The 72089-nt window shown below is 37.5% G+C and overlaps 1 long non-coding RNA gene across 1 annotated transcript; it reads right to left on the reverse strand.

The window, feature by feature from the left end:
• Nucleotides 1-15176: 15176 nt before the first annotated feature.
• Nucleotides 15177-37130, reverse strand: LOC118499044. The gene is made up of 2 exons (XR_004901541.1): nt 36788-37130; nt 15177-16109 (listed from the first exon to the last, which is right to left on the reverse strand). It is a non-coding gene; the product is annotated as an uncharacterized LOC118499044 (long non-coding RNA).
• Between the last annotated feature and the right edge of the window lie 34959 nt (nt 37131-72089).

Here is a 72089-nt window from a genome sequence, read left to right on the forward strand (position 1 = left end):
ACAGGAAAGCTGAACTCTCTTGATCTTAAATGTATATAATCAAATGCATAATATGCCTCCAAAAGTATGTCCTACCTGTTAAATTCACTAAACATGGAGGCCATTAGGCTGATGTGGCTTTAATGCCATGGTGGCCTACCTCAGCAAACCAAAATCCAAGCCTGTAAATGCCTCAATGTTGTGATATATCGAAATGCCAAGGACAGCCAATCACAAACAGCCAACTAAGCTCTGAGCTACAGCCAATCGAATAATTTCTTTACTCTGCTTCTGTATTTTCTCTATAAGACTTTACCCAAGCCTCTATCAGTGGATCACTCTTATCCACTTCTGCTTTGGAATGACCCAATCCAAATCGATTTTTGTTCAAATAAACTTAAAATTCCTAATATGCCTCATTTTATCCTCCCCATATCTCTCCAGCTGAATTTGCTCTCCACCCCTGTAACTATATAGTGACAATATCCACTAATAAATACTATTTGATGCACATATATTTTATCTCCAAATAATGAGAAACTGCCTGGTTATTCTGTAGAATAATTTAATCAGAAAAAAGCCTGAAAACCTTTTGTTCCATACTTAAGATAATTTAATCTCAAATTTCAATGATGAAAATTTCCTGTATTAATTTTTTTTCTCTTTGGTTGTTTCTTGACATTATTAACACTGGTAAAAGAGTAAGTTCATCTGAGAAAAATAAGAAGAGTTCATGTTTAATTTCTTGGGACCATCATAATTCTTACACAGATCTTAATTTAAACCTATGCAGTTCTGATCATTTTCACGAGCTCATGAATGTCAAGCTTCATTTATTTAAAGACTATTTAATCAGTTTTTAATAGAAACAAAGTAATAAAAATCTAAGGGGAACAAACTCAGCTTACCCTACACAATTGTTTCAAAGTAGGAGTTAATTGAAATTGGTGAAGTAATTATATTTAAATATGTACTGAAAATAAATATACCTCTAAGTATTCATTTATGATCAATTTTTCTAAATAATACTGATTTCTAGTATGTTGCTATTAATATATGTAAAGAATCTACAAGGACGTCTGAGTGGTGAAGAGTTTCTAAGTACGTGGATAGAGGCTTTCTACCTTAATAAACCTATGGTAATGGGCCAGTTGGAAATCCACCAGTTTAAACACATGGAAAATTTGAAGGCTTTTCTCAGGCAAATATTTTTTCTGATGGACAGATAAGTCAGATCACAAATATCCCCTCTGCCACCTTTGGAATACACAAGTCTTGCCAAATTAGGATCCATCTGAAGTGTAGGTAGGTTTCAGGAAACTGTAACACAATTTCTTGCAAACCCTTCATGGAATTTACTATTGTATCATTGATGCTTAGATTCTCAAACTGCAAAACAAGTTTCAAAATGCAGAAAAATACACGAACTTATTTCTAGATTTTCAAGTGCAAAATGATATGTAAGTACTTAATTAGTAAAGGGCACTTTAATATTACCTAATGATAAAAGTATTATTAAACCATGCTCTTGTTGATTGCATTCATGATTTGTAATGTTCTCCACCATAAGCTCACTTTGTATATAAGGCTGAGGAATTTGCTTCAGCCAGATTCCCAATGGAAAGAGAATTGAGGACATAAGTTACAAAGGCAATGTTAATAAGGGGCAGAAATTCAAGCTCTGATAGTACATTTTGCACCTGGATATAGGAAGGAACTTTCCAATTAGGGCCAACAAGTAGAAACTAACTCCAAGCTGAGATTTATAAGGAGAGGTCAGCAGCATGTAATGAGAATTTGGAGCACATACATCCAGCTGAACACCTTTAGTATAAGCATAGTTTTTAATGCCAAAAGCTAATGGCTCCAAGACAATAATAAATAATGGTGAGAGAATATCTAGCCTTGGGTTTCAGAAAAAGAACTCTGCTGGCCTTATAAAATTTTCATTAACAGTAGCTGAAAGAGTAGTTCTAAAGGGGTAGTTGCATGCCCCTAAGTGCCTCAGCTGCACTAGAATACGTAAAATCACAGTGGACAAGGGAAAATCTTTTAGTTGAAAGCCATCCTATTCTCCATGGAATTTACATCTAGGCATGTCCTTGTAGAAAAGAGAAAGAGAGAAATCAGTAACTGCCCACATTTCCATCACTCATTGTATATCATTCAATACAAATTTTAAAGTACATTATATTTAAAAGCATTGGAATTCACTTGGCACTTACAGTGTACCTACCAGAATAATCTCACTGCACTCATGTGTATGGGGCCTCCTGGAGTTGTGCCCTGCTCAATCAGCAAGGCCATTTCAACCAGCCCTGAAGTAATATTTAAGAACACAGACCCTGGAGTTGGCAGATCTGGAATCAAGTGACCCTAACCATGTGACTGTGAGCAAGTTAACGAACCTAAGCTTAGTTTCCACGTGCATAAAATGAAGATAATAGTATTAACCACCACCAAAGGTTACTGAGCAATAAATGGAAATAAAACACGTAAGACACCACATGTTAGTGAGCTATGAAACTAAACCATTTAGTTTGTTATTATTACTTCATACCAATCTTTGTAAAAAATGCAGCCAAAAAATGAGCAACATGCTGGCTGAGACATTGAATGTGAGACACCTGGAATTTTAGAGATTAAACTATTGCAAAACATTAAGAAGCCACATCACTCTTATTTACCTCTTACCATGAAAATGGACATCATACAACATGACAATGTAGCTTTGTGATCTCGTACTGACTGATGGGATCCACTGAGATCTGAGGTATCGGTACTCTCCTTGGCAGCCACACTGCACAAACTGCAGTTCCCAAAGTGCCACGCTTTCCCCAGAGCCCAAGGAAATAGAACAGAGTAGGGCAGGGGTAGAATTGATGACAGCAAATATAAACAGGATGATAAAATATTTACCAAGAAGACTGCCTAATTTTATAAAAGGAAAATGAAGTGAAAGGACATTGTAACTTTTTAGCATCTATACAAGAGCCAGGATAATGCATTTTGAAGTCATGTTATATCCACCCCAAGACTGGCAGCGCAATTATTATTCTCCCATGCAGCCACAGCCTAGAAGTCAGGTGTATCTTTAACAGCAGAAAGGATTCATCGCCTTTGGGGGACTTTTATATAAATCCTTGTCTCTTCCTAATGCCTATGAGCCAATTAATCACAACAGTTTCTTCCCACAGCTCTGTCTTCACACTCCCCAAGTGTGTCTCAACCACATGCACTGCCCAAAATATACCTGTATTTAGTTACCTCCTTGAGTAAAGTACAAAATAGATCCCAAAGTACACCTGTAGTTAGTTGCTACTTTGGGTACAAAAAAGGTTATACTGAAGGCTGCTCCTCCTGGCATTTTACAAATAAAAAAAAGAAATACACTGAGTTATTCTGGTTAGACTGCAGTGGTTCTCTTATAATGGCTTTGCAGAGGTTGTACCCCAGGGGATAGTTGGGATTGTCTGGAGATTTATTTGCCTCTCACATCTAGGAGGGTGTTACTAGCTTCAGGGGGATAAAGGCAACACCTGGACTATGCGGAAGCAGGGTAGGCACTTGAGGTTCTTAATTTAGGGCAACATTCACTCATCCTTGGGGTCATGCCAGTGCAAAATTAAAATTCACATGTTCCTGAGAATGAGTGCCCCTAAAACACTGTGCCCTAGCTGCCTCCCTGGCCTTACCCTAGTCCCAGGCCTGGATAGAGGCCAGGAATGCAGCTAAACATCCCCCACAAGAGGAGTTATCCAGTTCAAGATATCAGGAATGCTGACATTGAGAAACCCAGACTGGTTTAAAGAATCTTTAAAAAACAAACAAACAAATAAAAACCCTAGGTTAGAAATATTTCATTCCCTCCCTTTTTTACTTAAAGCGGCAAATTTAAAATCACACGTATGTTAAATGTGCCTCAAAGTGAAATTATACCAAATTCTAGCATTCAGGTTAAATCTACTCTATTCCTATTCACATAACCTACCATGACGTTAAATTAATCTAACCTTTACTTCCCAGCCTTTGTGCTCAGGCCCCAGTCTTCCCTCTGCTGCTGTGTCGTTCACTCATCCCATACACCTTTAAGGTCCAGGTGCAAAGGTACCTTTCAGTTAACATCTTCCTGTCAAAACATGACCTCTTCCTTCTCAGACTTCTTTCTTTCCCTTATGGTCCTTAGTACACAAGTCATTTACTTACTTATTTAACTCTTCCCATCCCTACTCCCTCCAACACAAGCATGCACACAACTACACACATACTAATTTAACTTCCTTATTGCCATGGAGCATATTTTCTTTATCTTTACTTTCACAGCCACCTCAGTGTGGAATAGTGACTTGAACACATACAGTACTCATATGTTTTAAATGGATCAATGAAGCAGGTATATATAATATTATGTAACAGACAGTGTGAGTCATAATATTTCCTGCTGGCTAACTGAATCTAACTTTCACACTGCATTATTAAGCCTTGTTAACCCAGTACCAATTTTCTTTTCTTGGTGGATATTTCCATCTATTTCAAGTTTGATATCCTAGAATTCCTTTTTCTAAAATTTATTGATTTTAAAGAAAGGAGGAATAGGGGGAGGAGAGAGAGAGAGAATTTGTTGTTCTACTTTTTCATGGATTCGTTGGCTGAGTCTTGCATGTACCCTGACCAGAGATCAAACCTGCAACCCTGCCATATCAGGACAATGCTCTAACCAACTGAGCTACCTGGCCGGGGCTCCCAAAATTCTCAAGGTTTATTTTCGTTAGGTAACTGACTTGACATTTTGCTACAAATAAAAGCACAAAATGGAATGTATTTTCTTCCCAATGGCCTGTTCTAACCACAGAAGAGCTCATGTCTTTGAGGCCAAATTCAAGAAGTTATGAGCCTAAAATCAAGAAGAAAATAAATCTAATTCCTAAGAACAGTTGAAGAAATAGCCTTATAATATGTCAAACTCTTCAGGAAGCTAAAGAAATGCATTTTGAAAGCACATTTCCATTAATCTCTACCTCACCCTTGACCTTAAAACTATTCTGAAACATTTCTAATTTTGAATTTTAACCAAGAATAAACTAAGATAGTCTAAGTCATTAGTATCTGGCTACAAACACCTCCTTTTAAAAAAGAATACAATACATAGGCAGTCAAATTTCCCAGCTAATTTTCCTTGAAATGAATGTATTATATTTTATGTTTCTAATATGTAACTTGAGGAAAGAAACTGAAGGCTTTCCCCCATGGATACCATGAAATTACTGATTTTAATCTTTTTACCTTATCAGAGAATCAGGTTAACCTGGGAAGATTAACCTTTACCTAGTACCTGGGAAGATAAAACTAATCTTTCAAGTTTATTATGAAACAGTTACTGTGAGAAAATAACTCTACTGAAAATTAAATGTATATACATGTATTACACACACACATATACACACACTATTAGGTTTTCTGAGGGTGTTGTTTGACTTTGTGATAAATATGAATCATTTTAATTGTTTGGTCCATAGCCATTAGTTGGGAGAAGGGAGCTGATTAATTTTGAGCATCCAGTTTGTGCCAAGTAATTTCCATCTTTCCTTCATCCCTGCTAAGAGAAGTTTCACCACCCACTTTTTGCAGATGAAGAAATGGCCTCAGGGTTTAGCAAGTTGTCAACATTCATACCACCGGTACACAGTGTTTCTTAAAATGTGATCATCCAACTATGTAAAACTACTACTCTCCACAAAACATTACAGATTACATTTAACCTATGAAAGGCAGCAAATATGCTCATATTTTCAGAGTGTTCCTCTAGTGGACTGATACGTACAACCTGACTTTAAGCTATGATAACGCTCCAGGTCAATCAAGGACAATGAGCTTCCCGAAGAAGAAACTCACCACATCGAGGAAACCACAAGAAGAAGTCCTCGAGGCTCTGGACTCTCAGCGGTGTACACAGAGAAGGAGGAGTCTGAGGTCTTGCCATTCAATCAGTGCTGACCCAGCTCTCACTCCTTCACCCCTTGTGCCAACAATTGACGATTTGGGCCTTCCATGTATGTGGCCTTTTAGTGACTATTATACAACATAAAAAGGTATAAATATGTTTTCCTTCAAAAAGTTTATATGTAATACATAAAATATTTAAAAAGCAAAATAATATATGAGTTCCAAAAGAATTATTCATTCAGTGAGTGCTATAAAAATTCAACAACAGCAACAGATTATTTTACCTAAGGTCATCAGGATTGGCATTATTAAAAAAGATGAAATTTGAGCTGCTTTTGAAGGACAGGCCATCTATCAATAGATACAGACTACAAAAATAAATATATTAAATCAAGAGATCAAAAGTTTGGATACAGAAAGGCATACGGCATTTTCAGGGGATGAAATAAATATGAAGCTTAAGAAACTCTATATAGGTACACATTCTTAAACAATTTGTAGCAGTAAGTTTTTATAGCAATAACATAAATATTATCAACCACTTCCACTTAAAATTTGCTGTTAAAAAAATTTATTTTCGGTCTGGTTGGTGTGGTTCTGTGGACTGAACACCAGCCTATGAATCAAAAGGTCACTGGTTTGATTCCCAACCAAGGCACATGCCTGGGTTGCAGGCCAGGTCCCCAGTGAGGGGCATGTGAGAGGCAACCACACATTGATGTTTCTCTCCCTCACTTCTCCCTCCTTTCCCCTCTCTCTAAAAAATAAATAAATAAAATCTTTTTTTATTTATTTTTTTTCATTGTATTACTTATGAGTTAATTATTTTTGTAATTTAATGTACAACATGCATACTGACCATAATATACTATTTTAAACAAATACAAGAAGAGCATATCATCTTAAGAGTTAGGTAAATAGCTTTTAGATACAAAATTTTGATTATTATTATTTGAGAAAACTTAGTTCTCCAAATACTAGTCTACCATTGTATATTGCAGAAAAGGAGACAAATAGATACAATTAGATAAAAAATGCTTTGGGCCCAATGTTTGCGTAGCCTCAAAATTCACATGAAGCCCTAATCCCCACTGTGATAATATTAGGAGGCTCGGTCTTTGGGAGGTAATTGGGTTTAAACGATGGCATTCTCATGATGGAATCGGTGCTCTTCTAAGAGACCAGAGAACTTTATCTCTTGCTCTGTGGTTCTCCCATGCCCACCCCCTCTCATCCTGTGAAGACACAGAAAGAAGGTAGCCATCTACAAGCAAGGAAGAGGGGCTCTCACCAAGAACCAAATTAGCCAGCACCTAGATCTTGAACTTCCCACTCTCCAAAATTGTGAGAAATAAATGTTTGTTGTTGGAGGCACACAGACCAAGAGTATGATGTGTTTTCTTCTCACTATATAGCACAGAAGATAGATGTCTAAGCATATAATTATGGTCAAATGTGCTAACAGCTACAATAGAGGTAGATTCAGTTCTGATGAAAGCCATAAATTCTTCCTATGGTATGCTGGCATCATTTCATAGAGAAAGTGACAGTGAACTGAGTTATGAAAGACAGGCAGTTAAGAGGAAAGGGTTTGATAGGTCATTTCAGATATAAAGACACAATTCTTGACGGAGCCTTAGCACACGATGACCGTAAGTCAGTGTAGGATCAGAAGGAGAAAAAAACAAGATTGGAAACGTATGATGATGCTTGACAGCAAAGGAAAGCTAAGGATTACAACAGTAAAGGGAGATCAATATAGGTTTTTAAGCACAGACAGGATACGACTGGATTTGTTTTTTAGTAAAAATGCTTTAAGGGCAACGCAGAGAATTACCAAAGTGAACAGAGAGAGGCCGAGGAACCATTTGGCTGTGAGACATGAAAGATCTCCACTAAACCATGGCAAGAGAAACAAACAAACAAACAAAATATAATGTTGGATTCCAGGATATATCTTGAGTCTTAGGTGAAAATGTGGATGTATTAAATAGTTGGTAAGAAATGTCAAAAATGACGCTGGTGTTTCCAGTGGGGAAGATGGGATGGATCTTCGTGGACCTGGACTACCAAAGGCAGTACACGGGCTGCTGTGACTGGTAGAATGTCACGTGGGCAATGGCCGTGCAGGACTGCGGCAAAAGAGACCAGTTAGGCCAAGAGCCGTACACAGTGTAACCATCAGCATGGAAGGGCTGAATCGAAACTCTGAAGACAGATGTGGCACTGGAAGAATGAGTCAGGAAGGAGAAAATGTAGGGTTTCAGAAATAGTAGGAGGTGAGAGAAAAAGAAGAGTCTCTGGAGCACACAAAAGCACAAAGATTGTCAGATGTATGAAGAAGAATGGGAACTGAGTAAAGGTGACAGATTTTCCACAGGAAGTCCTCATATTTAATCTTACTTCCCCTGAAACTTTATGAGCAAAATATATCATTTCTTAAAAGTAAAAAATCTGTCCTCAGGAGGCTGTTCCTCTCTAGCAAAATTAATGGTAAACATCATACACAGGATGATGAATAAAAACAAATCAAAAAATTGGTATAGACACATACATATATAATTGTATAACAGTTTAAGTAAGAAATGAATATGTACTTTACACAGCACAAGAAATCTTAAAATAGTGGTCTATCAAATTTTATATCTTTCTAAAAGAAATTTATTTAAATTTTTCTGATTAAATGCAAAAGCAATTAATGGACTTTTTCATCACTAAGGTTGTGACATAATGCCACAGGAAATTACTTATGGTTTAATTCACCGATTGTGCATAAACTCTCTTGGGTTCTGGGTCAAGGTATGAAGCAGAGCCTGGTGTGAGTGATAGGAGACCGATGGGGAACTGCAAGATTGGCTTCATTTCTAATGAGGGGAAGTGTTATTTACAAGACTACTCAGCTGTGAAACTGAAGTAATAATGTGAATTAATTTATACACTCTGCATTTAAAGGTTGAGTACTTTTAACAACTTCTCTCCATATTCCTGAGAGTAGGAAAAATGCTATATTAAATAATATTTATAAATGTTTTAAGAACAAGGTCTCTTAATGAATGGTACACTTGAACTCCTACATGATACACATTCAGATGGAAAGTTTAAATCGATTTTATTCAGTGGCAAAGAAACTAGAACTGTCCCAGTTACCTTTTTGTTTTCACCACACAAAACTTAATTTCCTTGTCACTCAGTTTGACCAAGACATCATGCCCTATAAGACTGGAAGTACAGAGGCAAAACAATCAAAGAAAAAATTAGTAGAAGCTTGTATTGTAGAATTCTTCTGTTCAAGAGTATACTCTAACACATTAATTAGTAGTAGTATATTCATTTCTATGACAGGATTGGTTGCTGGCAAGCAGTGAGGAGAACCTAGAACCTGAAGTCCCGGGTCCTTTGTTTGAGTCTGGCCCTGCTCTGTATTTATGTGACTGTGAGTGAGTCACTCAAAGTCCCTGAGCCTCATTAAGTACATCTGTAAAATGAGGAGGTTTATTGCATTGGTCCACGTTGCTGAATTGATGAGATGAATCAATAAAAGCACTGGGTTCATTGTAAAAGACTGGACAAATTTAAAGCTTTGTTACTTTTATTTACTCTTTTTTTTTAAGTTACAAAGGACTTGGAAATAACTGAGAGCGTGACTGGATGTACCACTTTGTGGGAGCTAGGCTAAGACCTGACTTTTACCTTTAAGTCACATGCTCTTCCCTTAGAAAACAAAACAAGAACCACGCCTCAATAAAAATAAAACCTTCAGGCACTTACCAGGAGTACAGAGAAAACTAGTGTTTGAAATGTTTAAAGTTTTTCTAGGATTGTTTAGGTGAAAAATTAGACTTTTCTGTAAAATGCCCATGATTCTACTTTCATAATCTATAATTGTTCCTACTAATATACTCTGCTTTTACCTCTTTAATGATCTGCCCACATAATACAAGGTTTCACACACAATAGACTGTCAATAAATGTAGGATAAATTGAAATAGGAAAATTTTTAGCTGTGAAATGTTACACATAATATAGCTCAATGTAATTTTTAAAAAAATCTCTTTAGGTAATACTTCTATTACTCAAGTATATTTTACATAAAAACATCATATTAAATGTCTCGGCAAATTAACAAGTTCTTTTGTTTCTATTTCACCACTTTACATTAGTCATATTTGCTATTGCCTTCCTTTCTTTCAGTTTGCATCACATTGGTAATGAAGAACATACCTAGGAAAATACGTTTGTACCACATCATCCTAACCCCTAGCCACAGCCAATTAGAGCAGGGGTTCCATCAATTAAGGGGAAAGAAATAACTAATATTTATTGACTAGTCACTATACCCAACGCATTACTCTTACTTTGTACTTTCCACATGTAATAACTTATTTATTGCTCATCACAACTATGATGTAGTACTATTGTTATCATCCCTATTTACAGATGAAGAAACTAAGTCACAGAATCCTAAAGAAATTTTCCAAGATCTATAATGTCAGCAAGATTTGGAGCTCAGATTCAAATCCAGACAATTCAGCAGAAAAACTTGGGCTCTGACCATGGCTGATGCTGTCCTAAATCTTTTGTGCCATGTTAATACCATTTTTAGTTGAGGCTAAAACAATTTTATTTTCTATCTCAAGAATTTGAAGTACACATAGACAGACTGCATCAGTTGGACTGTGTTGGACACTAAAAGTGAAAAGTCATTTAGCCCTGCAACAAAATGGAAAAGTGGTAGGCCCTGGGGAAAACCAGCCCTAGAATACTATTACAGCAAGAGCTGAGTATACTTCCTGAAATCACAGTCTGAGAAAAACCCCTGAATTTCCAATTACTGAATTTGTTACTTGAGTTAATTTGTGCAAGTCCTTGTCCTTGGCAGTATAAAAATCCCTCCACTGGGAGCAACTAAGAATTGTACATAAAATATAAAAAGGAGATAGAAAGGAATGTCCAGAGAGTAAAACCAACCGAAAGCAGAAGTCAGATGGTTAAGGGGACCACTTTATTCAGGTGTCCTCTCAGAACATTTGATGTACTTAGTGGACTTGAACTTGATGGTTCACACCCCAAAGGGTGCTTGCAGTAAATCACAAGGCCCAAGATCAGGTGGAAATGGAAAGTCTACAAGATTATATGCCCTCCTGTGACTCAATAAAACTTTATTGTCATCGTACCAGAAACATACACAGGCAACACACTACAGACTGCTGGTTGTTGCAAAGAAACTAGTCTGTACCTAACCTTGGCACTAGTGATGGAGAACAAAAAATATCGCTCAAGTACTTAAGACCAAGCGATCCCCCACTTGGTTTTACAGCCAAATTGTATACTATCAAGGTGGTTCAGACATTTGAAACCGTTTACAGTGTTGGTTACTGTCCCAAGCTTTGGCAGAAGGAAATGTAAATTCTCTCAACTAGTTAATCCAGCTTAGCCCAAGCTCCAAATAATTCCCATGTGATAAAGATCCAGATAATGCTCCTATGTAAGGCAAAACGAAGCAAGAACCAGGAGAAACTACAGAGAGTAGAGTCAGGTTGATAAAGACATTACATAGCATAAGTAGCCATCAGAAAATATAAATTGAATATGCTTTAAATAGAAATGAATTAAATGTAATTAAAAATAAGAGATCATGAGAATTACAAGAACTAAACATTAAAAAAAATTTGTCCATATAAAATTTATTGTTGAAACCAAACAATCCCCACCCTCAAAAAAGCAAATGAATAATAAATACAAAAATTTCTAAGTGATTAGCTGTGGGAAAGGAGTGTGGGAGACAAGGAGCTTATAAAGCTATGGTGACAGACAGTGAGAGGTACTAGTGACAGGACAGATTCATTCACTAAGGAACAGAAAAAAAAAAACAAGAAACACGCACACACACAGACACACACCATTTGTTTTTTATTTCATCATAATGATGATACTAGCAGTATCATCAGTAGGGAAAAGCTGTAGCTCTAGGGCCACTGGTCATCTGTACAGCTAAATATGACACCATGTAGAAAATTATTACCAAATGAATCACCAATCACGATAGAAGGAAGCCGTAGCTGAGCTCTCCAATCCAATAGTCAATAACTACATGAGACCATTTACATTTAAACTTAATTAAAATTGAGTTAAAAAATTTAGCTCCCCAGTCACACTCAAAATTTCAAGTGCTCAATAGCGACATCTGGCCAGTCGCTGTCATTGGACAGTGCCAGATAACAGTGTTTGCATCAGTGTAGAAAACTCAATTAGACAGTGCTGAGAGACATTTGGGATAGCAATTTTATGAGCTGGGAGTTGAGAAGGATGTATTAAGCAAGAAATAACAAGGTAAACAAACAAAGGAATAGAAATAACTGATAAGCTCAGTTATTAAAATTCAGAACCATTTATCAAAAGATACTATATAGAAAACAAACACAAAAGCCTTCATCTGAAGGATGGTACTTGCAATATGCATATACATAATATATGAGATATATCAATAATCTGTATAAGCAATAAAAAGATAATCATACAGAAAAATGGACTAAAGGCTAGGCATTTCATTCCATTTGATGACAGAAAAAGATAATTATAGTCTGACTTATTTTTATACCTATCCTTGTTCTATTTTAAGTCAGCAAGAATAAGAGAAGAACAACAACTTATTTTTCAGCCTGTAAGGAGGATTACACTGGTTTAGACAGCCACCCAGCAACATATAAGTAGGTTAATAACAATGTTTGAACGTGTAATTAAATAAATATTTCTAATGTTAGTTTATCCTTCATTAAAAGATAGTTTTCTGGTTCACCTAACAATTTATCTTTACCTCATTTCGAGCACACAATAAAGTACTTGGGAAAAACATAGTAGACTTGTGGACACTTTTCACTCTGAGTGTAGAACTGACTAAGATATTAATTTTGTATTTACTTCAGAAGGATCAGGAAACACAGAGGGGTGTGTGTGATTGGAGGGTGGGACAGGAAAAGCACATAAAGTAATAAATATATTAGGAAATACTGAAAATATAATTGAAATGCATAATTTCCTCAAAGTAAAGTAAAGTTGCATCCTTGAATTGGTGGGTGTTACTCTGTGCACCATCCTCTTCTTTTCTGGAACAAGCATGGGCAGGATAAAAAACAAACCACTTTCTTAGCTTCCACACAAAGATAAGTTTTCATATTTAAAAACAAACTTGTTTATGTACCTTAAAATCAGAAACAACACTACATTCATATCACATTAACAAATTACACGGTCTTAGTTTTAACCGGAAATGTAAAAGAGGCATTAAAGAGGTTTTGGTCTTTTATTTTACCATATTATAAAAAGTTAATGATATTAAACAACTTCAAAATAATTTAAACTATAAATTAATATCATAAAATACCAAAGATTAACGTGGTAGTTTGGGCAGTGTGAATACAGGCCAATGGTTCTAGAAGTAGACTCAGTTTGCCAGAAAAAAATACACAATGGGGAATATTCTGTGTGGATTCCAAGAGATTATGAGGTGATTTCACCTCTCAAGGTCCTCATAATCTGAGAATGAGATGGAAATAATTAATACCTTGGCAATTCTGGTACAAGGCAAATAGTGTTAGATAGCTGCACAAAGAGTAGGACGTTCAAGTCAGATTAAATGCTTTAGTATATATGACAATCACTAACTAGCAGTTAATAAAACGCTATACCACTAATCAGAATTCTAACCCAATCCACTCTAGGATAGCAGGACTTTAGCTTGTAGGCTGAGGTTCAAGGGTTCTTCTCCCCAGAAGAGATAGTAAAGAACATTGCAGTACCCCAGTCCTCAGGGGACTGGGGAGCCAGAGATTTCCACAACCAATAATCGGTGAAGCTCAGTTGGTTGAGCAAAGTCCTGTGGAGCATGAAAGGTCACCAGTTTGATTCCCAGTCAGGGCATATACATGGCTTGCACGCAGGTCCCCAGTTAGGAATGTGAGAGGGGCAATGAACTGATGTTTCTCTCACACACTGATATTTGTCTCCCTGTCATTCTCCTTCTTTTCACCTTTCTCTAAAAATAAAATAAATAAAATATTTAAAAAAAATAGTATGTGGGACCAAGCATAAGTTAGCCCTAATAACAGAAGAAAATGGGGCTGGGAAAGTTAAGCTCATGAATACAGGCATGTAACTCCTATTTCAAGAAAATAAGGGTTTTCTCTGCCTCGTGTGGCTCAGTGGATTGAGCGCTGGCCTGCAGACTGAAAGGTCACCAGTTCAATTCCCAGTCAGAGCACATGCCTGGGTTGTGGAACAGGTCCTCAGTTGGGGGTGTGCAAGAGGCAACCAATTGATCTTTCTCTCTCACATCATGTTTCTCTCCCTCTCTTTCTCCCTCCCTTTCCCTCTCTAAAAAATAAATATTTCTTAAAGAGATCTAGATTTGATAGAACAACAGTGGAGACCCATAGGTCAATCACAGTGCACCAAGTCTTGAGTCAGATTTGTTGTTGGGGAACACCGCAAAAAATTAATCCTTCTGATTGTCAGTATGGGGAACCCTGTTCCAGCTTAGCCTCACTACTTCCTAGACACTGCCTCTATTCAGATAGGCCTGCCAAACTACATTATATTTGGGCTAGTTTTATAAGTACAACTTTGCACAAGTAAATAAAGCAGACACAGATTCTGGTGTGAAAAGCAATTTCTTACAAAGTAAAACAAACAAGCAAGCAAAATATAACCAGAGACATTGAAATAAAGAAAAAATGGATAGTCACGAGAGTGGGGGGAGGAGGATAACATGGGAAACAGAGGAATGGGTCGTCAAGGAACATGTATAAAGGACCCATGGATAAAACCAAAGTGGGGAAGAACTGAGGGTGGGAGGTGGGGGTCAGGGTGGAGGGTAGTGGTGGCAGGAAAATGCAGACAACTGTACTTGAACAACAATTAAGAAAAGAAGAAACGCAGAAAAAAGTAACATTGTAAATAAGAAAAACTATAAATATCTCTCCCAGTTTGGAGGGGGTAAACTCTCCTGCCTAATTTTATGTTTTTGATTAATAATTCCATATGGTTTTCTTTGGAGGTATATCCTATTATGCATTTGATTTCTCTTCCTCACATTTGTGTGCCTCCTACTTCCTACAATTTCCTATTCCCTGTGCCTTCCAAAGAGGAAACACACATCCCTAATTCTCTCATGTGGTCACAGGGGTAAAAGTACAGATGTCGGGGTTTTTTGTTTGTTTGTTTTGTCTTTTTTTTGCAAAACCAAAAACAGAAAGTGATTAGAAGGGCCTTAGTCATTGAGTTTCCAGGCTAATAAAATGTCAAGAAAAATGTCATAATTTTGTGAGCATCACATGGCAAAAACTGTGTTCTACACACACAGGCAGAACCATTTGGCTGATGTGTGCCTCCTTAATATTATCTCATGCAGACCATGTTGTGCTGTCTTCATATACAGTAGTTCATAAACATAGCTCATTACAAATTCAAGATGAATTATTTGTACTTTTTCAGAGAAAAGGGTTTATATGTAGATATTTCCAAGTTGATCTGTTTTGCTTTGCACATGAAATCCCAACAATTAATCCATAACATGAGTAATGAAAACTTTTTCATAAGTAGAGGTCTATAGTTGGAAAAAATCAAAATCCACTCAACATAGCTTAAAGAAAGGGGGAGAAAAAAATCAGTATCAACGTATCAACATAGAACTTAACTGCAGAACTAAGGTGTTAGGCAGCTTCCCTGTCTCTGTAGGGTCCTGAATACTTCAGATGCTGAGTATTATTTAAGTGTTACAAGGTGGAATCTGGGTGTCTACTTTCAGGTATTATTATTTATTAACTTTGTGAACTTGGGTGAGTTACTTAATATCTCAGAGCCTTAGTTCTCATTTTTGTAAGCTAGAAATAATGGTACCTATCTTATGTATGTGGATTAAACAAGATAACACATGTATACATGTAAAGTGTTCAGAATACTGCCTGAGACAATGGGCACTCAATAAATGCAAATCATTGTAAAAACATCATAATAATTGCTGGTTTTGAGCATATGCTTCACTCTTCCCTTAGCCTGGCAGCTGCATCCATTTGCACATGTCTTTATAGCCACCAGCTCAGAGTTAACAATATCATACAACCTCAGTGCCCAGCACTTCTGATCTGCTCAGCCCATATCATGTGATGTATAGAAGGCTATCTTCACTAGAGCTGTGGATAAGAATAGAGGCCTCAGAATCTGTCCGCAGGAAGCCAAAGATGTGCTTTTCTGTTATGAATGTTGCCAATTCACAATTTAATAAAAATGTAAAGAACACAATTCACAGACACTTTCCCTCTCAGGCTAATACTAAAATACATTTACTAATAAATGAGGCTGGCTAAGAAAACTACAAGCTGCTTACAGATGGTAAGTTTACTGTATGCCTGCAAACCTTTTCACTGGAGCTGGACAATCACTTTTTCATGCATTCAGTAGGATTAACACTGAGTGAAATACTGGGCGAAACCACCTCTAAGTTCCTTCGAGTACATGATTACACTGATACAGACATATTGTGTAAAATCCATGATACTAAGTCTGCAAATCTAGAAATCAAATTTTCCTTTGTTTGAATCCTACAAATCTGAAAAAAAGAAGGGTATGCCTTGTAAATCAGATTTGGTAAAGGTTAAATGTCTATTTCAACAGGAAGTATTTGATAAAATCTTCACGTTAAATTGAGAAGTCACTCAAAGAAGTTTCAGTGCTTAATTTAGGATAGGGAAAAAATGAAATGGATCCACTGAATAGTTCTTTATAATCAGGTGTTATAAATAGGAAAATATAAGGAAAGAAAAATTTATCAGCGTAAAACCCTACATAGACAGCGCAGCCAACTTCCCAGTGAAACACCATTTCTACTACTGACGTATCGTTTATACACTAAAATTTCACTGTAGATAGGTATTTCCCACAAAAAAAGAGAAAAAAGTGAGTTGTGAGCAAGGAGACGGGGATGACAGTGTTATCAATTAAAAGTCACAAGCATTTCTCTTAGGCAGTGCTTGACCTTAATATCTGTGTGTATGTCATTATCAAAACCACTATTAGGAAGGGAAGATCACACACAGTAAGAGTGTGTACTGAACAATTAAGACTGCTAACAGCAATGCATTTTGGAATTAGAAGAGAGCATTCTACTTGAAGAAAATTAGCTTTGCATAATCTTTATGTTCATTTCCTTGAAATGTGTAGGAAGTGTAAAAGGAAAAGTCCACTGTGCTGTTTGAGAAGACTTGTAAACATTAGTCAAAACTCAGGACACTTGTGTTCTTGTGTTTCTTGAATGCAGGTGACTTTCAATCACTTTTAGCCCCATTATTGAGTTGAGTACAACAATATTTTTAATTTCATTGGTCTCAGTCATGATAGAAAAAATGAAATGAGATTATGTGGAAACACAATTAGCAAAAAAAAAACAAACAAAAACTAAGCATCTATATTTTAGATGCCAAATTTAGATCGGTTAGCCAGGTAGTTTAGTAAGTGTTTGAGCATGAGGTATATAAAATAAAGCTTTTGAATATGGTGAGAAAAAGTGACTTAGAGATACTGAGTTGTGTGTTTAAGAAAATCTTTGAAGTCTGATTATCAGAGAAGCATATAAATAATACCAATAATTAACAAAATAATCATAGTGATTTCACAAGGGAAGTGTTCATGTAGTCCCTAGTAATGAAGTTAGATTTAAACAGTTTTGAGTCTTTCAGGCCAGATCTCAGGTCTCAACAATTACTTCCTCACTTTAATAATTCCATTTATCATTTTCCTTTCTATTACTGTTAGATCAATATTAAGATGTTATTGCCCCACATGATCTCAATGTTGTCATTTTACTATGAAAATGGAATCAGTGGCTACCTACTTTGAATACTTGAGAATGTCATATATTTACAACTCTGAAAACGTAACTTAAAGTTAGTTACTCTCCAGGCACATTCAAAGTTTTATAAGTAATACTTTCAAAACTCTATTTTGTCTTAAACACAAAGGTCTTTCCTCAAGGCCATATTTCCTAAATGGTGTTTCATAAAATTCCCATGCTTTAAAATTATTTTCAAAAATGGCATCTGTAATTAAATAAGTTTGAAAAATTTTGAACTTAAGCATCACTTGAATATAGATTAGAGGCTAGTGACTGTCCAAAGACAAGTAGTATTTTACAAGCATATTAATAATGATGGATGAGAAGTATACATATATTTAATAAGAAACCACTTGCCTTTATAAGTCTAATGACTGTGCACCAATTTAAATAATATATTCACATGACTAAAGACTTAAAAGATAGAGAAATTATATATGCAGATTAATTTTTTGATTCCATATTTTATAGAGAAATGGAGCTAAAAATAATGTTAGAAAAAGAAGTGATTTCATTTGTACACTACATATTAACTCAAAATATCATACATTAGAAAAATATGGATTAATTTTTCCAGCCCTCTCTCTAAAGAATGCATTTACTCCACAACATATAACTCTATAAAACCTCACTCATTTAAGTAAATTATCAAAGTAAGTCTTTTAACTGGGTAATAATGATGGAAAATATGGTATTAAGTTTAACAGTGAAAGTGAGTTCTAGATATCTTTTAAATACTAAATGTTAGGGGAACCATGGGAATACATTCTATGTATTTTAGTTTTCCTCATAATATGGGCTTATTCTATAAATGCTGAAATGCCTTTCATTTCCTTGGACAATACTTTTCTCCGGAATAAAACTTACTCAGTTTCCCTACCTCATTCTATTTAACATTCTTTATTTTTTGCCCTTAAAAACAGCTGACTTGAAACAATGGACAACTAAGGAATAGAATCAAGCAGTCTTGAGAAGATGGTAGGGTTATTTTTACAAAGTAAAACTGAAATAATGTAACTTAAATGGGGAATTTTATTTTTATTTGTAAAAAAACTAACAATATTTTTTCATTAAAAACTAAAATAACTATCAAAATTTAAAATAAATTCAGGAAAAGCTAAGAGCTTACTTATAGAGGATAAATGCAAATTTAGACACTCTTAGTGGAGTGTATCTTAGTAGAGTATCTGAATTGCATAACAAATGATTTTTGTTGTCTAACGTTTTTCTTTTGTTCAAAGAAAACAATAAAATGCTTTGTCAGGAACAAAAGAGAGAATTCCCATAAAATGATGTTATTTAGGTACTATTGGGTGCTTCCTACCTTCAGTAAATATATTAGTAAGTGCCTCCAATTCTTCTGTTATATGACAAGCAAAATGCTGTACAATGAGATCCCTACTCTATGTATTTGTGTCTAAAGGCTGCAGGCCCAGGGTGGTAAAGCTACAAACCAGTCATTTTAGATATTGTGCTGTTGCTTGTCCTTTATGCTTTTCTTTGTCAGCCTGGCTTTTGGCAATGTTAGGTTCCCATGACTTTTATTTGCAGTTTCCCCTTCCAGTAAAACCGAAGGGCATTTCAGGGAACAGTCACTAGATCCTGGCCAGAGTCAATGCCAAGATTCAACAGAGTCAAGTGATGGAGCAAGAACCAGGCCAGGGTCCAAGGAAAGGCAACAAGCAGGCTCCAACAAGCTCTCGTCTTTTTTAGACTCTGGAACTTTAGAATCACAGGTAAGTTCACATCTTGTAAGCAAGGTAAAGCCAAGAAAACACAGTGTCAGCCACCCAGGAGTCTTTATGTTGATTAGGGCGCTTTTTCAGCAACAAGCCAAGGGTGGATTTCTGAGACAATAGCAACACCATCCATGACACTCCAAGAAAAGGAGTCAATAGCAAAGATAAGAATGCCTGGCAACATTGCTCTTATCACTGTTTGTACAATCGTGTAAACCTCATGGTGTACTTGTTTCACAGAGGCAGCGAACTCAGCATCTGAACATTTGCAAATCTTGGCACATGCTGCTCTCCACAAACCTGTTTTCAACCCTATCGGGAAATTCCTCTTACAAGAGATTGTAAAGATAAAAAAAAAGGTAAAAGTCAATGTCAAATGAAGGTAAAGAGTTTTTATTGGTAACCGTATGCATATTTAAAAGAAAAATTGTACTGGAAAATTGAGAAATTGTGTGGCTGTTTTTATTTTCAGATTTCTAGGAGTTAGACTTCAGGAATGTAAAAGGGGGGTGGCTGTATAGGACAAAAAAATGTATGATTTGAAAACAGTAAGTTTAATTCTCTAATGGAATAAAGTTGAAGAATTATGGTGCTTCAACTACCTTGGATTATTATGATGCCTTTTAATAACATAAAGGTTCTAATGGTTCTAATCCAATTAGAACCATACCTTTGAAATCATTAATGATTTGATTACAAAAGACAGTCCTTTTCAGGAGCCAAATATCCATGTAAAAATTTTTCTCACCCTGATAGTCCACCCAGCAATGTCACGTTTGTTTAATTCAGGAAAAGTAATCATCTTCAATGGGATTATTGCTCATACTCCTAGTATGTTTCCACTTGGATCCCTAGTTCCACTTTTGTGAAAGCAGCCTAATGATAGGGGAAAACCCGATTTGCACGACCTACCTTTGTTTGAAGCATTAGCCTTAAACTCTTGGTTTTGGTACAGTACAACTTATATACAATACATTGTCTTAAAAAATAGCTGGTCTGTGCTCTTTATCTGTCCATAAAAGTATTCAGTTCACAATGGAGAATTTAGTAAAGGTTAAAGAGGGTCAAATATATGGCAAGGGAAGGAAACTGACTTCCAGTAATAAATACAGAAGATGTATTATAGAATTGTACACTTGAATCTATATAATTTTATTAACCAATATCACACTAATCAATATAATAAAAAAATTTTACACAGAGCATTCTTGTTTTCCCCATCAGCACTTTCCTATAAAGTACAATTCAGAAGGTAGTAATAATAATTGATTATATTCCCACACCTCAATGTTTGGATATCTTATTGCAGTCGAGTATGATGATATTTCAAATACAGTGAACAAATTATATTTTATTGTCAACTGTAAAGAAAAGTCCCACTATATTTTAGGAGTATTAGATATCATAAAGCTTTGATAAATAAAACATAATGTTCAACCGAATTGCCTCACGTTTTGAAACATGTAGTATCTCAATCACATATTTTGAAGTTTTGTGTTACTATGAAAAACACAGATTTTCAAACATATATGCTGGAATTTCATTATAGCACCAACTTCAAAGTGCCTATCATTAGGTTATGGTTAAGAGCTAAATTGTTTATAATGAGGGCTTTCCCAAATCCTTTTGAAATGGAATTTAAGATGGACCTTTACACTGAATTTCAAATCATAATGAAGTTCTATCCTTTTAATGAAGCAATTATTAATAAGGTTTTACTTTGTAGATACCTTTCTTATTAAGGTATAAATGGAGCTGAATGTACTAGCTTAATATAGTATTATCAAGATTCAAAAATAGAACACAATATTTAAATCCCAAATATTTAGACACAGCCCTAGTTCACTACTGTTAATTTAACTATGTCTATTTGATTTCCTAGCCTTACCTCAGTTCCAACGTATACAGTTCATAAAGTTAACATTTTTGAAAAAGGGATAATGTATGTGTACTAAAGTCAAAATGTTTGTGGCCTCCAAAATTCATTGTTAAAATCCTAATGCCCAAAATGATGGTACTGGAGGTGGGGTCTTTGGGAGGTGCTTAGGTCATGAGGGTGAAGCCTTCATGAAAGAGATTAGTGCCCTTATGAAAAAAGACCCTGCAGAGCTCCCTAATCCCTCTTGCCAAGTAGAAATACAATGAGAAGTCTGCAACCCAGAAGAAAGCCTTTATCCAACCAGGCTGGCACCCTGGTCTCAGACTTCCAGACTCCAGGGGAATGCGAAACAAATTTCTGTTGCTATAGCTACCCAGTCTGTGATATTTTGTTACAGCAACATGAACAGACTAAAACAATGTGGTAAAGGAGCTAAATAAATTTTTGCCAACATTTTAAAAAAATTCCTTTAATTTTCTCTCTTGTTTTTAAAGAAAACTTTCCAAGAGTGATTTCGATATTTATGAACATGACTCATTTCATTAACACATTAAAAAAGAATAGAATGTTAAGAATTTCTCTTTTATCTTTCCAATAATTTCCCATTTCTGTAAAATGTGTGTTCAAAGAAGGAGAATTCAACTCTACTGGAATGACTACACGAAGTAGAGGGGAAAATGTAGATTTGGGAAATAGAGCTTTGTCATTTAACCCATCTGAGACATCAGGTGCTTCACTGCCATCCTAAATTAGTCATAGGACTGTTGGGGTTGTCAGATAATGACTTTCAGGAGGTGACGCATACACAGTCTCTACAGCCATACCTCTGGCACACAGTTACCACTGAGTGTGTCACATGTCTTCTCGTTCCCCTTTTCCAACACCAAACACCTAAGTGTGTAAATCCTTTTGAAAATCCTTAGGACACCAACATAATACCAAAAAATTACCTTGTCAATAGACCTCAACCCATATCTGAATATATAGCTGAGGAGACATTAAGCATTACTGCTTCAAGACAAAAGTTAGTAAAATAAGAGTCCCAATAAAATGTGAAATAATTTAAAATGGCTTATAGACTGAAACAGTTGGATGGGATATTCATTCATAAATTAAAGACCAAATATGCATAATAATTTTGATCATAAATACTAGAATATCCCAATGAACAGTATTATTAGGTTTCTAAGCATATAATTTTTTTATATTGATGCTAGGTTTATAGAAGTGTTATTTCCCTTTTTTAGAAAAAAACACATTATCTACATTTGAAAGCAAATGTAGATAATGTGCCCAGGTCTTACTGAGATAGAGTTAACAAATCTGTTATTGATAAAAATAACCTTAAAAAATAAAAATTTGCATGTCTCCACACTGCAGTATTTTTTTAAATGAATGCATATATTGCTTAGAAATTAATGATAAAACAGGAAATAATATTTAGATGAGCTTTAGACCTGTAAATCCTCCGGTAGCAGGCCATGACCGCCACCATGTGTAATGAACATTCTCCTTGTGGCACACATGGCCACATTACTCTCCGCAGAGATGTTAATGCGGCCCCTAAGGGAGGGACGTACCTTTCCTCACACCCCCTGAGGTTTCTTCTGAATCATCCACTTTTTCCTATCTACTAATTATTCTGTCATATCAATTAGTGACATGCAAATATTTCTGCAGTACCTGCTGCTTTTTTAAGTTCCAAAAAATAAACTGGCATTAACTTGCATTGACTCTTTGTTTTTCTTCTGAAAGAGGCCATCCTTTTAGAAAAATGCATTCAAGCACTTTATTGCCTCATTGAAGAAACTTTGCAATAAGAAACCAGGACCTATATAAATACCAGAAAAAGGAGGTGGAGAGTGGACAATACAAACAACTGAATATTTACAAATAAGGAAAACAAAGAACAGTTGTATGGCTCAGTGGATTGAGTGCCCACCTGCGAACCAAAGGGATGCTTGTTTGATTCCCAGTCTAGGGCACGTGCCAGGATTGCAGACCAGGTTTCCGGTAGGGGGCGCTCGAGAGGCAACCACACATTGATGTCTCTCTCCCTTTCTTTCTCCCTCCTTTCCCCTCTAAGAGTAAATAAATAAAATCTTTAAAACGAAAAAAGGGAGAATTGTGGATAGAGTGTGACAGAAACAGAAAGGAGGCAGAGAGGAAAGATACACTGTTGGTCAAATAAAATGTCAGTATTTGTAATAAAAATTTGCAGAAGCATTTGTAGTGAAAAGCAGTCTCAACTTGCATAAAAATATGGTGCAATGTTTTTAATAGAAAAGAACTGTGTTACATTAGAACAAATTGGAATTCTTTTTTTCTTTTTCGATTTTGAGAGTACGTTTATTAAAAGCGGGGATAGTGGGACAAGGAAAGGCTTTAGGATGGAAGAAGCACCAGGAGAGAGCCCAGGTGGGGCTGCTTTGGCTCTCTAGAAACGTTACAAGAAAGAAGTGAACCAAGGCCGGGCTGCTGTAAGCTTACTGAGGAGTCAGAGAAAAGAGGACTTGGAGGCAGGTTCAGGGGGTTAGCACTAAATAAGCTGCCGCTGCCCATTGCTCCCCAATTGCAAGTCTCATGCGGTCCCTTTGAGTTTAGGAGATGCACACCTGTGGGGGAGGAAAGGCGGGAGGCATGCTCCCTGAAGAAAAAGTGAAAATTCATTTTTATATTGAACTTCTGGAAGTCCATTCCTGTCCATTCCACTAATTTTAGCTTTAAAAGTTTCTCTTTTTAAAAGAGTCAATGTCTTGGTCATATTGAATAAAAATAATCTGTGTACTAGTACTGTAGTCTAAGGTCAATTATTTTTCCATTTGAACTTGGTATCTCTTCTATAAATAATAACATCTATCTCATTGGAGTATTTTAAGTTTTCAGTGAGAAAAAGCATAAAAGCTCTTGGCACAGTGCTGTCACTTAGTTGTGTGTCAGTATCTAGTATTTAGTTTACTGTAAATAGTTATTAGCAAAAATTATTAGTGTATGTCCAGCATGCATGCATTTTATGAAGGTAGTCACAAGATGGGAGACAAAAATATATATTCTGTGTCCTCAACAGAAAATACCTAATTATTTTTATCAAATTAGTAAATATTTTAGATCAGTTATTTTCTACATGGACTATGCGTCAGTATCACAGATTACAGAGTAAAGCAAAAATCTTATTTTTAAGCAGCTCGCCAATGATTCAAATGCCTCAAGTTGAGGAATCGCTGCTCTAGATAAACACTTGCAAAAATATACTCATAAGCAAATGGTTATAATATTATATGAATCATGCATGCTGATATGATTCTTATACTTCAGCAAACTTTCATATTTGTCTCTGTGTTTGCTCTTGCTTCTGAGTTTTGTGGGACTTACAATGACCACCTCTTCATCTCACTTTAAATATTACCTATCCCTCAGCTCCAAAAGATTTTCACTTCTTTCGTTAATGTCTTCTTTGATTCCTCTATCATAGAGTAAAACCTCCCTCTTCTAAAATCTTAAAGCAGAAATCAATAAATATCATTCCCTGAAATGCTGGAGAATAAATATTTTAGGCTTTGCAGGCTTAGTCACTGCTACTCAACTCTGCCTGGCAGCTAGAAAGCAGCCACAGAATATATTGGTAACTGTATTCCAGGAAAACTTTATTTGTAGAAACAGACTGCTGGCTGAATATGGCCCAGAGACTATATTTTGTCAGCCTCTATTGTAGAAGATCATTGGTCTTTATTTATTTTGACAAAATCTTATTCTGGATTGACCTTTAAATAGTACATGCAAAGAGTATATCTCTGAAGTTTCAGTCTCTTCAGGGGGTCAGGAAAGATAACTTATACAAATTTTTTCAGGTCTCTATGCAGGCTATTTCAAATAACAATACTTAATTATTCACTGATTTAAGTTAATTTAAGATATCATAGTAAGATCTAGTTGCCTTCAGCATCTTACCTCTATCAAAACAGCTAAGGAAACAGAGCCTCAGGGTTCTCTAGTGGACAGCCTCACCTTCCCGAGTCCTTATTCTCTCTGTAATGAATATAATATATCTTTCATGGCAATAACAAGGATTAGAGATAGTATATATAAAAGATTAAGCACATAAGAAACATGTATATGGCATCAATAATTATGCTGACACACATTTTGGTTTTAATATGAACAAACATCTCTGAGTCATGATAATAGAATGACTGTTGTCTTTTTCTTTTTGGTAGTTTTTAAATGTGCTTCTGTGCACTACTCTAAGAGCAAAGTAGGAATGTCCATCTTAAAATTCTCTTGGGATGTAGTCCCAATTAACATTACTAACTTTGTGGCTAAATAAAAAATTCAGCACAGCCCTGGTTGATTTGATTCAGGGAATTGAGTATCTGCCCACAAACTGAAAGATCACTGGTTCAATTCCCAGTCAAAGCACAAGCCTAGGTTGTGAGGCAGGTCCCCAGTTGGGGGCGTACAAGAGGCAACCAGTCAATGTTTTTCACACACATTGATATTTCTCTACCTCTCTTTCTCTTCCCTCCCCCTTCTCCAAAAATAAATGATAAAATCTTTTTTTAAAACTCAGCACTTAAATGTTTTTGCAGCATTAATATCAGTGCTTGAATGTGCCCAAAACTAGAGTTTTGTCCATGTTGAGTAGAGACACAGTTTTATAACATCAATGAGTTCCTACTGTTGTTGCTTTATAAATCTCCTAATTGGTTCAGGCTGTGAACAGCAATATTATAACACTTCTGCACAGGAGAGAATTCCTCAGGAATAGAAATACTCTGTCAAAAACAGAGGTAGTGAGCCAAATAAGGTAGTAAGCAAAATAATTATGATTACCATGTATCGGTACTGACATTATTTATTTGCTCTCCAACAACAGCCCCATGATAAAGAGTTTTATTGTATACGATTTTAAAAATGAAGACATTGGGACCTGCATAGTTTACATATTTTGATTTTGGTTAAACAATACATTAATAAGTCAAAATTCTTATGAGTTCCACCTATCTATGACATCTTCAATCCAACCTATGACACTGAGATGGAGAAAAAAGGAAAAGAAGGGACAAATGGGACTAGCTACAGGGAGATGACATTGAACATCTACAGAAAGTTGACTCAAGAACAAAGATTGCTTAACCTTGCTTGAAGAATATGTTCAATTATTTGTATGACTGAAGACTAAGAGGAACTTACTCTTGTTAATCCTAGTCATCTCTCTAACATCTAAAATGGTGCCTGGACACTAATTTGAGAGAATACATGCACCCCTATGTTCACCACAGCATTATTTACAATAGCCGAGATGTGGAAGGAAACCAAGTGTCCATCAATAAATGAAAAAAAGTTATGGTACATATATATAATGGAACATTACTCAGCCATAAAAAAAGAATGAAATCTTACCATTTGTGATAGCATGGATGAATCTAGATGGTATTATGTTAAGTGAAATAAGTCATGCAAAGGCAAATACCACATGATTTCACTAATATGTGGAATCTAAATGGCAAAATAAATGAACAAATAAAACTGAAATAGACTCATAGATACAGAAAACAGCCTGATGGTTGCCAGAGGTGAGAATTATGGGGCTGGGTGAAAAAGGTAAAATGATGAAGTACAAACTTACAGTTACAGTATAGTCACAGGAATGTGAAGTACACCATAGGAGCTACAGTCAGTAGTATCGTAATAACTAGGTATGGTGCTCGGTGGGTACTAGAAATACTGGGGCAACACTTTGTAAAGTATATGATTGTCTAACTACTATGCTATAAACTTAAAACAAATATAAAATAATATTGAATGTGAACTGTAACTGAAAAATAAATTAAAATAAAATAAAACAGTGTCTGGAGCACAGTAGGTGAATAAACAGTTGTTAAAGAAGAACTGTATTCTCTGGCTTGAAATATGTCAGAGCTTTATTTAAAATCCCAGTTCACTAGAGATAGGACATATATAGATCCATGAGAATTCACCAGACCCTGCTCTGTTCGTGCACCCACACCCTAGCCTGGAGCTTCCACAGGAGTCCCACTGCACCATGCACACTCTACCCCTGCCACCTTGCAACCAGCACTGGAGGGATCATATTCTGGACCTATCATTCAGTCCCTACTGGTTCTTCAGCCTCTCTAAGTTCACAAGCAGTCACAAGAAGTCATTATTTTCTCTAAGCTTCCTAGTTTGGTTCCAGATGCATCTTCTAAATAATAAGGAAGTCTTATCATTCTGCTGACTCTATGCTTTCACAGACAGTAACTCATTATAGCTGATTAGTCTTTTTTTAAAAAAACAATTCTCAAACTTCCTTCCTCTGGAATCTCTTAAAATCCACTGCATCATTGAATATTTTAAAATACTAACAGTTTGAAAATGTGTACTATCCACTGCATCACTGAATATTTTAAAATACTAAAAGTTTGGAAATGTGTACTATGATTAATAGGTTCAAAACCAGATCCCTCCACTGATGCATAATATTGGGCAAGAGACTTAAACCTCTGTGCCCTAATCTCCTCATCTGTAAAATGAGGGTCATAAGGTTTAAAGATTAAACTAATGAAAACATGTAAAATAAACACATAAAAGGATGCTTGGCATATTAAAGTGTTCAATAAGGGCAAGCTATTTTTATTCAAAGGTTATCTCTATAGCTTAACCTAATAGCTTCTTGTTTGGTCCACTATTTCTAAATTCATTTATTTTCTGTATACATGTACACATTGCATGCTTGTCATTTTAGTGGTCATGGCATTCGTTCCCCTTCCGTCCTTCCTCCCTCCCTCCCTCCCTCCCTCCCTCCCTTCTAATGGTTTATTCCTTTATTCACTCATTACACTAAGGGCCACAGAGAAAATGTTCAGCCATGAGACAACAGTGGGTTCTGGATCCCCCTACATACCTTGATGGCTACTTGAGTGATGAACAAAAGTTCTAACATTTTTACTCATAAACAATCATTTTCATCCTGAACTATTCTGTGCATTTCTCAACTTTCCTAAATTTGAGTGCCTCTAAAAACATAGCCACATTAAAAAAAAAAAAAGATTACCCAGGTCATGTAAAGAACAGGTAGAAAAATAGAATATGTTAGGTTAATAGAGGAAACATAGACATGTGAGCTGTCACCACATATGTACAGGCTGTCAATAAACCCAAAAGGGGGTTTTATGTGGTAAGGACCCTAGATAGAAGCAGCAAGAGTTGAGTCACAACTGTAACTGGCTTAAAAAGAACAGGCTGCCTCCATGTTCATGCTTAGAGTAAACAATAGGTGATTATTTATTGAATATGCTGAAGAAACAACACATAAAAGTGGAAACAGATGCCCTCTAAGTTCCTCAAAACTCCATAATCCACAAATATGAATACATTAATATTGCTGACATTCAGACATGTCTAGTATATGAAGAAACTGAAGACTTATACAAATGCAACTATAATATTTAAAACAAATAAGACTGATTACAAATGCAATGTTACTGAAATTTTAGAAAAGCTTCTTCGCCCTATCCAGGGGCTTCAGAGGAAATCTGAAGGTGGTGTTTAAGCTCAGCTTGAAAATGAGATTAAAGTTAGCCATGGAAATAGCAAGACGTTAGACCATTTTAAGATGAAAGAACAGTATGACCAAAGGTATAGTGGGATGAATGTGAATGAGGCCAAGGGGAGAGTTCAGTTTGGCTTGAGTACAATGGCAGGGAGAGATGAGCCTAAAAAAGCTTTTTGGGAATGACAAGGACTGAAATGCTGGTCCTTAGACTGGGGTAACAGGAGTCACCAGTGTTATTTACATGTAGGTAAGGGAGAAGTACTTCAGTTAGAGTATCTGGTGGCACATACAGAATTAACGTGTACAGTAAGAGACTAGAAGTGAGAAGACCCTCAAAGAGACTACAGCATGACTTCAGAAAATATGTCAAAAGTGCCTGACTCTGTGGCAGCATCAGAAAGGGAGAAACTTGGGATATGACAGTGTCAAGTCTTAGCAACTGACAGTGAGGGGAGTCTCAAAATCACCTAGGCTAGACTGCTATAACGTGAAGACCCATAAAAGTAAAAAGGACAGCAGAAAGAAGGAAGGCACAGACAGTTCAGAAGACACCACAGCGTGTGGGTGGTGGTAGCCACAGTAAAGGGGAGCTGTCCAGCAAGGCATTTGGAAAGGTCAGCCTAGAGATTATGTGAAGGTCAGGGCTGAAGATAATGACTTGGGAGTTGTTCCTACTGATGTGAAAGCCTAGGCCAGGAAGGTAGGAGTTTTGCCAATCAATAGAACATACACAAAAGCAAAATTTAAAACAGATACCAAGGAACACGTCCTTTAGGGAGAACGAAGTGAAAGGAGAGCCAAACAAGCTGCAAATGAGCAGTCAGAAAAGTAAGAGGAGAACACAGAGGGCATGGAGGCCAAAGCAGCAGTCTGAGAAGCAGCAGGTGCTGATATTGCCACAGGCTGTTGACAGTTTAAAGCAAATGAAGATTTAGTGCCTGGGAGATCCATGATAATCTGATTATTAAATGTTAACACTTACATAGTCCTTACATAAAAGACCTTGCTGCTTCAAATCAAAGTATTTTCACATGAGGTTATTTTTATTATCCTTTGAAGAAAAAGCAAAACAATTTATTATTTGAAGATACTCTCATCTCAAGGATAATTTCCATAAACATTCTCCATTTGATCCTATTGGACAATAGTTTTGAACCAAAGCTAGTACTATTCTTCCAAGAATTAAATGTAAATGTAGGGGCATTTTAGGTAACTACAGTGACTGAGGGGAAGCTACCAGCATAAGGAGTACAGGGGCCATAGACACCACAGGTCCTGTGATGAAAGAGCCATGCATTCCCCCACAGTGAAATGACATCTGGCAAAAATACCAACTGTATTGCCTATTCAGAAACATCGCTATATAATGCCGCTTATCCCTAAGTGGACTTTGGTATATTTGAGAAAAATTGACAGAACTTCAGATTCTGAGAGTTTTAAAAACTGATTTTAAAATAAGGTAAATATTATTAATATAGTTCATCCCTTAGAAGTTTTTAAAGTAAATGCATTTCTTTTAATTTACTGTTTATTCCTACCTAATCTAGTTTCAAACAAAATAAGTCTTCAAGTAAATTACTTAGTAGGGCAGCTTTTTAAAAAAATGAATTATAATTACTCCACATATCAGCTCTAATCAGAATCTGAGTAGAGGTACAGATAATTAAGAATACATCTCATTGCATTATTAGGTGGGGAAACAGCCAATGTTTGAAATAAAATGCTTTCTTTTAAAAAATGCCAATATTTTATACACATCTTTATTTATCTAGACAATTGCATTCTCTTGCATCCGCCACTCAGAATAAGTATTTTCAATAGAAAATTGCTGGCTTAATGCCTAATATTACAAAAAAAATGCAGCACCAGTTTAGATAAATGAAGCACGTAGACATTTTTTGGTAACATTCTACCAAATTATATTTGGTGAAATCACCTCTCATTTGCGAACGGCCTAAGATGTGTGGTAAGGGATGCTCCTCCCTCTAGATGATGACCCCCAGTCTGCTGTTCTCTCCTGTTATGACTGTGAGTGGGAGGGGGACTAGGCGCCAGCGTTCACCACTTATGGGACTGACCAAGAGAATGAAGCTTTCTCTAAAAGTTTCTCTAGAAGTTAAAAAAAAAGTTATATTATTTACCAAGACTTTGTGCAGTTGTTTCTCAACTTGTTTCTTAACAGCTCTGATCCAACCAGTGTTGAGAAAGCCTGTGACAAATGAGGATGACCTCTCAGACAAGTGGAATCCATTTAAAGGTTTATTATGCAATCTAACACAGTTATATGATCTAATAAAAAACTTGCATTTCAAATGATTCCCAAAAATTTGTGAACAAGAATAAGCCAGTGATCCTTGTGACAATCTAAGAGTCATAGGTCTAATACTTAATACCTAACACTAGCTATCATGTACTGAGTTATTTCCATGTATGTGCTCCACACAGTGCTACTTACATCCCAGGTATTGTCTTGTTTCACCTATAAACCAACACATGAAACTGACTATGATCTTATTTTTACACATGAAGAAACAAACTCAGATTTAGACATGTTTTTGCAGATGAAGAAACCAAAGTTTATAGAGGTTAAGCAACTTGCTCTCACTAGTAGTTGGCAGAGCCATGATCAAAACCCAGACAGACCAGGTTTCAGGGCCCTCTGCCCTGTCCTGCCCTGGAGACCTTCCTCCCCCAGGGGCTCTGCCCTCAAGGACCATTTCACAGAGATGGAACACACTTGGTCTCTGCTCTCAAGGACCATTTCACGGAGGAAAAGAGGTAGAATACTTACCCACATAATTTTAATTCCAGCTAAAACATAGTAACTGGCCTAGGTAAGTCCAGATCAATTTAGATGAAGTTCAGGTGAACACAGATTACATCAAAATAAAGGAACTGAGATAATTCGTGTGTGTGTGGGGGGGGGGGATTGTAAGAGAAGAATGGGGATAAAAGACCTAAAAGAACATAACTATTATTTTTTTTACCATAGTTAGCTAGATATCAATAAAGGAAAGAGCACAAAGGGAATCAGACACTGAGCCTGTCTGTTTAACCAGGAAGCTATAGCTTCACACTCCCCCACAGGGAACCACCAGTCTGCAGATCACTGGCGGAAGGGATAGGACAAAGAAGGGGGAGGTAAGGACAGCCCATAGAAGTCAAAATGGTGAAGGGGGAGGTGTTTGACCCAAGAGGCCTGTCAGTCTAACCTAGGAAAGGGATTATTGATCAAGGGGTGGACCCATTAGAAGCCTTCAAAAGCTTGGAAAGTTGATTGGTTATTTTAAAATAGCTTCTTGTTATAGCCCCAGGGGAATGAAGGAACTGTCTAACTGCCTCTCTCTCTCTCTCTCTCTCTCTCTCTCTCTCTCTCTCTCTCTCTCTCTCTCTCTCTCTCTCTCTTGTGTACGCACACTTTTGCACTCTCAGGAACTCACATTCATCCTGTGCTCTCATGTGTTTTCTCTCCATAACCATGTAGCCCTGGATATTGCGGCACTGTACTAAGCTTTAATACAACACAGGATCTCTGGGCATTGGCCCTATTTCTGGCCTTGATTTTCCATGGCAGGGTGGGCAGAGATGGGATACTGGAATCCCAGGAGGTTCACACTATTGATTTTGCATGGAACACCCACATAAATCTTACCACCAGACCTTATCTCCCCTTGTTGGTCACTGAAAATGTTTTTCCTTGTGACACCACAGGGACCTCACTTCCACCAGCAACCGTATTATTTCATGCCACTTTATTTGTCAGATAGAGTAGAAGATACCTTACATTTGTTATCTTCTTTGTTGTAGGGAAAAACCATACATGTATTATTTCATGTTGCAAAAAAACTAAGTCAACTAGTCACTCAACTGAAGCTTGAACCCAGAACCCCTGAAGGTATAACTCATCCTTATTTGTTTGTTTGTTCATTCCACATTGACTACATTTCTTTTTGATATTTACTGGGTATGTGCAACTTTTGCTAATTTGTCATCCCAAAGAAAGAATACTTTTCTAACTCACAAAGTGACAAGATGACTAGATACAGGACAAGGCAAAGGAATCCCAACTGTTCTGTCCCCAGGGAAGACCCCTGTGGGACTTGCTGACAGATTTAGAGAAGCAGACAGGAAAGCAGACTCATTCTCATTTTCCTTCATCCTCCTCCCTTCCACCTGTTTCCCTCCCTCCTCCTCCCTTTGTTTTGTTTTTTTTTTTGATAATCAGTTCAGAACTATTATGTGGTGATACTGCACTGGGCCAGAGAACCAGACAAAGTCCTTGTCCTCATTCAGCTTCATCCAAAGTAGAGACTGTGTTACTTAGTGGTTAAAGCAAGACTGTCAGAGTGCTTGTCCCAGCTCGGCCACCTAACTAGCTGTGCTATTTGAGCAAGTTACTTAACTCTGTGTCTAAATTCCTCTCCTTTGACAGACCAACCTCAAATGGGTGATTAAGAAGATTAAGAAGATAAAAAGAGTTAAAATATACAGAAAGTAGTAGCACCATGCCAGGAACGTGGTGAGCATTACAGAGATGTAATAATTACTCTATTCTTCTTCAGCTTTTTAGAGGAAGTGGATTAAGCTGTCCAAAGTCTGGGAGATATTACAGCTCAGTCTCGTCTCCCAAAAAGAGGAAATCAATTTATTGGCAGAGATAATCTTCAGGGAAGGAGTGTCCTCGCCTCATAGCTAAAAGAAGATCCTCCATATCTATTTTACAAGGTCACTCTCAATGGGCAAAAGAATGCGGCTGAATATAAAGGTTTCTAAATCAAGACACCCTTCCTAAACTTGCCTATTAGCAGATCTTACAAACATTTCTTAGATTGTTAAATCCCTTTCAAGCTATTTAGAATAAATGTCTGTTCCATTGAGAAGAAAACTAGCTGAAGGCAAATAGGGGAGGAGTAAGAAAAATTGGTTGACTACACATGCATTTTTTTGACAGCAGAATTGCAGCCTCATTCATCTTGGTAACCACAGTTTAGTGTGTGGAATGGTTTTAGGGGGGTTAAAATAGCTAGTTTATTTTAGGTGTTTTCCATATCCTTTATTTCTCCCTTCATGGTAGGTACCACCAATCCAATTTTATGAATAAGAAAACCTGAGGATGAGATTGCTAAGTAATTACAACCTTACAAAATGCAGAACTGAGCCTGAAATCTAGGTCTAACTGTAAAGTCAGTTACCTTTTCCCATGTGAATTTCTCAAAAAAATGTTCAGTGAACGAATATAGAACTAAAAGCAAATGCAGGAACGCTTTTGCACTGTTGGTAGGAACGCATACTGGTGCAGCCACTAAGGAAAGCAGTAAAGAGATACCTCAAAAAATTAAAAATGGATCTTCCTTTCGACCCAGCGATCCCACTTCTGGGAATATATCCAAAGAAACACAAAACACTAATTTGAAAGAACATAAGCACCCCTATGTTCATTGCAGCGTTATTTACAATCACCAAGATATGGAAGCAGCCCAAGTGTCCATCAGTAGATGAGTGGATAAAACAACTATGGGGCATTTACACAATGAAATACTACTCAGCTGTAAAAAAAAAAAAAAAAAGAAGGAAATTTTACCCTTTGTGACAGCATGAACAGACCTGGAGAACATCATGCTAAGTGAAATAAGCCAGTCAGAAAAAAACAAGTATCATATGATTTCTCTCATATGTGGAATCTAATGAACAAAGTGAACTAACAAGCCAAACAGAGACAGACTCATAGATGGAGAGCAGATGACAGCTATTGGGGAGAGCAGGGTGTGGAGGGATCGAACAAAAAGGAAAAAGGACTCATGGACATGGACCATAGTGTGGCGATTGTACAGAGAGGAGGTATTAGAGGGTTAATTGGTAATGGAGAAAATACAATAAAATTTTTTAAAAGACTTTTTTTTTTATTTCAGATCCATGATCCAAAAATATGACTCTGAATAAAGGATATTTCTTTAGGTCACTTTGTTGTCCTTTCTTTCAGGAAGGCTCAAGGCCAAAAATATAAGCCAGGTGATATAAAAGTAGATACATGTCTAGAAATAAGCTTGGCATTTACAGAAAGATGCACTAACTGGACGTTGGGAAAAGAGGTGTTTACATTTCAGGTTACTTGCCACTATTAAACCACTCCCTGAAGGAAAAAAGCAGTACCTAAAATTCCAAACTTTTGATGTGAATTTTGTAAAAATCAGTTTTTACTTTATGAGCTATCGTATAAGACACTGAACTGCTTAAATAATGTTTCCCTTTCACTGAGATCATTCAATTGCCTGCTCACTTAGATTGATTTAAATGTGATGTCAGAAGGAGCAAGTGCAGGTAGGATTGCTTCACCAAGGGTAAATAAGAGAGACACCTTGCTCAAGCCTCATCTACTCCCTGCAAGCCACCACCCAGCTCGTATTTTTCCCCCACACTCCCTCAAATGCACACCTAAGTACTTGTGGTTCCAATGATAGGGCACATGGCAGCCCACCTGAGCTCTCAGTCTGGGAACAGCTGTAAAGCACCGAGTGGCAGAAGAGGACATCCAGTGCTCACTGCTTTCTTCTGACCAGTCTTTTTTTCATATCACTCTAATCATTGTCCGCTATTTTATGCTTCTGATTCATTTCTTATTAGATCCAGGAAGAGATGAGGAGACGGAATATTATCAGCTTTTCTGCTAGACCAACCACTCTCACTCAACTCGGCCCACTCAGTACTACTTCTGAAAAAATGAAGGCAGACACTCATAGAGAAGCCGATCTTCATTTCCTCTCGTGTGGTGCGTGGGTGTGATGTCCTTGGCCTAGACCAAAAAATGTCCTTGCTAGCCCTACCAGTTAATTGTCACCTGGTCACAACCATCTTTGCCAAACCAGTCTGCGATCATTTTCATGGAAGTAACGGAGAAAAGCGGATGGAGAGAGCAGTGCAGAAGAGCATCTGCTGAGGGGCTGCAGTTGGCACCTGGACGGCCCCGCCTCCCACCCTACCTGTCTGGCCTGGCGCCCCCAGTGTGGCGCAACAGACTAGGAAACCCAGTGTGAGCTCCAGAAGCAGGTCCTCTGAAAGTCACACTCTCCTTCTGCCAGGTCGCATACCTTGCCAGCACACACCTTTCCCTCCGCCTCCTAACCCACCCTGCTACCAGCGGACCAAAAAAGAAGGAAGGTGACTTCCCCTGTACTTTGTCCTATCCTAGCCTCTTCGAACCCCGCAAGTCTGCTAAAAGACAAGACACTCCCTACGTACCCTCTGACCACCAGCCACACCCTCGACCTCACCTCTGAGGCAGCCAGACCACCAGATACTGCCAGGCCCAGGGAAGGATGCTAGTGAGAAGTGCACTGGGGACACACCGGTAGGGAAGTAGCTCTGACAGACTCATTAGCCAAGGAGAGCAAAAAACACCGCGCCAGAAGAGTCTCCGTGCAAAAAGCCTAGAACGTGAGCACCTCCAGACCGAAAGCACGCGGGCACACGTTGCGCTCCCCAATAGTCTGGGACCCCTTGAGCCCTCCGCCTCAGATGCCAGCGTCTCCAGCCAGCGTCGGGTACGCCCCCCAAAACTCCAGCGCCACCACCCGCGCGCAGAATGACGCTAGCCTCCCTCCGGAGGCAGCTTTGATTTTTTTTTTTTTTTTTTTTTTTTGTCTATATAAGGGCTCACTGCGTTCAGCGTGTTTGTCACAGGCGTGTTGGTACTTTTCACACATGCGTGCGCGAGGTTCCTGGGGCGGCAGGGTGTAGATGCACACTAGCCTTCCTCTCCGAGGGCACCTCCCCTTCTCTTCCTCCTCCCACCCTGCTGGCGAGTCCATTACCTGGTCTCCGGCACCGGGTGGGCCCTGCAGCCCTCCGTTCCTTCCTAGCCGTAGCCGATTTGCCTCGCTGCCGCTGGGTGAATGGAATTATTTATTTATTTATGCTCCCTGACGTGTCCTCTCCGGCCACAGCCAGGAGTGGAGGGAGAGGAGGAGGAGGCGGGGTGGGGAGGGGAGGCGCGGCTGCTGAGTGCTCCAGTGGGTGCCGAGGAGCGCGCCCTGGGAGGGGAAGGGGAGGATGTGGTGGTTGAGAACTCAAGCTTTGCCGGAACCCAGAGGTCCGGGGTGGGGTGGAGGGGACCGCCACCCTGTGACTCAAGGAGGAGTGAGCATGCTCGGGTGGCTCCACTTCAGGTTTTAGTTTGGACCAGCAAAAAAGCCAAAAGTCTAGTGGAGACAAATTTTCCAAGACTGGTCCGCCCAAGTTTTAGCCGAAGTCCTTTGGCGCTTAACCTAGGAGCCAGGCATGCAATAGCTCCGTGTAGATACCCCAGGGAGTTATGCAACCTATAAAAGCTTTCGGGGGAAGGAACCTGGCAGAGTGCAGGACGACCGGAAGATTCTCTCTGTGAGCTTGGAGGACAAATGTTGGGTTATTTTTCAATTGAGGTCTTTTGGAGGGAGCGATAGAGTGGGGATGCCAGTGTTGGAGATTCAGCTCACCAACCAAATCGCTCTAAGGGAAAAATAAAATAAAATTTTCGCCGTGGGAGGAGGAGTTTAGAAAATAGTACAAGAACTTGAAAATAGATAATAGAAAGTCATTTGTAAATAATCCCTTTCATTTCTACTTTCTCAAAGGATTTAATTCTTCCAAGTAGGAATTGGTTATTTGACAATAAACAATGTTAGGGATAATGCTAATCCCAGTCATTGGTTCTGCCTCTTCTGCCTTTCTCTCTCCCTCTCTCTCCCTTGTCTAGAGCATGTTTCTTGGGGAGATTAGAAACAGGAAGGGCCAGAAATGAACATTTTAGGTTGGTTTCCTTTAATGTCTTGACGGTTGAATTACTACCGAAAGAAAAAGAAAACTGTCCAGAAGAATAAACACAAGCTTGGATTTGAGAATTCATATTGCAGTTTTTCTGTCAGTTTAACTGACCCCACACCCCATTCCTGCCTCTAAAAAGTGAAAAAAGATAATGTTACGTTAATCTAGAGAACAATATAACGTCCTAGAAGGTTTTCTTGTTTATTTTAGAACTTAAATCATTTATAACAAACCAAAATAAGTTACCTAAAATAGAGCCCAAAAGACAAAGAAACAAAATGGTAATAACAGTGAAAAATTACACTTATTCAAGTGAGTGGAGGTTCAGCCTGAGTCACCCCAAGAGGTGCATCTGTGGCATACAAATTGTTTTGAGCTAAAGGCAACTTTAGCTACAGACTCAAGAGAAACTTCTGTCCCTAACTTTACCTACTAGAATATGAATTAGGGCCTTTTCCCTTGTGATTATCAAAGATAGCCTCTTTTGACTTGGCTTTCAGGCAGCCTAAATTTCTATTTCCTAAACCTCTGTGGTTCTTATCAGCCTGCAATGACCCTTTGAAGCCCTCAAGGTACATTATCTCGTCCTTAGCTCAGTTGTCTTACATACCTGGGCCTGCCTTTGTATCTCTGAACCTCTTGTGTGGGGGGGTTTCTGGCTCATATATATGTGGGGTCCCCTACATGTGTATGTATCAAATTTAGTTATTTTCTTTTGCTAATCTGTGTCATGTCTATTTGACTGTTATAACAGCCAGGAGAGCCATGAGGGTAGGGGAACATTTCTTCTTCCACACAAGTGCTTATCATTGTCAGACACTGTTCTAAGTACTTATATGGATTGTCTCAATTAATACAATGACCATATTAGGATATTCACCTTTAAAAATTTGAAGACAAATTAAGTCACTTGGCAAAATTCACATTGCCTTACTTCTGCCATAGCAAGCTAGGACAAAATTTGAATTTTAGTGTCTGAAGCCACAAAGTAGAAATAATATCCACCTTTTATTGTTATCATGAGATTTAAGTGAGATGATGTATGTGAAGAGAAATGTAGATAATATAAGATAAATAAATGGTGGATATTATCAGTAACTTCAAAAGCTTTGGAACACAGTTTCACAGAGAGAAGGGTAGTTTGAAAACTAAGGAACTATGGTAGAAAACTCTAGAAAGGACTTCAGGTTTTTTTAAAGCTAAAATGTGCAAATTGACAAATGTGTAAGATACAGGCATTTAATAATGTTGGAATGTCTATCAGTGACAATAAACATTTCATTTTCATTACAAAAGAATATTAAGTTTTTAAAAAATTAAGATTCACATTTCAAGGTCCTCTTCTTCTATGTTTGCTAATGACATTTGTCTTGCTCATTCATTACCTTTATTTCAGAGAAGAGAAGAAAGAAGAAAGACCATGCATTTTCTGAAGTTTGAGCCTATTCCCCTTTTTCCATCTCTCTGGTTTTTACTTTTTGTTTGTCCTGTATTTTTTACAACTTCATGGCCCTGGCCTATTTAACTCATTGCCAAACTCTTAAACATCACTACCCATAGCATTATATCATAAATGTAGCATGCTCTCTTTTTAAATCTTGTTCTCCAACAGTTAAAACTCTGGATCCAATTTTCCTACTGCCCCAGTGTTAGTATCTGGGGCTTCATTGGTTAATCCCCTTGTTGCTATGACTAAGCATGCTATGTAAATATTTGATTGCATTAGAAAAGAATTTGAAAGGAGAATTAGATGACAGACAATAAAGCTGGTCAATTCATCCTAAGACTATAGTCTTAATATTGTTCAAATATTGAGGAAAATATGTATGATTTAGGGAAAAAGCAAACCATATGGTCAGAATTTGAAATGATTTGATAAAATGTTTGCCTTGATTTCTTTTTATAAGGTGAAATAACAATAAGAGAAACAAAGTATAGCTATATACTCGATATTCTAAAAACTCCACAAATAAGCAAGCCAGGGAATACATACCTAACAAAAACTAATTAAGCGCGAACATCTTACACTGTATAACCACAGCCTCATATTCAAGGTTTTCTGACTCTTCATTTCTCAGCTATGTTGTATCTTCTCATATTTCTCTCTATTCTCATTCCCTACCATTTTCTCCACATAAAACCTGCTCAAACTATTTTTTTCCCTTAAGGCCCAGCAAATATGTGATTACATCTGTAGCATTTCAAGGATTCCTTCAGTAAGAATGAATTCTATCTTCCTCTGTGCTCTTTCCCATAAGACACTTTGCATGCTTCTATTTGGGACATTTTCTTTCTGCTGTACAGTGTGGTTATGATTTTCTTGTGTGTCTCCCCAACCTATTAGGCTGTTGGAGGGTAGAGATGATATTTTATTCATATCTGTAATCTTCCAGCATTCAGCACAAATTCTTGCACCTTGAAGGAGATTAATAACATCTGCCAAATGAAGGAAAGAGATGATAGTGTGCCATTAGGCAACAGATTTGTGGGAGAGGCTGTCGGTGCTCCCAGTATCCATGATCTGCATGACATCATCTTTCTCTGCTTCTCTTAGTTATTTTGAGGCCATCTGAGGCCATTAGTTTCAATTAATGGAGTATGAATGAAGTGATGTAGGAATTCAAAACAACCCCCCCCCCACCCCTGCAACATGTGCCTCTGTCTTATACAGACTGCTTTGAGCTAAAGGCAACTCTAGTCACAGGCTCAGGAGACACTTCTGCCACCCCACCCTTAACAGCCCAGAAAAATGTGAATTAGAGGCCTGGCCTATAAGAGATTACCCACATTAACCTTTCTGGCCCACCTGTATGGCAAGGCAAACTTTTCCTTTTTAAATATCTGTTCTTACTACCTGCAAAGGCCCTTTGATACCCCCAAGGTGCATTGCCTCATCCCTAGCTCAGATCATCTTACATACTTCAATCCCCTTTTGTACCTCTAAACCTCTTGTGCATGTAGGATCTCAGGCTTCCTCATGTCACGTTTGAGGTTCCCATACATGTGTATGTATTAAATGTGGTTATTTTGTCTTGCTGATCTGTCTCATGTCTATTGATTATTAGACCAGCCAGAAGAATCTTGAGGGTGGAGAAAAGTTTGTTCCTCCCCCACAGCGGCATGTTACATCTGGGTAATGGGAATTAAGAGCCAACATGCTTCTTTATTTCTTGCCATTCCCTGCCCTAATAGCTTCATGTTTTCAGATGGAGTAGCTACAAAATGGAGTTATTGAAAGATTGTTAAAAAGCTGCTTGACTTGCACTAGACTTTGTGTGTGCCAGAAACAATTACTGTGTTTAGCCACTGAGATTTCAGGCTTTATTTGTCATGAGAACATAACCTAGCTTATCCTGACCAATACCAGATCTTACTTAATAAGCTGATAAATCCTAACAGCATAAAGACCCAGTGAAGCATTGAGCTTATGAAAATGCTGTAATGTGTGCTAATATATATATATATCCTAACCCAAAATTGATATATAATGGCCTTTTCATAGAAAAACTCTGTGAGAGCCAAGTGTGTGTGTATGTGTGTGTGTGTGTGTGGCTGTGTGAAAACTACACAATAGATTCATTTTAACTGAAGACAAAAGACTCAATGTCCCAATATTCCCTTTGGCCTGAGTGAAAAAGAACATGTACTTGCCACGCAGTGGCAGCGTACTGTGTCTGAGATTGTAGCTGACTAGCCGCTGTGACTATGATGAATCTGACCTGGTCTCACAGAGAGGACAAAATACAAAAAATATCTTCCCACAGCTTCTAAATTTATATGTTAAGTGCATCCACACAGGCTACTTTGAAAAATCTTATCTGTAAGTATGGGGGTTCAGAATGATTTACCCCCAAGATGTGCCTCTGCAGAATGCAGCTTGTTTTGAAGTAAAGTCAACTTTACTCACGGGGTCAGGAAGATCTCCTGTCCCTCTCTTAACTACTTAGAAGAACTTGAATAGGAACCTTGCATGTAATAAGAGATCATCGGAGAAACACTATTTTTACCTACTTGTAGGGCAGGACAAACTTCTATTCACTAAACATCTGCTCTTCTTACCATCTTGCAATGATACTTTGAAGCCCCCAAGCCGCCTTACCTTATTCCCAGCTCAAGATGTCTTATCTACCCATGTTCCCTTTTTGTCTCTGAATCCCTCGTGCATACGGAGTTTCTATGTGTATGTACTGCATTACATTTAGTCATTCCTTCTTGTTAATCTGTCCCATGTCCACTTGGTGATTAGATCAGCCAGAAAAACCTTGAAGGCTAAAAAACAATCCTTGCCCCCCGCCTCCCAAGTTGCTGCTGCAAGCAGAACAACTCACTGGCTGGAATCCCACACTTACCCACAATGCTTCTACAGATGAGGAGATCCTGGAACATCTGACCCAAGGCTGCAGAATACAAGGATTCTTACCACGTCAGCATACACCCACTTCTTTGTCTGCAGGTTGTGGTAGAAGCCAGAATCTTTTCCCCTATTCTAAATTTAGATCGGGAACATTTGATTTCCTGTGTTTTGCAACAGCTGTTTCAGTGTGGACAACAAAAATTTGCTGTAATAAATCACCAGTTCCTAACTGGGCAGATTGTGGGGAGTTGTAATGCCCCCAGCCTGTAACATTTTTAGTGAAATGTTTTTAAGCCAGCTCTGCCCATTATTCTTTGTATCTAGCTTAACACACATTTGAACTGTCAGAAGTAACACCCCTTGAAGGTGTTAATCACCCTCAATAGAGCACATGATATTCTTAACTATCCTGTAATCTCATCTCAGTTTTGCTTTCTCCCACCCTCCTATAACTTCCTCAGCTCCCTCCTTAATTCGACATGCACAAAGATACTACAAAACTGTTATTTTCCTGAGCATTTGCAGTCTTGTTCCCCAGCATATGTCTTCAGTTTTGCCTCAGATAAACTCATACAATTTCTCTACAGGCTTGGACATTTAACAGCCACAAAAGATAGGGCCACCACCTTCCTAGGCTGACTCTGGAAGCAAACCTCATCTTGGGAGGGCCGCATCTGTTTACACTCTTTTTAGGGGATGATTCTTGCAACCATAATATTGGTTTGTGTCACTATTAAGATTCTACTCATCCAAGCCAGACAAAGTGTCCTTTTAATTGGGAAAACTTCTATATTTAAAAAAAGGAAAAAAGAACTTTTTTTAAAGAGCTCTTATATTGTTGTAAAAGCTAGTCATTAAGATTCCCTTCATATAATGGAAAGATAGAAATTAGAACAAGAGTCAAAATGTACTAGGATCTTTCTACTTCCCTTCAAATATTGTAAAAATTAGGATATTGGAAATTCAATTGTCTTGAACTTAAGAAGAAAAAATGAAAGAAAAAGATAGGCAATACAAATTTAAATACAAATTAACACATTATGTACTAAGAACCATGCTTGCTAACTGTCAAGTTTAATGCTCCATACCATGGCTATAAAGGAATGGAGGTTAGATGCCATTTATGGCTAGGATCCTGCAAAACTGCTGCTAGCTCTCAAAGAGAAGATAAAATTACAATTGCTACCATGAGAAATTTTCCAATTAGCAAACAAATAAATAAATAAATGTGGAGAGCTAAATAAAATGGGCATTGATGGGGTTAAACAAAAGTTTAGTACAGCAATTCCAAAAACTGAGTGGGGGCAAAAGGCTGAGTGGGCCTGTGGGTGAGGAAAACCTTTCCTCTCCCCTCAGGGTTCTTTGACTGCTCTAATGTTCAAATAGGCATGAGGCAGATCAGCAAGAGAAGATAACCAAATTTAATCCATACAAATATACAGGAACCCCACATGCATGAGGAGTTCAGAGACAGAAGAATTACAGTATAAAAGATATTTTAAGTGAAAATGAGATAATGCACCTTGGAGGCTTCAAAGGGTCATTGCAGGATGTGTAGTGAACAAGAGTTTGTCTCGCCCTCTAGATAGATTAAAAAAAATATTTTCTCTAATAATCTCTTATTATGAACAAGGCCCCTATTCAAGAACTTCTAGATAGTTAGGGAGGAACAGAAGATTCACTTGTTTTTAGCTAAAGTTGCCTATAGCTCAGAAAAATCTGCATATTACAGAGGTATATCTTGCGGTATTTTAGTTCTGAACCTCTACAGCCTGTTTGAATGCCTCTTTCCCTTTCCAACATTAAAGAGCATTAAAGAAATAATCACTGTGTTCCTAATTTGCATGTCTCAGATAATTAGTGATGTTAAGTATCTTTAAATATGTCTGTTGGCCATCTGCATGTCCTCTTTGGAGAAATGTCTATTCAGGTCCTTGGCCTTTTTTTTAATTGTATAGTTTATTATTTTGGTGTTCAGTTGTATAAGTTCTTCACAAATTTTAAATATTAACCTCTCATTACATGCATTATTGGCAAACATGTTCTTCAATTAGTGGTTTGTCCTTTCATTTTGTCGATGACTCCCTTTGCCATGCAAACATCTTGGCTTGATGTAGTCCCATCTGTTTATTTTTGTTTGTTTTCCTTGCCTGAGGAGATAGATGAGAAAAAATATTGCTTTACGCAATGTCCAAGATTTTACTGTCTATGTTTTCTTCTAGTATTTTTATGATTTCAAATCTTAAATTTAAGTCGTGAATCCATTTTGAGTTTATTCTTGTGCATAGTATATAAGAAGGCTAAATCTAGTTTTATTTTTTGCACATATCCGTCCAATTTTCTCAACACTGTTTATGAAATACACTGTCTTTACCCCATTACATATTCTTGCCCTTTTTTGTCAAATATTAAGGGACCATAAAGGAGTGGGTTTATTTCTGGGCTCTATTCTTTCATTGATCTATATGTCTGCTGTTATGCCTGTACAATGCTGTTTTGATTACTATGGTATTGTAGTATATTTGATATTAGGTAGCATAATTCCTTTAATTTTGTTCTTCTTTCTCTAAAAAAAACTATTCAGGGTCCCTTGTGGTTCTATATAGATTTTTAGAATATCTGTTCAATTCTTTGAAATATGCCATTGATGTCTTGATAGGAATTGTGCTGAATCCATACTTTGCTTTGGGTAGTATGGACACTTTATGATATTAATTCTTCCTATTCATGAACAGAGTTTGTGTTTCCACTTATTTGTGTTTTTTTCAATTTATTTTTAAAATATCCTATACATTTCTGAGTATAGGTTTTTAATATTTTTTGGTTCAGTTTATTCCTCGGTATTTTTTAATGCAATTGTAAATGGGATTGTTATATTAGTTTCTTTTTCTTTAAATTACTTTTTTAAAAGATTTTATTTATTTATTTTTAGAGAGGGAAGGGAGGGAGATAGAGAGAGAGAGAGAGAAACATCAATGTGAGGTTGCTGGGGGTTATGGCCTGCAACCCAGGCATGTACCCTGGCTGGGAATGGAACCTGGGACACCTTGGTTCCCAGCCCGCGTTCAATCCACTGAGCCATGCCAGCCAGGGCCAAGTTTCTTTTTCTGATAGTTCATCACTGGTGTATAAAAATGCCACCAATTTCTAAATATTTATTTTGTATTTTGTTATATGACTTAATTCATTTATCATTTCCAGTATTATTTTTTGTGGAATCTTTAGGGTTCTCTATATACAGTATCATGTTATCTGCAAATATTGACAGTTTTACTTTTTTTTTTTTCCAATTTGGATGCCTTTTTGGATGCTGTGGCTAAGACTTCCAGTACTATGTTGAGTAAGAGTGGTAAAAGTGGACACCCTTGTCCTGGTTCTGATTTTTAGGGAAATGCATTTAGTTTTTGACCTTTGAGTATGATGTTGGCTATAGGTTTGTCATATAAAACCTTTGTTACATTGAGATATTTTTCCTGTGTGCCCACTATGCTGATTTTTTTATAAGTGGGCCCTGGATTTTATGAAATGCTTTTTCTGAATCTATTGATATGATCATGTGATTTTGGTTCTTTATTTTGTTTGTGTGGTATAGCAAGGTTATTGGTGGGTGGACATTGCACCAACCTTGCATATAATCTTAACTTATTCCAACAGAAATGCAGTTTGGATTCAACTGTTTCTGTACATTATCTTACCCATCCTATGGCAATCCTTTTTAAATAAATGCTATGAGGTCTCTGTTAATGTCTGTGCATGTTTAAGTATGTTATGTGGTGTTTTCTACCTCTGAATGATGTTGTGACTTTATAAAAAAGAAACTCAGTTAAATTGGTTTACACAAACTTGTGCTTATATGATAATTCTCAAAAATATAAAAGAAATTAACCCAATTATTTTTCAGAACCATGTAATTGGGAAAATAATTTGATATTAAAACTGATTTTAGTTTGGTTTGCTTCAGTAGTCATATCTTTATAGTAATTAGCATTAAATGATACTTACTTTTTACCTGAATTTATTAGTTAAATAAGTTCATGTTATTGCTGCTGCACAAGTTCATCAGCAAAAGCAACTTGGTGTAATAAAATTTTTATAAGTAAGCTATACCTAATTGTAGGAACAAGTAAATTAAATGAATGTAAGCAGAATACAAGTTCCTTTTCAGGTGAACTCTTTAGTGAACACTATATTGTTAAAAAATAATTACCTTTGTCTACTTTGTAATTTGAAACTTTAAAGTTGCTAGATAAATTAAATGATGGACAGTCATTGAATGTCTAGACCATTTCCAAATAAGATAAAATAACAAAACATGAATGAACATTAGTTCATTTACTTTTTGCTTATTATAAAAAAAAACTAAAGATATCTGTGTTTATTAGTAAATACCTCGTGTCACATTAAACAAATTTTGTTGTGAGGGTGGAGGGTTGAACAAAAAGAAAAAGAACTCACAGACACAAACAACAGTGTTGTGCTTGCGAGGCGGAGGGCGTGGTTGGAGGTGGAAGGGGGTGTAGGGGGAATACATGGTGATGGAACAAATGCAGTAAAATTGAACTATTAAAAATGTTTGTGTGCTGTGAGGGAATACATCAATTTTTAGAAATTATAATGTGTCTATAAATGTATCAATTTAAGAACACTGGTGTAACAGATAGTTTACAATTACTAGGTTTTCATTAATTAATGTTTTTAAAGTTTAAAACTTCTGAACTATGTAATTAAAACTACAAAAATCAATCGTATTAATGAAAACAACTACATATACAAGAAAAGTATGATATGCTTTGGCTTAAAAACAGGTATGATATAGGGAGATATATTTTTGAGGGGGAAAATAATTTTTAAGGTAAAGCTGGTGGTTTCAGAATGAAAAAAAAGAGAGAAACAACAGAACAAAAATCTGAATGTAAAAAAAGTTGTAGAAAGTTTGTGGAATAGAAGTTTTAAGAAAGAAAATTTTAATCATTAAGTAAATTTAAATATCAAAATTAAGCTGATGCAAAATTAAGAGTTTGGTTTTCTCTCTCTCTGCTAAAGGGACTATTGTTCTGCTTATGGTGCTGTGAAAATGCATTCAGCCTAGAAAGCAAAGACTCTGTTTTGTCAAAATAATTTATTTTTTATGTTGTCTTACTCAAGTCTTTAATTACTTAAGAAAACTGAGTTTCCTCAATAGTAAGAAATAAGTTTTGCTAACAATTTTGTAAACTTCTGTATTTCTGTTTGAAATCTTCTATTGCCACTTTGCTTAAATGAATAATTAAATATTGCTTCATTATGACTTATGTTCCTATTTAGTCAAATGTCCAAACCTTTTGATGTAATTTTACAAATGTCCCCAAATTTAAATTACAAATATAGTCTGGACCTGAGGATAACTTCTAGGTATTCCCATAGGACCACTGAAAAACCCAAAATATTTGTTTTTTCTTCTTACAAAAAAAGATTAAATCAAAGCCTGTACTAGAATTACATGAAAGCTTTGTCAAATGACAAAATAAGAATTATGTTTTATTTGCATAAGTGTATATTATAAATGTTCCAGACATACATGTAAAATGGCCAGAAATCTGAGATTTCCTGACATAAGGTGTCTATCATTCAAGTAGAGGGACACACTAAAATTGGTGAACCTGAGTATCAAATTGTGGCACATAGAGGAAGCTCACTCTGTTTTTCCAAGAATGACCTTTCATTGCTATTCTTTTGCTAACCTGATGTCCCTGTAGTTTGGCAACAATCTGTTCCTGAATCATAGATATTGAGGTGGGTAAACAGTGACTATAAATTATATAAATAGGGTCATGGGAAGCCCCAAATGGAGGTTTGTTTCTTTCCAGCTCCCTGGCACTTTTTCAGTTTCTGCATTGTATCATTCACCATAGTACATTTGGCCTGGACCTCATTCAAATGCCATTTAGTATAGATTATCAATATGATCTTGTTGCTGTGTGTGTGATTTCCTGGATGAGTTGAAGCTTCATTTTGCCACAAGGCAGAGGCCCTCACAGGGGCAAAGAAATTGTCAGAAGACATGTTTCCTACTTAGGGTACACCATCCATGATCTCTAGCAATTGGGGAACTCACTTCACTGAGCAAAGTATATGAACCTTGATGGACAGCCTTGGAATCCTCTTGGAATGATGATTAATTCTGTTGCTCTCGATTGTTAGGCAATGTCAACAGGACTAATAGAAAAACTGGATTCAAGCAGAACAAGTTTAATTACATAGGACTGCATGAACTGATGAAAATGATTAAATATTTATGACTTCTTATTTGTAATTGCTAATTTTTTAAATATTTTATTAAATTTTTCCAGATATAAGAAAACACATTTCTCTGAAACTACCTGTGACTTAGAGCAATTTGGTAAAATATACCTTTGTGAACAGAATGAGACATCTACTTTTTTCTCTCTATGTAATCCCTTCCAGAATTTTGAAACTCTCAATGAATGAGGACTTTTATTTTGAAGTAATGTGTTTGCATAAGTTCAATAAGAATCTATTTTCTCTATAACAAGACACAAGGCATTGACTAGAAAGTCATATTTGAGAGAGACGTGCATACACTAGCTGATATGAACATAAAACTTTAAGGAATTAAGATTGACTTTGGAAGGCAGTAAAAGCTCTTTGAACAAATGGTCCGGTACCTCACTTAAATAGTTCATAGTGGTTGTTCCAGGTAAAGAACAAAGGTTGCTTACCAAGAGATAATAAAAAAGGGAGCTCAAAGAGAGATATATTAACCCCAAATCTGTGGGTCTTACAGGGCAAGTCTGATGCCAAGTAACTTACCTGGCTTTTTCTGACCTGAAGAAACTGTTTTAAGTTCAATTTGAAGATTCCTTATGAAAATTCCAGCAAAGTAGATTTAGAAGAGCCTGTGTGGTTAATTTTCAGACTGGTTATGGTCCTAATGGGGTGACTACATCCGCCCCGTAATCATGTTTGCACATCAGAGTGTAAACACTGGCACATTCAGCTTCTTGTGTGATATTCTTGTAGATTTTTCCAGTCTAAACTAGAATAGATCACCTTAGTTATTGAGCTGAAGGGTTATCCAGAGACTCAGAGACATGTTTCAGAAAAGACATTAGTCTTTATGAAGGAGACAATGCTTTCTTTCATGATGCTAAAGACTCAAATAGAAATTGTTATTTCTTTGTCAATGTGCCAGCTTTATTTCATTTTAAATGAAACTTATTGACATATAACTTACATACATTAAAACACAGATATTTTAAGTGTACAGTTTGATAAGTTTTGACAAACTTATATGCTCAAGTAACCACCCCTCCAATCAAAATATAAAATGTTTGCATTATCCCTGAAGGTTTCTATACTATTTTTATTCAACAACCCAGGCAATCACTAATCTGGGATTTATATTTCAGACTAGTTGGTTTCCCTTACTCTAAAATATTATATAAATTGAACAATATAATAGGTACTCTTTTGTATTTGTCTTTTTTTACTCTGCATATTTACTTTAATTCATCCATGTAGTTATGCGTACACATCAGCAGTTTGCTCCTTTCATTGCTGGGTGGTATTCTGTGGGAAAAAATGTCATAAATCATTTATCAACTCACATGTTGATGGATATTTGGATTATTTTTATTATGTTCCTATGAATATTTAAACACAAATATATCTGTAGATACGTGTTATATCAAATTTGATTTTTAGTTCTTAAAAACCATGTCAAAATAACAATGAAATGTTTGAAATGAGTATTTCAGATTTTAGGATTTGCATAACTGGGTATAGACCTATTTGGGCACTTCACTAATGTACTTGTTTGTCAAAGACATAAATAGGTTTAAACTTTAATTTTTTCATAAGTAATAAAAGCTAGGTTTGATTATTAAGACGGGTCAATCACGCAAAGCTTAGGGAAGTCGATATGCTGGAATGCATATATTACGCACAACTGCAGCACTTTCCAGATGATTATTTTATGCAGGGAGGCCCTTCCAGCACAGCATTTAACAAGGCCATAGGAATGTGAAGGTGAGGGGCACTCACATCACTAGCATATTCATCAGTCATTCACTTCTGTAGTTCAGGCAAGGCTATTACTAACTAAGCTCACTGATAACAATGAGGCTGATCTGACCCCAAAACAACATAATTCAGCACCCCTGTGTTTGTTTCTATGTATTAGATAGAACTGTTTTGACTCACTGTCTTAGTAGGATGGCCTGTTGTAGAAAAGCATACCCATAAGTTGGATGGCGCTGAGCCTTAGGTAATTGCCGGGGCGGGGCAGCCTACGTGACCAGGTTGATGGAGGCTCATAAGGTGTAGCAGCTTGGTGGTTCTGTGTTGGGGAGGGCTTCAAAAGGGGACAATACCTTTGCCTGGCCTCTGGAGTCTTGTCCAGTAGGAAGCTGACTCCTAGCACTCACCCTGACGCCAGACACTTCAGTTGCTCTCCACATGCCACTGGTGCCCTTCCAGCTGCTGCTCTGGTGCTGGAGCCCTGAGGGAGTGAGTCAGCATAAGTGCTAAGTCCATTGGGGGCCCTTTAAGAGGAGACATCTAAAAACCCTGCAGTTTCTTCCACTGCCCCAACCCCCACTGGTTTTTACAGGCAGAATTTATGGGGACTTATCTTCCTGTCACTGGAACCCTGGGCTGGGTGGTCTGGTGTGGAGTTAGGATCCCTTGCTCCAAAGGTATCTTTCCTGATTTTTATCCATCACACGTGGATGAGGAACTATCCATTCTGCATCTTCATGCCTTCTCGCCTCCTATCCATCTGAATGAATATGACTTCTTTAATTCCTTGATTGTCAGACTTCCATCCAGCTAGATTTTCTGACCATTCTGGATAATAAATTGTTTTGCAATTTAGTTGTAATTTTTGCTGTGGTTGTGTGAGGAGGTGGGCCATGTTTACCTACGCCTCCATCTTGACCAGAAGTCAACAGGCCAGGATTTATTTAAGAAAAAAAATCAAAACTACAAACATTAAAATGGCAATAAATTTACAACTATTAACAATTGAATCTAAATAACAAACTAAGCAAACAAGCAGAACAGAAACAGAATCAGAGATATAGAGATCATTTGGAGGGTTATCATCTGGGAGGGGAAAGGGGGAGAAAGGGGGAAAAGGTGGAGGGATTAAGAAGTATATACTGGTACAGAATAGACAGGGGAATGTTAAAAACAGTTTAAGAAATGGAGTAGTCAAAGAACTTGTATGCATGACCTGTGGACATGAACTAAGAGGGGGACTGATGGAGGAAATTGCAGGTACCAGCTAGAGGGGGGCAAAGGGATATTATTGGGACAACTGTAATAGCATAATCAATAAAATATATTAAAAATAAAAAATAAATAAAAACTGCAGCAAATAAAAGGAAAAAAAAAAAAACATAATTCAGTGCCCTGGCCAGTGTGACTCAGTTGGTTGGAGCATCATCCCATACAACAAAAGGTCTCGGGTTTAACTACTGGTCAAAGCACATACCCAGGTTGTGGGCTTGATCCTCAGTGGAAGAGCATATGAGAATGCAACCAATCAGTGTTTCTCTTTCACAGTCATGTCTCTCTCTCTTTCTCTCTCTTTTTACCCATTTCTTTCTCTCTCCCCACCTCTCTACAAGCAATGAAAAGAATGTCTTTGGGTGAGGATTAAAAAAAAAATTCAAATACTGTGTTTAACTAGCAGAAATCAGGATACAGCAATTATTATAATGACTAATATGCTTGGTGTGGCATCCTAGAGGATTTCATCCACAGTGTTATGAAGATGATTAATAGAACGTGATATACCAAGTGGCACAATAGATGGACAGCTGTCAAGGACACTACTCATCTTGAACCAGCAGAAGAAATCAAAGTTCAATCATTGGGATGGGAGGCACTCACATTTAAAATAAACTTAAAAAAAAATTTCCCTGATTTTAGATCTGAGCCAGTTTTTAGAATTCAAATACTTTGATTATCTAGGTGGCTGGTTCCTAGGAGAAGCAACTCTGCAATATCATGACATGATTCCCTGGTCTTTTGCAAAGGAACCTACGGCCATCTTACTGGGAAAGGGGGAAACCCAGATATAAGAGGACTAAAGAATAGAGTAAGTGAGTATCATTACTCCCCTTTTTGTGTTTGGGCATATGGGCCCAGATAATAAATGGAGTTCGCTGTATCAGTGTACACATTCAGTGGCCATTTTCCATCTAGCATTCAAACACTGGAAAGTTGAACCAACTCTCACATTGCATCTTTGGTGTTTAAAGTAAAAGTTATTATAGTGGGGAAGGCCAATGGAGGCCTTAGAAATTGATTGATTGGGTAAATAGGTTTATTCCTATGCCAATCAGAAAAGATGATGTGAAACAACTCATATTCATGTAGAATGGAAAACAATATACATTTAGAGTTAGTTAGTCTACTAACTCTCCTGCCCTCTCTCATAATATAGTAGGAAGAGATTTGACCATCTGGACATTCCACAGAACATCATATTGATTCATTACATTGATAGCATTATATGTAGCAGACTGAATAAGCAAGAGGTGGCACACGCACTGGAGTTCTTGGCAAGACACACCATTTCAAGGGGTGAGAAATAAACACACACAGTAATGTTCAGAAACCATGCCCTTCTGTAAAGTTTAATAAAAGTCTAATGTTCCACAATGTGTCAGGATATCCTGTCTAAAATAAAGATAAATTATTACACTGTGCATTTCATCCTATAAAAGGGAAGTATGCCATATCTTTGACCCTTCTGGTTTTGAAGGCAACATATTTTATACTTATAGATACCGGCGTGGCCCACAGATTAGAGGGTTAAAAAGCTTCCATCTTTGAGTGGGACCCACAAGAAGAAAAATCCTTGCTTTCTGAGAAGCCCAAACCAACATTCTCTATTGTGTTGGTGGTATTGGTGGTGGGGGAAAATAACAACAGGGTTTGTGGCAATCCCCAGTGAGAGAATCCCATCGAAACTCCCTGGGTTTGGAGCAAGATCATGCCATCTGCACATAAACACTGTTTATGATGTAGACATAGAGATTTTGTTCTTCCTTTCCCACAACAGTGAGTATTGGAGGTACTGATCCCTAAAAAGGAAACACTTTTTCCAGGGGCCACAGCAAGCTCCCATTGAATGATAATCTCTGGAAGCTGCCTGGCCACAACAGAAAAAAAGAGAAATCACTTTCTTGGCAGGAATAGTTGACTGATTATCAGAGGGAAATAGGGCTGCCCCCTCACCCTGGGAGCAGGAAGGAATACATGTGGAATTCAGGTGATTCACATCAACATCTATTGATACCCCTTTACTCAGCTGTGTCATAAAGAGGTACCTCAAACCCAGGCTGAGACAGGCATGGTGCCCAGGAACTGAGGTCTGTTGATGATGAGGGTCTGGTTCACACCACCAGGTAAGTCATTAATGTCAGCAGAGGGGTGACAGCTGGGAGTCAGGGAAATCTAGAATGTGTAGTTGAGGAGGGAGAAATCTCAACTGAGTGTCACTGGTGGCTCCAAGCATGACTATTGTGGCAGGAGATGTCATTTGTCCCACTAATTTCTCAGTTCTAAGTCTCCTCTGGAAGAGAGGACCAGCAGAATCCTGCTCCACCAGCAGTTAGTCCTTCAACATACATGCAGAAGTAGATGCCAGTGGTACAAAGCATGAAGCATGATAGATATGAAGATGCACCACTCAGACACTCTTCAAAGAACAACTTCCTGCAGGAACGTTATCAGCAGACAGCCCCTAGTGTCACTCCTTCACGTGCATGAGTAAACAAGCAAGGGTGGAAGGCTTGCCCATTTTACCCCACCACCGGACACTGTAGGAGGCCTAGGGTGGGTGTGCCTCCTGTTTACTGTCAAGGTTAGTTAAGGAGAATCAGTAGGTGCCCTGGGGATCACCTGATTTCTCCCAGGAGTTCCATGCCAAATTGGCCAAGGCTTTGTTGCATCGACAGCACAGTTATATTCTATTTGGTTCTCTGCTCAGTCTTGCCTGTCCCCTTTCTAATAAACACCTTGCCCACCAAATGCAGTGCCATTGTTCACTTCTGGAGAACCCAACCTGTGACACACCAGTTTAGAAATGCAAAGCAGGCACTGTCTCTCTCTGCCTTCAGAGTCAAAACACAAAACTATGTGAAATTTCTGCACATAAAGATTGCACAGTATGACTAAACCAGCAATAAAATTAAATCAGGTAAATATATAAATATCCATCACCTACCTCTTTTTATTTATGTTTACTTATTTTACTTTTTTATTGAATTTAATGTGGTGACATTGGTTGATAAAATTATATAGGTTTCAGGTGTGCAATTCTATAATGCATCATGTGTACACTGTATTGTATATTCACCACCCCAGGTCAAGTCTCCTTCCATCACCATTTGTCCTCCCTTTACCCTCTTCTACCTCCCTCCAACCCCTTTCTCTTTTTAAACTCTGATTAAGCCTTATATCACATGCTATAATTTAAAATTGTTATGGATTAAATCACTCACCTATATGGTATTTTTAAACTTGTATTAGCATGCTCACCTAAGTGAATCGTGTTTGTTTTTAATATTTGACTCAAGTTTAACGAGGTATACTTTACCCCATCCTTTTTAAGTGAACAGCCTATGAGTTTTGACAAATGCAGCCAGTCCTGTAATTCCCACCACCGTCCAATGGTCAAACCATTCCTCTTCTCAGCCCTTGGCAACCAGTGATTTGGCTTTTTGTTTTATACTTTTTTATTTTCTTCTTTTTTTTTTTAACTCTGCAACTTTTTTTTTTCTTGTGACATTATAGCCTTCTTAACAATCATGCCCGGTATTTTAGGCTGAGGGCAATTGAGTGACATCAGGCAGCCCCTCAGGCAATGCCTCCCTTGCTTCATCTGGAACATCTTATATTCACCAGAGGAGGATTTCCGCTGCTGTGCAACAAGATGTGTTAATCCAGCTTCTGCATTACCTGGCTCTGGGGTTTTACCTTCTGCCTTTTCCAATCAGTCAAGCTAGCTCCTTCTTTCTCAGAGTTCATTGCTTTCGGGTTCAAAGATTCCCCACTTGAACTGAGTAATCACAGAGAGGCTCCAGGACTCATGGAATCAAATGAATTTATGTTTCAATTCTAGTAACTCTGAGTATATCACCTACTTTCTCCCTATAAGTTTTAGATTTAAATGGCTTACAGCTTCATTAAATTGTAAGTCCATTTAACAAGAAACACCTTTACTGCTAGCACTTAAAGTAAAAAATCACAAAGGATAAAAAGCTTATTTTTAGATAACAGAAACTAATCCTAATTCAAGCCTTCATCAAGCTATACCTGGATGATTAAAATATTCTTCTAAATGATTCCCTACCTCCAATCTTATTTCTCCTTCAACATTTAATTCTTTTCAAGAATATCAGTGTTATCTTTCTTCCTCTTTAAATCTTCCAATAAAGATGAAGTGTTTTTCGAAAGCAAAGGCTAAAGAGAACTGTGCATGGTGTGTGTGGCATTTAACATGGTATACAAATTCATTTAAAATAATGGCTCTGTTTCCTGCACAATATATTGATAATATAATAGTTTTTTTTGGTGGAAATCCCTTCAAAAAAGAATTATGGATATATAATATTTGCATTTCCACTATAGTAACAATTTGTAGATCATATAATGTTTTCCAATCCAGCTAGACAAAAATATAATAAGAGAATGTGATTTGGAGTTTAGGGGAGTCTTATGTTCTTGTACTTTTCTATAGACTGAGAAAAAAAATACAAGTACACAATATTATTTGCCTTTGTGGATGAGAAGAGGATGAACTGATCATAAATTTCTAACTGGATAGGTCATGGTGTGCTGGGGTGGGGGGGAGGGCTCCACCCACAGATCCCTTTGTCTGCTGCAGGTGAGAATAAGTCTATCAAGACGTGGTCTGCTTGGGGAGGAAAGGTGGCTGATCTCTCAAAGGAGAAGGGCCAAGAGCCTTTTCCTCAATGGGCTTTTATTAAATTTATTTTGCACAGGAATACAGGTAAAGCTCCTTAATTATTATCGGGCAGTAAGGATCAAACAATAGATAACATACAAAGAGCTCTGAGGGCCTATTTTGAGTCAGGGTCAGATAGCTAAAGAGCCATAAAACTTTGAGGAACAAACTCACTTCTTGCTTGGACCCTTGTCATTTAATTGAGAGCATTCTAAACAAAGCAGTTTTCACAGGATTTTACATATTCTTTCTAGGCCTGATCGCCCTAGGGAACTGGCCCTTTCCAGCACAGGGCAACACCCACCACCAGCATTGTTTCAGGAGTAAGTCAGGCAGGGGAAGTAAGGTAGCCAAGAGATTAGGAGACTTCTTGCAGACAGAATGAGGACTCAGGCTGTGTCAAAGCCGAGGGGTGGGGGTCTATCACCCCTTTTTGCTATAGCCACCCAAGTCCTTCCCTGGGGCCTTCTCGTGATCATGCCTGTCTTAGATCATTTTCCCCATCATTGGCTAACTGATTGAGCATTGGGGGCCAGGCAGGGTGAAGGAAAAAGAGCAGAAGTGGCACTCCTACCAGGGGGATAAGCTTTATCTCCTTAGTGGCTTATGGTCTGAAGGTCACTCACTGAGCCTTAGCCCTGGGGGCAGTTACAGCTTCTGAAATCAGGCAGGGCAGTTCCCAACAATGGTCAGCAGTCACTCCCTGGCCACATAACTTCTTTAGTAAGAAGCTTATCTTTGCCTTAAGTCAGCCCTGTTCATTATTTCTGTGCAGCAGGTTAACACACATTTGAAATGCCCCCTTTCAGATGACTTCCTTTACAGTAGACCACCCTCAAGACAACACATAACCTTAACTATTTGGTAATCTGATTCCTGCCTTTCTTTCACCCACCTTCACATAATCTTCCTTCGTTTCAAAGGCATAAAAGAAACTGCAGAACTGTTACTCTCTAGAGCATTTGTGGTCTTGCTTCCCTGGCTTTCGTCCTCAGTTTTGGCTCAAATAAACTCATGAAAATTCTCTACAGGTTTGGCCATTTCTTACATTGATACCTTCGTTAAGTGTTTTTATATAAGAACCTAAGGAGGGCAATCTATCAAGTTTTTAAGTCAGCATTGAATGAAAAATAATTACCTGTTGCTATTTCTTAGCGAACGTCTGGTTTCCTTGTTTCTATTTAGAATAATAAACAGCTCAGAAACCCACTAGTTCTCAGTCTCAATGGATTTAATGGGAACAATTATGCTTTTTATTTATTTTCATTTCCTAAATTACACTATCATTATCTTTAATCTTGAGTTTTGATTTATTCTTTATTTTACAGATGGAAATATTAGAACGTGTTGAGTAAACTTTCAAACCAAGTTGCCCCCTTTTCTTGTCTATCTGATATTATCTCCTTATGTCATTTTTATAAGCACTGTAATAAACTACTGTTACAGGGTGCAGCCAAGGGGGGGACCCCAAATGGGCATTTGAAATGGGGTCCAGAACTTAAGGTGTCCAGGAGATTTTGGAATGTCTCCATCCAACCCCCCCAGGGTGTGGGTTGGGGGAAGGGACAAATGGAGCAGGGCCATTGAGAGCTGTTTTGCATAGCAACAGCCTTGCAGCTAAGCTCTGGCGTGGTCATGTAACATATCTATAGCCTTTGGCTGGCCACTTAGATATGTTAAATAGCTGTGGCCATGCCCTGAGCCAGGGGAAAGGAAGTAACCTCCCCCCTAGATGGGACCTGGGAGGCAGGTCCCCTGAGTTATAGCGCCTGCGTGGGAGCTGGGAGAAGATTGGCTCCAGGACATGGGGTGACACCTGTCCAGACCCACGATGGCGACCAGAAAAGCTGGAGAAGACAGCAGATTGAGGGCAAGTGTGCCCAAGTGTAGGAGGAGTCGGAAGTGGGGCTGCAGAAGATTGGCGCGGGGGATTTAAACCCAGACACGGCAGCCATGGGGGAGAACCACGCGGACTTGATGGAGTGGAGACTCCTGCAGCCCTGAGAGAGGGAGAACCATGCGGCAGTTCTGGAGGAGAGAATCATGCAGTTTTGGCAGAGTGGGGATTCTCCCTTCCTGCAGCCCTGAGAGAGAGAACCACATGGCCTGGCAGAGTGGGGACTCCCATGGCCCTGAGAGAGAGGACCACGTGCCTGGCAGAGTGGGGACCCCCACAGCTTTAGAAGGGGGAACCACCACCTGGTTTTAGCAGAGATCCTGGCGACTCAGCCGAGGGTGCCGGGAATCCAGGGAGGTCTCCCAATCGAGAGGGATTACTAACTGAGAATAACCAGAGGACTACCTGAGCCATGGACTTCTATTTCCTTTTCTGAGATATGGTACTCTGGACTGGGCAAAGGGGGAAGGAAGGAAGGACTGTGTGTTTGTGGGTGTTTTTAGGGACTTTAGGATTTTTTGATAAAGACATTAGGTCACTACTTTAAGTTAGTATAGCACTAAATAAACATTTCCTTTCCTTTTCACGAATCTCTGGCATTGAGAGATGTCTTTCCTAGGGCGGCAGACATAACGGACCCGGGGCCTTCTTTCAATAATAATATATCGTCCCAGACCCCCCCCTTGTGTGTTCTGTAACACTACTGGGTAATAATTGATAGCTGTCCCTTACAAGTTAAAACTTGAATGATTAGTCAATATATCTGAAGGTAGAAACACTTGACTATATTTTAAGATATTTCTCCTACAACTTTAAATAGGTAAGGTATTTCTTTGCTTTTCACTAGCCAGGTCCATATCTGATCTCAAAAAAGGAATCAATAATTTAACAAATATCTATTGAGGGTTTTATGTGCAAAAAATGAAACAATAGATATTTCATGAGTGCTAACTACGTATCAGAAACTATGTTAGGTATTTTATATACATCACCTATTTAACCTTCATAACAGACACAAGAGAAAGACTTTTACTCTATTTTGCAAATAAGAAGAGTGAGGCATATAAACCTTAGGGACTGTACTCAAGTCACACAGCAAATCAGTAACATCCAGTCTACTCAAGTCCAATTCTAGTGTTTGTACTGTTATTCAATATGCTATCGTGCTCTGTTCTTTTAGGTTGGAGGTACAAAGATAAATAAGAAGTAGTCCTTGCCTCAGAGAACTTTACTACCTCATAGATAAGGTAATTAGAATATTCATATAGGTAATTATAAATCAAGGGGGAAAGAAATAATCAGCCTAAGAGTTCAGATCAAGTGGTATAGCAATTCTAGTTACAGTGAATGAAGCAAATTCTTGTGGTTGAAGGAGTCAAGGATGATTTCTTATAGGAAAGAAAGAGCAGAGTATAGTAATTAATAACATGAACTACCTGGATTCAAATCCAAGCTCTGCTACTCATTAGCATGATCATGGGCAGCTCTTAGGGGCTCAACTTCTTCACCTATAAAATGTAGATCATAATCATTGTTTTATAGGGTTATTAAAAAATTGAAAAAGCCAGTATGTATAAAAGCAGGTGGAATCATGCTTATACTCAGTACTATTTGTCCATTTATTTAAAAAATCATTTTGAACAGGACCTTAAAACAGTAGTAAAATCACCTTTGAACATGGTGAGAAATGAGAAGAGGTAAGGATGAGCATTTTTTGTGGACGTAGATCCTTCAAGTCACTATGAAAGTTATGATGATTTAAATTTTAAAGATTCTGTAACTCCTAGAGGTAATATTTGAACCCCAATTCATAGCACATGCAACAAAACTAACTCTGAAGTTTCCCATATCTACACGGCCTTTAACTGAGCTAATTTTTTTCTTTACATTCTACCAGTCACTAAGTCCTTCCATTTTTACCTCCATAACCTTTCCTGAACCCATCTTCTCTTCTTATTTCCAACTGTCTTTGCCTTCCTAAGGATTACCACTCTCTACTCTCTTTCAATTATTTCCCTAACCTTCTTTCTCTCTCTTTTATCCCCATCCTTCCCTCTTTCTCTTCCACTCCCTCTGAATACCCCAAACTCATTTTCATTTGAAAGAATAGATTTAAAGCTGTCATTTCACAGATCATATGTTCAAAAGCTTCACAATCCCAACAAAATGCAATCCAATTAAAAAAAAAAATCAAAACCCCAAACATCTGTGTCTAATTCCTCACAGAGCGACTCTGGCTCTCTAAGGCGAATCATTCCGCTTCACACATTCTTGGCAGTTCCATACATCTGTGTGCTCTCCCTGCTTGTCAGCCTCTCCTCTGGACTTTTTTTTATAACATGATGTAATCAACTTTTCTAACAGCCTCAATTCTAGGGAAAAAAAAAAACTAATTACATCTATGAAGAACCTATTACAAAATGAACACAGTGAGCAGAGCCCCAACAGCTTAGATAAAACTTTAGAAATTTAAAAATATTTTTTTTAAGAATTGTAAGAGTAAATGACAATTATGTTATCCTTCCCCGTCCTTTTAATTGAACACATTGAGAATTCTGGGGAGTAGCTTTGGGACAGTTTGATATGGGTTCTCAAATATTTGGAAATGTATGTGAATTTAGGAACATAGGCATCTACACCTCTTTCTTGCCTGCAGGAGTCTGTATGCTGGAGCTGGTGAAGAAACTAGGGCAGCAGGGAAGTGAGAGAGCTAATTTCTGATGCAATTCATCTGCCATTTGGTAAATCAAAGATGCGTAAGATCCCCACACAGGACTGAGATGCCAAGTAGTGGACCTGGGCTTGAGTTGCCTCAGATGGTTCCTACTTAAAAAACTCCACAATGTTCCTTCAGGAGATGGAAGCTGAAGACACAGAGCAAGAGGTTAGCCTGTGTATTTGCCTGTGTCAGGGAACTGGGAAAGTTCACTTAGGGCTGGTGAAATACCACTATCAATAAGACAGTTGCCTACCTTCCTCCAAACCCTGCTCTGCTCCTGGCAGTACAACCAGAGGCAAGAGTAAGTGAAGGAAGACCAGATCATTACTTCTTCAGAACAGCAGGTTCCCAGGAAAACACACAGGCCTAAATTGAAAGAAGAAACTTGAACTGGAATGAGATGGAAGTTTAATGTAAGGTAGAATCAGATTTGTTAATTAAGAGTAGTCTCAAAGCTGTGTAATCTTTCTGTCATGTCATTAATAGGGTAAGTAGCTCTTAAGTGATGAGTTTTACTAAAAAATAAAAATAAAATGCAAAAGAGGAAACAGTGCATTGTCCCAGTCTATTATCTCAGGTTTTGCTCATTTAACAAATCATTTGACTATAGAATCCTTGCCAGTAAAATCTTAACTTACTTAAAATTGTCACTTAAAAAAAAGGAACTAATCAAAGGAAAACACTCATTAAATTCTACACTTTTCCCCACATGTATCTTAATCATCTTGCCATGCAATTCCTTGAAGTAGTTATTTGAACTATTCACCTCTGCTACCTTCATCACCTCACCTTCCATATTCCTCAACTCTATGCACTCTGCCCCTCCAGCCTCCCCTTAGCTGAAGCAACCCTTGATGCCCTTTATTTTCTACATCCAATAGATATTGCTTAGTTGTTTTATTTGATATCTTATTAGAATATAATACTTGAAAATTCTATCTTTGAAACTTTATCTTCCATTGGCTTCCATTCCATTGCATTGCATTCTCCTGTCTCCCCTCCAATGTTTTGCTCAGACATTTTCAATCTACTTATAAGATTAACCTCTTTTACAAATGATTAGATGTTGGAGTTTCTTAGGGTTTCATGCTAGATCATCTTTTCATATAACTTTGTATGCTCTCTAATAATCATAATGTTTGTAACTGTAGTTATCATTTTTGTGTCAATGATTTTCCAATTTATTTTATGTCTAAGTAGTTGAAAACTTACTTGATTTTTCCATTTAAATATCTCAAATGCACTTCCATATATTTGGAATAAATCCTCCTTCCACTCTTCTCTCCTCTGTAGTGAGAGATGCAGGCAAAAACAATTCAAGAATGCTTTACCACTGGTTACTGGTAAACACTGTAAATAGTAGATGCTTAGTGTTTGATCGATATTTTGAGTGTAAATAAAACCTAATTAAGATTTAAACAGGAAAATTGAGAATAACTTTGTAACATATTGACAATAAAATTGAAGTTGAATTTGCCAAGAAGTTCATTTAAATGCATAAAACTAAAAACAGTTTTATTTAAGAAAACTACATAGAATTATGATTGGGTTTTGGCAACTGATTTCTTTTCTATGGGGAATTTATAACAGTTTACTAATTTATAAATCAGTTCTGTATTTATTTGTTTATTTTGTCTTGTTTTTAATTTTGATTGTTTCTTGATATTTACCTGTATTCTGTTAGGTTCCTCATTTTTAAGAATATTTCTGTCTCAGCAGAACTTATCTTTGGTATTGTTTCTGCTTTTGCTTACATTGTCCAGGAGACAGTCTAATCAAATACTTCAATGTCCATTCATTACCATTATAGAAATGTATTTCAGTTCTGGTTATAAAATCTCCTGTTTTAACTTTAACTCTATATTTTACCTTTATTTCTACCTGTCCTTTTGTTTGTCTCCTCGATCAGTCACTGACATTAATTTCTTCCTCTCCACTTGTGTTGCCTGCTTTTATATTTTCTTTATGTTTTTTCCTCCTTTACCAATGGGTTGGTCCATCCTCAATACTTTCTTGCATAGGAGAAAAAGCTGCTTATCTAGTGGAAGAATCAAAATAAATCTCAGTGGTATTTCTGTCCATTTCATCTTTAAAACAGGAATTCCTAATATTTTTGGTATCATGAATCATATGTTGACCTGTTGAAATCAGGAAGCCCTTCTTTCTCAGATTTAAATGAATAAAATCAAATGCATAGGATTGTCAAGGGAAATGTATTATTTTGGAATGCATTTAACAAGATATTTAAAATTATCTTACAATAATATATGCATATTTTAAGATATTACATACAATGGGATAGCATGGACCTAATAATTGCCATATTCTAAAGTAAGTATGGGTTTAGGATGTTTTCTTTTTTATTGAATTTATCGGGGCTACATTGGTTAATAAAATTATATAGGCTTTTGGTGTACAATTCTATAATATATCATCTGTATATTGTATTGTGTGTTCACCACCACAAGTTGCCTTTTTCTGTCATCATCATCATCTATCCCCCTTTACATGATTCTACATCCTGCTAGTCCCCTTTGGGGTATTCTTTTTTAATCAATTGATTTTAGAGAGAAAAAGAGGGGGGAAGAGAAAAGGGAGATAGAGAGACAGAGAGAAACACTGATTTGTTGTTCCACTCATGTGTGCTTTCATTGGTTTATTCTTGTATGTGTCCTGTCTGGGGATCAAACCCATGACCTTGGCATGTCGAGATGATGCTTTAACCAACTGAGCTACCTGACCAGGGCTAAGATATTTTAAAATATCTACAATAACTCATATATATTATAAATAAATCTATGATTTTATTAGTGTCAAAGTTATAGGTACTACTGTGATTTATGATTTAAAGACAACACTTACTTTAAGCAGAAGTTAATGAAAATTAAGCATATAATTTTAATCCAGATTTACTGACCCATGGATTCTATCCACGGATCCCACAGGGATCTAAAGACTCAAGGTTAATAATGTCTGCTTTAAAACATGCTCAACCTATAGCAAGCAGTCATGCAAAAATACATTAATTTCACAAATATTTACTGTATCTGATATTGATCATTCTAAAAATTAAAGCCAATAACTGGTTCTTAAAACATTTGCATTCTGATGGAGATAGGCATTTTGAAAAGTACAAAATTAGATTGTTATATGCTGTATTAAAAATCATCTAAGTGTCAAGTGGAAGAATTATAGTGTAATAGAGAATATTAAACAGACAACTATATTATATGCCCATGTTTGCTTTTTAGAAGGGAACTTTGGTAGCATTACAGAAAACAATATTATCTGGAGACTGATGATGATAATCACGATAATGATGATGATGATGATGATGATGATGATATGTGTGTGTAGAGGAGGACAAAGTTGAAAATGTTGAGGAATTAGGAGCTGAGAAAATCTCAAGATTTATAGTTGAATTATTACATAGATAGTTATGCTGTTTACAAAATCAAGCTTGTGAGAAATTCTGATTTAACATAAAAGTTATACATTCCTTTTTGCAAATAGGAAGTTGAGGCATTGGTTAGAAATGTCCAGCAGGCAACTCAAACAACAGAAGAAAATAGTGCTGTGTTTGAGAATCAGTGATATGTAGGTGATTTTATATGATCTTACCAAGGAAAACAGACAGAGAAAAAACAGGAGGCCTAAGAATGGAACCATGAAAAAGATGTAAATTTAAGGGGTAGCAGAGGAGAAACCCCTTAAATAAGGAATTCTCACAGAAGCAGGACAAGATAGAGACTGATGCCTTGGAGAATAAATAAAAATTTCACTTTAGCCCTGTTAAAAAAAATCAACAGTAAATTTTAAAGACCTTATTGGCTTTATTCAATGATTCGTGAATCAAGTAGCATCCAATCCAGTAGATAGAGAGGAGCTCCAAGCAACTATTCAAAATAAAATACTTTTGTAGACAGATGGAAGTGGGAATAAGAAAGTTATGCTAAGCAAAAAAGCAATATAGTTATTGCCTATATGGTTATTGCCAATGTTACTTGCCTATAGGGAATTGTAGGTGTCTACCAGGCAGATTAACTAATTTGTGTTGATCAGGCAATTCCTGATTGACTGGTTTAATATTCTATTGCTAAGAAAGTTGAAACTGTAATTATGTCTCAGGCTGGTGATATTGGGTTTAGCATAAGTGACTCCATTTTGGGGCCTGTCACCTTATTTGTAATAGCCCTTTACTATTCATTCTACTATATAATTTCTTCTTTCATATCCATTCAATAGTTATACTTTTTATTGTAAAAGAAGTTTTAATATTATGCATATTTACAATAATTTTTAATTCTTGAAGAAAAGGATATAAATTCCACACACAATTTATATCAGTTCAATATATCTCTCTTAAAGATGTGATATGCAGATTTTCATTGTTCTCTTATAGTATAGTCTCTACCAATTTTATATAATGTATTTTTATCTTGTCTGGTCAATTCTAGACATTTAAGGATGAAAATTTTCACTAAAGACACTATTTAGTTACAAAATCATGATTCTTTATTACTCCTCATTTGTATTTACCATAAACCCTTTCCTGTAGTTATAACTTCGTTATATTTTCCCATCTCATTCTAGTTCCCAATAATTCTTTTTCAAATGAGTGACAAGTTGATTTGCTTGGGGGCACTAAAAAGTAAGGATAGCAGGGTTTTCTTCCCACATGCTTCTTATCACAGGGAAGTTAATATTAGCATAAATCAGATGACTCAGTTTTGAAACAGAAACACAAGAATGAAAGTCTTTTGGAATTTTCCTATGACATCTTAAACATCTTAAGGGTATTTTAAATGTCCTACTGGAATAAGTATTAATTTATCTTTTAAAATCTAATAATTTTGAAATATGTCTTATATATTTTTTATTTTCCACATTTTTTAATCTTCATGTCTTTTCAGTTTTTGTCTATTTTATTTCCAAAATTTAACTATTTTCATTAATATTTTTATCTTTTTAAAATGTGATAAAGGTACACACAAAAATATATAAAACATAAGTGTATATAGCTTCAAATTATTAAAAAGTGAACAATTAAGCTACTAAAGTCAAATATAGTGGCTGAATGAATAAGAAAATAACACCCTTGCATATTTTGTTGAGAAGAGATACACTTCAGCTTGAAAGGCACACATACACTGAAAGTAAAGGGAAGGAAATATATATTTCATGAAAATGGAAATGAAAAAAGCTGGTGCAGTAATACTTGTACTAGACAAAATAGACTTAAAACAAAGGCTATAACAAGAAACAGTAACCTACAACTTCATTTCTGGATATTTTTTCAAAGGAACCTAAAATGCTAAATCAAAAAGGCATATACATCCATATGTTCATTCAGCATTATTTGCAATAGTCAAGACATAGAAGCAACCTACATGTCCATCAATAGATGAATGCATAAAGAAGTGGTAGGGAATATATATAATGGAATATGACTCAGGCATAAAAAAAAATGAAATCTTGCCATCTGCAGCAACATGGATGTACTTAGAGGCTATTTTGCTGAATGAAGTAAGTCAGACAGAGAATGACAAATGCCAGATGATATCACTAATATGTGGAATCTAAAAAAACAAAATAAATGAACAAGCAGAAAGGAGATAGACTTATAGGTACAAAGAACATTTTAATGACTGCCAGATAGAAGAGAGCTTGGGGGAATAGGGGAAAATGGTAGATAGATTAAGAGTTCCAAATTGGTAGTTACAGAACAGTCATGGGGATGTATAGCTTAGTAAATACAGTAAACAGCATTGCTGTAACTGTGTATGGTGTCAGATGGGTACAAGATTGATCAGGGTGATCACTTTGTAGGTTATATGAATGTCTAACCACTGGGTGATACACCTGAAACTAATATAATATTGTATATCAACTATAATTGAAAGATAAAACTTATTAATGTAAAATATACTTTTTAAAACTATCCAGGTCCAAGGAACATTTAGAGTTTCCCAAGAGTCCCCCACTTTCCACTTTCCATTCTTCAGCTGTTTCTTGACTTTTATGTTAACACTTCTGTTAATACATGGAATGTTGTTATGATTACATCTATTCTTAGTTTATAAACCAATGTTAACTTACTTTTTTACATGTTTACTAGTTTTTTGTGATCTTTGTTTTTTCTTGCATTAAAAAATGGTCATCTGCTAGTATTTCCTTTAGTATTAGTCAGCTATTAGTGAATTCTTTCATTTTAGGTTTGTTTGAGAATGTTTTCATTTCAGATCATAGATAGAAAATGTTTGATTTCAGCATATTAATAAAGGATTCCATAATCTTTTAAAAACTTTTTCCTTTCTTTTGTTTTAAGATTTTATTTATTTATTTTTAGAGATGGGAGAAAGGAGGGAGAAAGAGAGGCAGAGAAACGTCAATGTGTGGTTGCCTCTGATACGCCCCCAACTGGGGATCTGGCCTGCAACCCAGGTATGTGCCCTGACTGGGAATCGAATTGACAACCCTATGGTTCGCAGGCCAGCACTTAGTCCACTGAGCCACACCAACCACAGCAAATAACTTCCTGTTTTTAATTGTTGTTCAGTTACAGTTTTCCCACCTTTTCTCCCATTTCTCTCTTCTGCCCTGCACCCCCACAGTCAGTCCCCACCTCATTGCCTGTGCCAAGGAGTCCTCCATTTATCTTCCTTGACTCACCCTTCCCCTTCTTTCTCCTGTTACCACCCTCTGCCCTCCCCCCATCACTGTCAGTTTGTTCTTTATTTCCATGTCTCCGGTTCTATTTTGTTTGTTTGTTTGTTTTGTTGATTAGGTTCCACTTATAGGTGAGATCGTATGGTATTTGTCTTTCCCATCTGGTTTATTTCTTTTTTTTTAAAGATTTTATTTATTTTATCTTGAGAGAGAGAGAGAGAGACATCAATGTGCGGTTGCTGGGGGTTCTGGCCTGCAACCCAGGAATGTACCCTAGCTGGGAATCAAACCTGGGACACTTTGGTTCCCAGCCCGCGCTCAATCCACTGAACTACGCCAGCCAGGGCCCATCTGGTTTATTTCATTTAGCATAATGCTCTCCAGTTCCATCCACTGTTGCAAAGGGTAGGAGCTTCTTCTTTCTTTCTGCTCCATAGTATTCCATTGTGTAAGGGTACCATAGTTTGTTTTGTTTGTTGTTTTTTTTCTCAATGAATGCTTCTGGCTTCCTGTCAGCCTTCCTGTGTTTTGCACTTCCCTCTTTTGCTTTACTGATTTGTGAGTCAGCCAGCCAGATTCTTTCAAATGTCCTCTCATTGCTTGGATGGAGGCCTACTACCCTTAAGCCCTGCCCATCACTTTATATATAATGACGCTGTTTATTCCAGTGAAATCTGTTGCACCATTTCATAGATCATCTACAGCTAAACTCCACATGAATATTTCAGAGTCCTTCTATGTTATCCTGAAAATTTAAGGAAGATCTTGGTGCACTGATCGTGTTACTTTGTGGTGATAACAGATTGTGAAACATTTTTCCTAGCTTCAGTACTAGTATGGTAGGGACTATTTATAAACTTATTTTTTATTTTGTGCTGTGGCAAGGGTCTCTGAATAAAATATATGACATTATATCATCTAATGATCTTCACTGTATTTCAATGTAACCTAGACAAAGTAAGTGAACAAAACTAGGTTTGGGTTTTGTAGAGCAAATCTCATTGTATGAAAACAGATGTCCTTTGATGATGATGAGAAGTTATCATCAGGCCACTATTGAAGGCTACTATTTCTCTCTTTATGTAGCTTTAATTGTTAAGTAAGCCTCACTATAAAATAATATCCTATGTGAATCTTGACCATTGTATCAGTGTACATTTCTAATTTTTTCCCCATGAAAAACTTTTTTGGATTATTGGAAGATGGTGTTTTTTCATCAAATGTTGTCTTTATACAGGCAAATATCTGTTTGTGTTGGCAGTTCTTATGGTGTTACAGAAAAGACGACTCAGATGGCCTCCGACTTTGTGAAGTGGGATTTATTCATGCATGCGGACCCAGAGGAGATAAATTCCAAATTCTGGGCCCTGAGCTTAAGCTCGAGTTTGCTTATATTCTTGTATTGCTTATGCAAGGCAAAAAGGGTTGGGGGGGAACTGCTAAGAAGCAAGCATACAGAAGTAGAAAGAGAAGGTTAATGTATGACCTTGAGATAACTGCTTATCTGGGAAAGGCTGCTGTCTGGGAACAGCTACTGGTCAGCTCCTACCTAAGAATGGCTACTGTTCAGCTATGTCCTTTCACAATGGTATGATTTTCAAGCCTCCCTCTGAAAACACTCATTTATAAAGTTTTTCTAAAATGTGGGGGCCTGCCCTGGCTGGTGTGGCTTAGTGGATTGAGTGCCAGCCTGCAGACCAGGGGATCTCTGGTTTGGTTCCCAGTCAGGGCATATGTGTGGGTTGCAGATCAGGTCCCAGTTGGGGGCGAGCAAGAGGCAACCACATATCAATCTCCTTCATTCCCCCTCTTTCTAGAGGGGGAAGATGGCAGCTTTACTCTAGGCAGCGTTTTTCTCGGCTTCTGTGAAGAGGAGGGTAACTTGCGGATCGGTGGAGAAACAGAGCAAGTGGACTAGGTTACCGAATCACTTTTGAAAGGAGGACATCAAAAATTATTGTGATCTCAGAAAAACCAGATGGTAAGGAGACTTCTTCAGGACAAAAGGGACCCAGGGATCAGCGCGGGGACTAGGGGTGTGCAGTCCCCAGGCCTGGTTCTTGGGGCTCCCGGGAGAGGGGAGCCGCTGCTCCTTCCCCCAAATACGGGGGGGGGGGGGGGGGGGGGGGGGGGGCGGGGGGAGGTGAGCAACTCCAGGGGAGAACGTGTTGCTAGAAGGAACAGATTGGCCAATTGGACTGGGAAAAAATCGCCCAGGGACTATGAACACCCATCCAGAGACCTGGGAGAAGTGAAGTGAGGGACTGTAGCCGATAGGACCAGGGGCAGCCTGGAAGAGCACCCGCATCCCCGGCCTGGAAGAAGTGCAGATCAGTGGAGAGCACAGAGTCTGGACACGCTCTGTTCGAGCCCCATAGGGAGGCCTGAATTGTGTACCGGGATCCTGGGAGGGACATGGCACTTGGTGCATTCCTATAGTAGCGGCTCAGAAATTTCCAGCCAACCTGACTGGGGGAGCCAGGAAAGGCGCCAACACCCTGTCGGAGTGCGGTTTGGCAGTGACCATGGAGCTGGAAACGGCTTGGCTTGTGCACCGTCAGGATGACTGACTCTCGTGCGCTTTGATCCCAGAAGGGTCTCGGCGAGGTGCTTAGGGCAATCCTAGACCCCGAATTTCAAAAGTTTGGGGGAGGGGTGCGCCCTTTTACGATTCGCAGGGAGGGTGCAGTGAATCCCAAAACGTCGCGGGTGCCTCCTGAGATCATAGAGCTGGAAACCTCAAGGACCCTGGAGTCCGGAAGAACGTGGAAGTGAGATCCACAGAGCCAGTGTGCTCAGGAGCGCCCAGGGTACAGATCTGGGCTGGGAAAGAGAGAAGCATTTCAAAGGTCCCTCAGCCAGCTGAAGCCAGCAAGATCAGAAAAACTGGTCTGGCCAGTTAGAAACCAACAAGAGGTTTTTTTGTTGTTGTTGTTTTTTGTTTGTTTGTTTTTCTTTTCTTTTTTTTCTCTTTTTTTGTTTTGTTTGGTTTTATTTGGTTTGGTTTTTGGGGCTGTGGTTAGTTGATTGATTTTATCTTGCGTCTTTATGTGACATTTTATTTTTCAATTCTTATTATTTTTATCTTGCAATCCCTTATGTTTCTCTTCCATTCATCCTAATATTATTCTTTCCACTCCAAATTTATCTCTCCTGCACTACATCTTCTGCTTTTCTTTCCTTCCTTTTTTTTATCTTGCAAGTTACTGTAAATTTGTATTATCTTTTTCTCACTTTTCCGACATTTTTTATTTTAACAATATTTTGGTATTCTTTTTCTTTCTGTATAATCTTCTTTGCTTGGCTGGTTATACTACCATTTGATAGGTTCCCCTTGGTATCTCAGTCACAAGGTGTTGATGAGTTACTATCCTTCATCTGTGTTCCATTAATACACCTCTCAAGGTCCTATACTCCTTATTCTTGTTATCTAGACCTCATCGATTCTGCCACAAGACTGTCACTTTACTATTACTGTTAGTAATACCTAGTCTATACAATTGTAAATACTTCTCAATACCCCTACCTGATCTCAGCCCACTTTGCAATTTTCTGAACTATACTATTGTGAGGGTTGTCTGTATTCTTTTACACACTACTCCTATATACTAATCTTTAATCCAACCCTACCTTAGAATCTGACCTCCCACAGCCTCACAGCTTTCTAGATCCAACTAACAATCCTCTAGTCCCCAATAAGAGTCTTATCTTCTTTCCATCCTTTCTAAAACGTGGATAGTGGGGTGGAGGATCACGGTTAACACTATAAGGAGCCAAAGGATAACCCATCTCTTCTCTACTGGCTGCTAATGTAAATATCATAATATACTGTCTTGCTGTCTTAAACCATTTTGCCTTATTCCTCCAACTGATCACAAAAAAGAGTAGAGGGAAGCTGTGAACACCAGGATACACGAAGGAGATTGCACCACTGAATCTCACAAATATTCTACCACAGAAGTTCACACCATAATTACAGGGAATCAGAACAGATCAAATTAACAAACAAGAAGAAAAAAGAAGAAACACACGAACAATGAGAAAACAAAGAAACAAGCCCCAACTGAAGGGAAATGAGGAAGCCTCAGGAAAAATGCTAAATGAAATAGAGGCAACTCAACTATCAGACAGTGAGTTCAAAACAATGATTACCAGGAAGTTCAATGAACTCACATTGAGTTTTCAGAAATTAGAGGGAAACTACATCAATCTCACGGCAAACTATATAAACATGAAAAAGGAAATAGAAACTCTCAACAAAGGTCAAGAGGAAATGAAGAATACAATTTCTGACCTGAAGAACACAGTAGAAGGAATGAAAAGCAGGATCAATGAAGCAGAAGATTGGATTAGCGAGCTGGAGGACAAAGTAGAAAACAACACCCAGAAAGAGCAAGAAAAGGAAAAGAGGCTCAGAAAGAATGAAGAGGGATTAAGAGAAATGCAAGACAATATGAAACATTTCCCCTCTTTCGAAAAATAAATAGGTGGAATATAAAAAAAATAAAGATAAAAATGAAAGAATAAAATGCGAGGCTAGAGCCTACAACTGTGCACCAAATGGCATGGGCCAGTGCAGAGCTGTAAAATCAGAATTACTCTTTTTCCTTTTGTTCCAGTCTCTTCCATTTCAATGCTGCTTCCCTTCCCAAGGTTATACGGGTATTTTGGAGCACGCACATAGTATT

This window comes from Phyllostomus discolor, chromosome 2 (genome assembly GCF_004126475.2).
Source record: "Phyllostomus discolor isolate MPI-MPIP mPhyDis1 chromosome 2, mPhyDis1.pri.v3, whole genome shotgun sequence".
In the NCBI taxonomy this organism is placed as follows: Eukaryota; Metazoa; Chordata; class Mammalia; order Chiroptera; family Phyllostomidae; genus Phyllostomus; species Phyllostomus discolor.